This window comes from Nuphar pumila, chromosome 6 (genome assembly GCF_984573655.1).
Source record: "Nuphar pumila chromosome 6, dmNupPumi1.hap1.1, whole genome shotgun sequence".
Classification (NCBI taxonomy): domain Eukaryota; kingdom Viridiplantae; phylum Streptophyta; class Magnoliopsida; order Nymphaeales; family Nymphaeaceae; genus Nuphar; species Nuphar pumila.
Window position 1 is genome coordinate 21,656,033 of NC_143254.1, and position 72,089 is coordinate 21,728,121.

The window sequence follows — 72,089 nt, forward strand, 5'->3', positions numbered from 1 at the left end:
AATGAGAATATTACAATGCTATATAATCCAATATCCCAAATTATCCCACTTCAATAGATGACTGCCATCAAACCATCCGCCAAGGCAGCGTTTGAGAACATAGGATACCCGCTAAAATAATATTTTTATCATTTTTACATTGAAAATTTGTGGGTCTTAATAGGAATTAGGGTGGGGCCCGGGTCTGGTATAATTTTTCACAAACTATACCCGGATCCATGTATTAATCGGACCTTCGGGTTCGAAACTGGGTTTATTATTTATCACCATACCCGGACCCTATAGGGTTTGGTTCATGTCCGGGTAAAACCAGACCCGTTGACACCCCTAACCATATGTACCGCAGGCTAAGTCCAACACGAGCAGGTCTTCCTCTCAGGGGAGGTTTCTCTGTGTACTGAATATAAAATAAAGGATAATTTGTTATTATATCTCTATGAAATATTGAGATAGAAGATATGTTCATTTAAATATAAAACAATTTAATTAGCCTAAATTATTACATTAAATTTCTAAATGTTCGGATTCAGGTCAAATGTCTGTCTGAACCCGAATCTGTTTAGTCAGATTCAGTAGCCCAAATATGTCTAGACAGATTCAGTAACCCAAATCGGATCTGATTAGTAATTGGATCCAGTCTCAATGTCAAGCTTTGCATCCAAGTAAAACCAAATCTGGCCGAAATACATGCAATTGTTGGATTTTAAGCCAGTCGGATATGGATTCGGTTTTAGTTCATTTGAATTTGATACCAAATTCAGATCCGATTATCTGATTAGGCCAGACTTGCAAATGACCAGATCTGAAACAGTCCCCCCAGTCTACATCTCTCTACACACACACAAGATGATCTGTTTTGCTGCGGTCCATAACACAATATCCCGATTTATCTTACTTTTCTGGATAATTAGATCCAACCAAAATCCCCTTAAAAAACATCACACATTATGTTGTTGATTGTATCCAATATGTACCCAAAAATAAAAAAAACCTTTTGAAATTGAACGGCATCTTTTATCATCAAAGATCCAACTGCAGAGGCCAAGGTACTGTTCAGTAAATCAGGTTCTTAGATAGGGGTATTTTCGTCATGTTCTCTTGAGGTTCGAAACGAAGCGAGGGCATTTTCTTCAAAGAGAAAAAAGCTTCCCGACGACGCCTTACTCTCGGGAAAGGTTGAGGAAGAACGGGGCTAATTTGGTAACTTCATTAAACTTATTTTTTTCGCTTTTCGATAATTCATTAAAATTCCCACTTAAAAGACTCCCTCTCTCTGTGCACCTTCCCCTCTCCCTCCACTGTCGTCCGTGGCCTCGTCGGCGGAGAGAGAGAGAGAGAGAGAGAGATTCTCTAAGGTTTCGAAAAGTAGGGAGACGGAGAGAAGGGGTGAAGATCGGAGGAGTCGGCGTTGCGTTTCGGGGATCCTTTTTTTTTGTTTTGGCGTCACCTTTTCCCGGCTCGGTCTTCGCCGGATTCCGGCCGGACAGACAGGAGGTAAGAATTCCGGCGATTAAGATCCGTGAACTGAGAGGCTTGGATCCTTGAGCTCCGATCTTCGAAATGCATGTCATAATCTGCTCTCTAGGCGATTACTGCCATTTTTCCGGTGAAAAACTAGGGTTTTGTGATTAATTTGTCGGAAATCGAGCCATTTCGTCATCGAGACGCTGTTTGCGGATGTTACTGTAGATTATGGTGTCTTGATAGTGAATGTGATTGGTAAACGTGGGATTTTTTTGGTGATCCTTGATGCATTGTCGATTTTAGCGTATATGGCTTTCTGGTGTTGAAATTGGGCTGAATCGATTCGATTATTAGTTTTGATTTGTTTGAGAAAGTGATTCTGAGAGCTAGTGCTTGTATTACGGAAAAAGTTCAGATTTTGCTTTATTTATTTGGAAATTTAGGTGAATTCGAGCATATCTTTTGTTAAAGTCACGTTCTTTTCATGTGCAGCTATCAAAATGAGATGCATTTGCAGATCACTGGGAAAAATTATCGTCATTTTTTCGCACGAGAACTGTTACTTGCATGTAACTAGTCAGATTCTTTTTGATGCTTCACTGTCTACATACTATGCGTGAAACTTACCTTGAATTTTATTTCTTTAATGGTGAATACGATCTAAAAACATTTAGTTGTTATTTCCATAGATGCTTTTAGATCTTAGACGATACATTACTTTACGTTCTGTACTGAAAATCATTGGCTGGATTTTAGTTGTGCTGAACAAATGTTGCACCTTTTACATAGAAATATGGTGCTTAAACTCTGCAAGTGCTTGCATCCAGAAAGAAGTTTAGTAAACTGCTGAGTTTGATTTATATGACGTGCATCTTTTCGTTTTTCATCACCTCTTTTTGCTGTGGATTGGTATATCTTTGACATAGTTCTATGTCCACCTTACAAAATAGAGCTGGTGATTAAAACAAATGCTTTGTAAGGGATAAGGTTGAAAGGAATACAATTTGTAAGCCTTGCGCTGTCTCCCTTTGAATAGGAGTAGGATGATTGAGTTCATGAAAAATCAATACTCAGAGTGGAAGAGTCAACTAATGCATGAAGATCAACTCTCCTTGATTACGGTAGCTATTCTATAGTTGCCATTGGAATGTTGGGAGCTATGACATCATATTTAATCTTGAAATGTTCTTTTGATTCACAGGTTCTCCATTCTTAGTTCCGGTTCCACATAATATCTGCTAAAATCAGCAGAAGACATGCTGTATTTTTGTTTTTTTGTCACTCATCGTCTGTTTTTTGTTATTCTGAACTTCTGCTGGGATAAGTAATGTTTGTTCATGAAACTATGAAGAGGTCACAACCATTCGGCACATTCGTTTTTTAGCAATGGGATTATGATGTGCAGACATTTTGAGATTCATTGATGGAATAACTCTCAGAATCTGGGATCTGGTGTAATGGTTACGACCATAATATACAGCAATTCCAAAGACACTTGGGTAACTAAAATGCTGGTGCTTGATGATGTTATAATGAAAATCAGATTTTCCATCATGATATTTGAGGTCCATTCTGAAGGTAAGTGAATGATATATATAGCATTAAACCTCAAGATTTTTGGGGCATTCAATAGAAGAATTATGGATTTGGGTCATTTCTATGTGTCTGTGTTTTCTCTCTTCAACTCCATTCTGTTTCGGAGTGTTGCCACAAGGGGTCTAGAATTTAATGCATTGCTGAGGATAAGAGATACTCTGTTTTATCTATGAAATGATACCTTACTAGGACTATATTATTTAACTTTTTTTGGAATATAGTAATGTCATTGATGTTTTCATATGATATGAAACTAGAATTCCTAGTTGTTTACCACCAAATGTAAATAGCAATTACATCTTACAAGCCATGGTCACAACTCAGTATGTCATCAATATATTATTTGGCCTTTATATTATATATCAGCTATATATTGGCAATATCTCATTAATTTATGAGTTATAGATGATATCTAAAACATACATGAAATGAATAATTTTGAACAAAACAGAACATAAACATGTTCTAAAGGAGCATTTAAATTTTAAATTGTATTATGATATCAGTACTTAGTATCATGACTGTTGTGATCAATATTACTAAGATCAAGGTATTAATTTGTTATAAAGTACATACAGATTTGTACTTTCCAGATAGAATATATTTCAAGTAGCTTGCCTAATGCCCGATTCATTTAGTAGCACTTTTGGAGCTCCAATTCATAGATAAGCTGCAAGGCCTTCTCATCTGTATCATGACTGCTTTACCTCTCTTATTTCTTCAACAATAAGGGATGATTGTTCAGTTTTCACTTTGTGAACATATCAGCTTGTTTACAGTTTCTTCTCACTGAAGGAGTGTCAAGACTGCCAAGGGAAGGTAAAAATTGTTGATCCTATGTATTATCACTACCACATATTCAGGATATGCACCCAAACAGTTCAAATATCATCTATCTTTACCTTTTTCAACTTCTTTCCTTAGCTCAAAATCAGGTATTTGTTGGGTTGGCAGTATCTCAGTACAGTCCACCATCCCCTTAGTTTTGCATAATAATCATCAAAAGTTTTATTTATTTGCCTGAACTTGCTTACTCTCTCAACAAGCTCTTATTTCGTGGCTTTGTTAGTGTTTATGAATAAGATCCTCAACTTCCTCCAAGAAGACCTTCGAGAACAAAATCCCTTAACTGCTTCCAGAAGCCCTTCAAGAATACAAAGGTCCATAACCAGTCTAATGCCAGACATGGATCTGTACAAGGTCATTTTGGTGGATGTTCGTATATTGCCTGGGTACACCAGATCTTATTTATCTATTGGCAGAGTTTGACTGTTCTAGGCAACTGTTACCATCAGGCCTTATGGTAGCAATTTGGAAATTCAGGTATCACCAGCCCCAGTTACACTCCCTGAAGATGGAGTGATCTTTTGACCATTATGAGCACCATTTATGCTCAAATTTCTTGGTTAGCACCAGAAATGACCTCCAATAAATAAACATGACAATTCTAAATGCATCAACACCTGTTTGTACCAATGAACTCCTAAAACACAGTCACACACACAACACACGTAAATGGGTAAATGTTTGCTACAATCTATTGTAGGGATGTCAACGAGTCATGTAATCTGAAATCTACTGGAATTTGTATCCGATTAGTCGGATTCGGTAGCCAAATCCGGATCCAATTAGAAATTGGATTCGGGTTCAGTATTGAGTTTTTCATTGAAACCCGACCCAAATCTGACTAAAACCTGAACCCGATTAAGTGTAAAATGTAAATATTGGGTTTTAAACTAGTCAGATCCAGATTCGGTTTTAACTTTTTCCATCTGACTCCGAATCTGATTAGGTCGGATCTGATTCAGTTTTATCTTTTTCCATCCCAATCCGATCTGTTGACATCCCTAATCGTTTGTATTTACAATCGACTTAACAAAAACTGTTTTTTTTTTCTCACATTTAGTACCATAAGTGTGATCTACATGTTTTTATCATAGTCACAAGTATCACTATTGGCTATATTTCGACAAGGCTATTTCTCACGATATTATAGCTTTGGTGATAAATCTCAGAAAAATATCGAGGCTTAAAAAATTTTAAAAATATAAAAGTAACAAAAATAAGTAATAAAATATCTCGTTTAGATAATAAAATACATATATAATAAAATAAATAAGTAAAAAATATAAAATAAAGAAGAAAAACACATTTAAGATGTAGAAAATGAATGAGAACAGTAAAAATGATTGATAATATCGCGATATAATGAAATTGGTGATATTCTCAAAATATCGCGATATTTTACCTATAATATTGTTTGCTGAAAATACAATGATAATATCGTGATATTTTGAAAATATCACCGATATCTGTATCTGAGGTTTTTATTAGTGGGGGGGCTTTTGTATCACTGAAATCCGTCCTGTATACAGGTTTTTCCGGTGGTCCAAAAATTGATGGCTATGGAAGCATTGATTTTTTTTTTACTAAAAAAAACATGTTCGTGCGAAAAAACATGATCCAAGAGTTGTTTCCCACTAAATCGAGCATATTGAACACATTAGGTTAGATCGAGTCAAAATAACTTGCATTGTAAGATTCCAACTAGATTGTACCTACAATCAACTGTATTAAATATATACCACACACACACACACACACACACACACACATATATATATATCTATATATATATATATAGATATATAGTAGTACAATCCTCCTAATTGCAATCCTATGAATTCCTATATGAACTGGGATTTTCGAGGACTTTTTTTTTGGTTGTTTTCTTGAAGTCTGACCATACAAATGTGTTCTACATGCTTGATTTCATAGAGACTGACTTTTGGATTTTCTGTTTTCGACCCATGAGTAGGTTTTGAAAATCAATGGGCCAAAATTTTTGTAAACATTTAAGCCACAGAAAATCATATTTTTTCATCGAAAGAACACTATCCAAGTGTTGATTCCTATGCAGTTCACATATTTCGTAATTTGTATCCATATATAAATCCATATATCTATCTATCTATACACATGAGTCACTAGAGAATGAGAAATGAAAATATGAAAACTACCCTGTGAACTGCGATTTTCATGGATTTTTGTTCTTTTCTCTTAAATCTAATTGTACGGATGTGATCCACATGCTTGGTTTTATAAGGACTAGCTTTTGAATCATCCGATTATGATGCATAAACAATTTTTTTTAAGGCTTTAAAATCAATGGCTCATAATCTTTATAAATATTCAAGCATTCAAAAATCACATTTTTTTCATTGAAAATACAGAATTCAAGAGTTGATTCCTAGTAAATTTACCATGCCAAATACATCTACATGGTTGGATTTGCAAAAAAAGGCATTGGAAATGCCCATATTTCTAGTTCTCATATTCTAGTGACTCCTATATAATATATGTATGTATGATGATGATAAAATGCGAACCACTGTCACCGATATTTTGAAAATATTGTGATATTTTGAAAATATCGCCAGAAACAAAATATCGTGATATTTTTTGAGATTTTTTTTTTTTAAATTTTAAGTTTGCATTTCCTATCTTTTGTTTCTTTTATATTATAAAACCTTTAAAACATTTTTCTTTATATTTTTGAAAGAAAAATAATGCAAAATTTATTATTTTCTTAGCTTTTTAATCTTTTTCAATTTTTTAAACTCCCAAGATTTTTCTGAGATATTCCTGTGATTTATCAACTTTTGAAAATCTCTCCGAGAAATTACCTTTAACTATATAGGTGACTATGATGTCAACCATACCTGGGTTTTCTGACACTTTTTTAGCAAAACTGCTCTCGTAGATGTGTTCAGCACGGTTGATTTGCTAGGAATTGACACCTAGTTCACTTCTTTCTGATGATTTTTTTTTTTGAGCCTTGAATATTTATGAAAAAATTGAGCTGTTGATTTTCAAACCCTATAAAAACTAGTCACGTGATGGAATCGGATGATCTAAGAGCTGATCTCTATGAAATCATGCACATGATCACATCTATACGGTGAGAATTAAATTAAATAAAAAACCCTCAAAAACCCAGTTTGCAATAGTTGTTTCACTTTCACATATTCTCATATATGTATGTATGTATGTATGTATGTATGTATGTATACGTATGTATAAAGTAGTTATAACACTCATTATTAACAATACATAACTGACATAAAGTATTCAATGCTTATGCCAGTTTCACAACCAACTTTCTATTGTTTTACTAGGTTTTGTTGTGATCCTTTGTTTGGTTTTTTCTTCTTGCATTTCTTCAGTGACTTATTTGTTCTAGAGCCTTGGGTGAAACTTTTTAAGAATCTCTTTTGCTGATACTGACACTACTCTTGGCTTTCTTTAGGGAGGAAATGAAATCTCATACACCACTTGATTACGCAGTGTTTCAGCTATCACCAAAGAAGTCAAGGTGATTTTTTTCTATTGAACTCCTTATTGGTTTGCAGGGCATGATTGGATTTCTTATCTGACTAATTTACTTTTTCAGATGTGAGTTGTTTGTCTCTGGGGAAGGAAAAACCGAAAAACTTGCATCTGGGCTTCTGAAACCTTTTGTTACCCATTTACGGGTAGCGGAAGAGCAGGTTGCTCAGGCAGTACAGACAATAAAGCTTGAAGTCCAGAAAAATCAAGATGGTGGAACATGGTTTACCAAAGGGACATTAGAAAGGTTTGTAAAGTGTTCATTAAGTCACATGGATGTCTGTATGGGTATGTGGTACAAGGGTACACTGGTCTGACTGTGCTTTTTAGAAGGGTGTGTGCATATGTGTATGTATATGGAAGCACCTAGCACCAGCACCTAGAAGTACCAGCATTTTGAATTACCCATTTTAGATAGTCATTCAGTTTTACCAGCATCAACATGGGTGTACTGGACACTCATGTAACATAGTCATTCAGGTTTATTCTGTTGTCTCTGCAGTGTGAAATTTCCATTCACTGTTTTTGTTTGCTAGAACAAGTTATATGCTAGTAAACAAATCATTCTGACTGAATGAATTTTGCTTCATCTTATTACAATTTCACATGTTATTGCAGATTTGTTCGGTTTGTTAGCACACCTGAGGTCTTAGAGCTGGTCAATACATTTGATGCAGAGATGTCTCAGCTAGAAGCTGCTAGGAGAATCTATTCACAGGTTCTATACAATATATTCCATTTATTGCAGACCTTATCAAGTACCGTTACATCATTTTCACTGGCATTTCTTTTCCCTTATTCAGGGGGCAGGGGATCAACTCTGTGATGCAATGGGTATGTGTGGATGACCTGTCTACTTCAAACCTTTTTGGTTCGGTCTCGTTCTTTCTTTGCTATTCATATTGTATTGTCAGTTTTGATATATTATACAATGCTAGCAAAAATCTTCATGAGAAGCTGATGCATGATGGTAAACCAATTGGATTATGGTTGTTGTTCATGCCTTCATGGTACTAGCTGTGCTATCTCCTGAATAAAATACCTGATGCTCATATTCTGAAAATATGTTATACCTTTTCTATCTTTTCTTATAAGTTGGCTGTGTAGTTTAATGGTGATAAACTTTCTGCACTTGCATCTTCTGAAGACACATTTTGGTATTTTCAATCGTTATATATGGAAAAGTGCAACTGGAGTGTATTTTCAATCGTTATATATGGAAAAGTGCAACTGGAGTGTTGTGCGATCATAGAATGCCATTGCGGTTGAAGGAAAAGTTTTATAGGACGACAATTAGGCCCGCTTTACTATATGGTACGGAATGTTGGGCTGCCAAGAGACATCATATTCAAAAAATGAGTGTAGCTGAGATGCGTATGCTTAGATGGATGTGTGGAAATACAATAAAAGATAAGATTCAAAACGAGGAGATACGTAACAAGGTAGGCGTTGCATCCATTGAAAATAAGATGAGAGAGAATCGTTTACGGTGGTTTGGACATATTCGGCGAAGGCCTAATGATGCTCCAGTTAGAAGGATGGAGAAATGGGAAAATATATTAGTTAAATGATGTCGGGGTAGGCCTAAGAAGACTTGGATGGAGATGATAGGAAAGGATATGAATGCTTTGAACCTCACCGAGGGCATGGCATTGGATATAAATGATTGGAGGAGAAGGATTCATGTGGAAGACCTAGAATGATTTTCTTTTTTTGGTTCATATCGCCGACCCCAATTGTTTTGGGATGAAGGCGTAGTTGTTGTTGTTGTTGTATCTATTGTCTTTATTTCTAAAAGGTTTCCTTTTTGAATTGACGATATAAGAGCTATACCATGTTCCTTTGTTACAAGAAATTAATTTTCAGAAAAATGATGCAAAAATTATGTCAACGTGTATGTAACCATATTGACATGAGTTAAGATCTATACTATGTTTCCTCCTTGCAAGAGATGTAGATAGGATGCACTTCTTTACCTCAAAAGAAAATATTTTTGAGAAAAATGATGCAGATGTTTTTCGAATGTTGGACTTCTTTGCTCTTGAATTATTAATTATGTTTGTGCTTTTTCGTGCTTCTTTCTTGAAATATGCAACTAAGCTCTTCAGAAAGGACATTTGGAATTTCCTTTGGGATGGTCACTCTTCTTTTTCTACCTCCTTGGTTAAGTGCATTACCAAACAGAAGTTAGAGGACAGTTCAATGTACTATATTGACGAGAGATTGCTTTATATATTTTGGTATATGGCTCACGTCATTCAGAAGGGTCTCTCCTCCAGCTAGTGTTAATGCCATTTGCATTCAAGTGACAAAAAATTTCACTGCATTTTTGGGTGATCCATATTGAAGATTTTCTAAAGATCTATGACAGTCATATCTTCCTATTTTATAAAATATCTCAGGGTCTGTGGTTAACTTTTAGTTTTTCAGAGAATCAGAAGTCATAAGAAACTGTATTTTGCTTTCCATGACAGGCTTGTAAAGGATTGTGGTTGGTATTTTGTGTTTGAATTGTAACAGTCTTTAGTGCATGACACACAATGGAAGGAAACTCTGAAGGAAAGAAAAGGAAAATTTGCCTTGAGAGCTTTAATCCCAACAACATATGATGCTCGTTCATCAAAAAGATATGAACTGCAATGATGCACATACAAGTCGTAACTTTTGGGATTTGCAGTTAATATGGTGGTTTTGTCCTAAATACCTACTTTGTTGTATTTTCTTTATCCTTCACCCAGCTAGTAACATTTTGCAAATGTGCTGCTAGTGATGACACTACCAAACTACCATTGTGGTACAACTAATGTTTTAATCCTTGTTGTTGCAGATGAAAACCAAGCAGCTGCTTCCGCAGCAGCAGATACATCTAAGTAAGTTCTCTGATAATGCTTTATAATTAGCTAACTTTTTGAGTTTTACCGCACGTAACTACTGTTGTCGTTTGAAATGTTAGATATATTCTGTGACAAATCCATGCAGCAACCCTCTTTTCTCACTCATACTTTTTCAAAAAAGAAAGAATTTATAGCTTTGAGCACCATTGGAATGGCGAGCCCAAGAAGAGATCTTGCTTGGCCACTTATCTCTTTCCAATGATCAAAGCTTTTCTAGCATTAATGCGGTGCACTTGTGCAATATCCACAGGTTCTGCTTTGATAATTGAGGACTTGCATTCCAAACACAAATTGGAACCTCCCTCAACTATAAGCTAGGAATGCTGCTGGAGTTTTTGTGATGTAAGAGGGACTGGGATCTGCCATATGTTTCTATCGAACTCATAGTTGCCAGAGTGGAAATTAGAAATGGGAAATAGTATAGGAATCAGAATCAAGAAGCAGTTATTTCAAATTTTTAGATGATTCAAGAAGTGGGGAAAGTAGGAAGCAGTATGGGGAATCATTGGGGAGTGATATGTGAAATCGTGTAACACAAGACTCGGGATTCCCAGTTTTTTATAATCAGGATTCCCATGTAAGGGATTTGAGATTCACAGTCATGGATTTGGGATTCCCCATGCTATGGGATTTGGGATTCTAGAACTCTTCTGCTTCTTGCTTCATGGGAATCACGATTCTCACTTAAAATAATCAATTCTGGTAACTATGATCAAATTTCTCTTGCAAATGTTGTGATGTGCTTCATCAATACTTCAGACATCCATTCTTGGAATCACTTGTTGACCACAAGAGCCACTAACTGGTTCTTGATTACTTTCTCGAAGCCCATGGTATGGTCCTTGACCTAGGACCAGACATTGGTCAGCTCGTTATTGCTGTACAGGGCTGTTATATATTTATATTTATATATATAACATATGTATATATGTATGTATTTTTTGTTTGTTGTTCTACCTATGCAATAGGTCATCCCTCTAGGGGCATTTTTTGTCTTTTTGCTAAATGTAATAGGTCCTGCCCATTGGGGGTAGTTTTTGTATTTTACATTTTGTTTAATTTTCTTTTTATTTCTCTTTTATGGCCATTGGGACTAGCCCAACTTGTTTTGGACTAGCCCTTTAGCCTCTCTTTTGGTGTATATATATGGGATCTCTCCCATAGTGATTGTATGTTTTTTCTTAAGCATTTACCAAGTGAATAAATCATTATTTTTTATATTGAGTGTTCATGTGTCTTTGTGGAGTGTGCCCTTGAGGCCTTGGTTTTGCCCATTAGTGGCTTGTGTATTACCTTTGTGGCTTTGTGTTTGTGCTGTATGTTGTATGCTCTTATGAGCACTGTAATTGTGCTTGTATTTGGGTTTTCATTTCATGGTATCAGAGCCCTTAGAATCTAGTCCCTTGGGCTTTGTTGATTGTAGTGCTCTTGTGATTCGGGGATTGTGGTGATTGTGCTTGTTGCCATTCTTCTGCATTTCCTCTCTTCTTACTCTTACTCTTCGTCATGGCCGACGGAAACTAAAATTAAGCTCTCATTCAAACTATTTGATGTAGGCGGCTGCAATAAAAAATCACCCTAAAGGAGTGAAACTTTGGGGTTATGTGGCATGATTTTCAAGCCACAACTCAAGCTCACAAAGGAGGGAGATCGAGAAAAGGCCATTCAAGATATGAAGTAAAGATGGAGGATTGAGAAAACGAGCATGTCAAGATTTTTGCATGGTTTATGATCAATGTGGGGTTAAAGATTTGTGCCAACCTTACTAAGTTCAAGAAAGCTAATGAAGAATGGATATTCATGAAGGGCATGTACGCTAAAAGAGATCTTGTTAGATAATATTTTTTGCAAGAAAAGTAAGATCTACAAAGTATGGAGACATGATCGTGTGTTACTATTATAGTGTTTTATCCCCTCTGTAGGATGAACTTGCACTACTTGAACCTCAATAGGAAGTAGCCGCCATTGAGTTAAGGCAAAGACAAATTTAAAAAAACATTTCTTTCAATTTCTTCATGGTCTTCGCCCATAATTTGAACAAGTTCGGGCCTCTTTGCTTCATAGAATATCTCTTCCTCCCTTAAATGAAGCCCTTGCGAAAATATATCAAGAAGAGACTCATCTTTCTATGACTAGGAGGGAGATGAGGTGCACACCATATCAAGGTTGGGGAATAATATAAGAACTTACAAGCCTCCTCACTTTGGGAGAAAAAATAATAGACGGTCATGGAAAATTATGTCACTTTTGCAATGAGCCGAGACATATCAAATCCGATTATCCCAAGCACAAAAGGAAAGTGGCCTCCGTTGGAGAGAAATCAACCAAATCAAGTGATGATTCATAGAAATGAAGTGATTTAATTGGCAAAAGTTCTCCAATAATTTTTGAAGACTAACACTCTACTCCATTCCACATTAGGTGCCGCGGTCTCATCCTCTACTCTTCCCAGATCTTTGGTTCGGGAAGTTGATTGGGCATGGCCATAGGAGATCTTTACTACATGATTTTTTTGTGTTTATCCTCTAAATATTTCTTGTAATTATATTCAAAGCAAATATATTGTTACTTGGCACAAAAGAATTGGTCATTCAACTACTTCTAAATTTTATCTTTTTCTTTTTTTTTAAAACATTTTGTAATGAAAGAGAGTTTATTTGTAATGATTGCATTCATGGAAAAATGCATACTCTTTCTTTTCCAAATAGTTTCTTTATCTCTAAAGGGCCTTTTGAGTTTGGTGCACTCAGATGTGTGGGGATCCACACCTATCATGTCAAAAAGATGATATTATTGTTATGTTATCTTTATTGATGATTACACTAGATATGCAAGGATCTACTTCCTTAGGTTCAAACAAGATGTTTTCACTTATTTTAAAGAATTTCACATTTTTGTCAAAAGTCAATTTCAAGCAAATATTTTTACTCTTCTCTCGGATTCGGGTGGAGAATATATGTCAAATTAATTTCAAAATTATTTGAAACAAAACATGATTGTTCACCAAAGATCTTGTCCAAAAATACCACAACAAAATGGTCTTGCAGAAGGAAAACATAGACATAATTGCGACAACTAGAACCTTACTCATTTCTAAGGACATTCCCAAGATTTTTTGGTGTATATATGTGAAATCTCTCCCGTAGTGATTTTATGCTTTTTCTTAAGCCATTTACTAAGTGAATAAATCATTATTTTTTATATTGAGTGCTCTCTTGTGTGTCTTTGTGGAGTGTGCCCTTGAGGCCTTGTTTTGGCCCGTTAGTGGCTTGTGTTGTGTTTGTGCTCTATTTTGTATGCTCTTATGAGCATTTGACTATGCTCGAATTTTGGATTTCATTTCAATCCCAAGCCATACTTACTAGGTACTTTGGGCAGCAAATTGTGACCTATGACTTGGTGTTCCAAGCACACTGGAATGGTTTTTCAGTTTAAATGATCCTACCCATGTACCAGGGTCTTTGGCCATTGGCACCGGCAAACCTGGTGGCTATGGTTTCAACTTTTCCTAGAGTAATGGAAGGCTTACAGGTAATACTTTAATTCTCCGTTCTGATCATAGAGTCATGAACTGACCTCTAGAACCATCAATCAAAGAGAATCCAAGCTTCTCCTAGGTTAGAGGTGATGCAATTCAGGATACTGAAGAAGGTTCTTTTGAGACTATTGAAGCAATCCCCATTTGCAAGAACCTATTTAACCATGACACGGCACCCAAAGTGCCATAACCGTGTACTGGTACCTGGACACGGCATTTTCCGTATCCTATATTATATTATAATATATATTTTAGATATATAATATATATTTTTAAGTATATATTTAGCCGTGTCCCCGTGCCCACAATTTTTAGAATTGCCGTGTCGTACCCTCCCTACCCGTACCCGTACCCAGGTGACATAGGCAAGAACCAGTAAGCCAAGATCTGCTATTTACAGTACATGAAGTTTACTACTATTTAACCTGCCTCCTTATGCAAAGTCATGAAAAAATAGTGGATAATTTGCGTTTTTGTACTCTACCATATTTATGTCAAGCTAGAGAATCTGGAAAAACAATAGGGACACTCCTGGAGAAATGACCCAAGGCTTTTTGCGTAATACATTTCTCATTCAAATGGTATTTGCTTTCAAACTGGTTAAGCGTCTTATCAAACTGATTAGGGGGTTCACCTATGTACCTTGGAATATATGCATTTTGAGGATTTATGTGAGACCGTATCCTGCATCTAGGGAATATGATAGATAATAACTTGAAATTTTCTTGGTGGATAATCTAGCAGATTCAAAAAGCTCGACATCCCTCCAAAGTTGCCCTTGAAGGAGAAATCAAGGCATGTTTTGTTGTTTTAGTATTTGTTTAGAGAGGAAAACACTTGCTTTATAAAAATAAAAAGGTAGCGGGATAATGTAGCAATTTTAAACACTGGATATTTATCATTCATAGTGGTATTATCTGATTAAGGGTATGTTTGGTTGAGCCTCATGAGATTCAAAATCTCATCAAAATGAGATTACAAATCTCATTTGACCCAACAACCAAACAAAAACATTTGTTACCCAATGGAAATCAAATCATGTTTGATTCAGTTTCTCTCAACCTGGGAGATTTCGAATCTCAGGGGTTCATGTGAGTGAAATCACATCTGCTAAAGCATGTTCGTCTTTCTTCTTTTCTATTTTGTGCATGGAGGTTGTAGAGGGTTGGGGTTTTAATCCAACCAGGTAGCCAGAGCTGCCACAAAAATGTCAGAGAAGCCTGTCAGAAGCACAGTCGTTGGGAACAGGCTGCTCACTGTTGTTTTGGTGTGAACTTGGAAAGTTTGCCTACGACAGAAAACCATGGCGCTTTCAAACCTAGCATGATATCCCAAATGAACTGATTGGTTAGAAATCTGATATATTTGTCTTATATCTTTTGTGATTTGAACCCTTGGTTAAAAAACAAATCTCCATACCTTTTAATTTCATTTTTGCTCAATGCATTTGGATTAATCAGGGTTTTTGTGATTATACTTTTTCAGGAGAGAGCTTTTGAGAGCCATAGATGTTCGACTCATGGCTGTTAGGCAGGACCTCAATATGGCCTGTGCTCGAGCTACAGCAGCAGGTTTCACCCTAGACAATGTCTCGGAGCTTCTCCTCTTTGCTGAACGTTTCCGTGCCCATCGCCTGAAGTAAGAACTGTCTCCAGTTTCCTTTTCCTTGCCCTTTTTCAGTTCTATTGGTGAATGATGCAAAGAGTTGCCTGCCGAAGTCAGAGTAGGAGCTGCATCTGAACCACTGATTGCAAGGATTGTTGAATGTTGGGTGATGCAGCGATCACTGCATGAAAAATTTTCAACGAAACTTGAGTGAGTTATCCATTTTAAAGGATCACCACTGTCCGATGTGGGCTTAGTGCCACCTGATAAATAAAGTTCTGACCAATATTGCCTGACCAAAACAGTGTGATGCCTACTCTGATGATAGGTGTGACGCTCTTTTTTTGGTCCAGCATGATTGCTCTGATGACCTGCTCAAGTTTGTGCATATTTTCCTTGAAAAGGGATTTATCTCAAAAACTTTTTGACCTAGGTTTTTCTTTCCTGCAAGTCACATGTTTTGAGGACGAACATGAAAGTTGCACGGGTTTGGGTGGGGATGGCTTAACTATCAATAATTCCTACTAAGTATTAGTTAGCCTGAATTTTAAGCAGTTGGTTTTCCTTTATGTTTGGTTGGTGGCCGAGCCGACTTAGGCTTTGGAGTCGGGTCAACTTGATTGGCGTGCCTATGAGACTCTTTGAACCTCTTTTTTTCAAATTCCTATAGGTCTGATTAGGCAACTCTGAATTTTGACCTTTATGCTAGTTGACGAGTTTCATGACCTAGGATAGCAGAAAATTGAGAAGGAATGTTCCACTTTACTGAATTGCATTTAATTTCAAACATTCAGCGCAATGGGTTGCATTTAATTTTGAACGTTCTGACAAGGGACTGCTTCCTTTGTTGCTTGCCAGAAGTCCCAGAACCCTCTCTCTCTCTCTCTCTCTCTGACACACACACGCAGATGCACTTACGCACGCACCTGTAACAGAGAGAGAGTTTGCTTTCTTTTCCTCTTTTGGTCTCACAGTTTCTGACTCATCCGAGTGATGTTCTCTGTAACACCAGATGCACTCACCTGTTTTATAATTATTTCCTAAAAGCGATGCACCCTGGTCCTTTTTATGCTCAAATTTGGAAACCTTTTGTGCAACATTAGCATTCTGAAATTTTTTTATGCAATTTTCTTTTGATCAGTTTTTCAGTTGGGGGCCTTGATGGTATCTCCATAGTGTGATAATCTGGCCTCCAAACCGCTGTCTGATTCGACAGGCAAGGAACTGTTGACCATTGGATCTTCCTAAGCTTGTATTTTGGCCAAGTTCCAAGACAAGCCAAAAACCGAACCTATTCTTTCACTGTTGCGTTAGATTAAATTCAACGACCTAGCCACGCCCAAGACGGCACGAAATCTTTGGGAGGTAAACAAGGCAATGCCATTACATTTTTAGGAAGCGATACACAAGCCACAGGTCCCACCCCAAAAGCCCAGACCAAGTTGTCAACTGTATGGCAAGCATCTCATATTTTTTGAAGTATCACAAGGAAATGCGATATTGTCACATAATTAAATAGTGATTTTTTATTGTTAGCTTTGTGAAGTGTCACAGGGTACTAGTAACTAGTAAGGACCATGACCGTCCGGTGCATCCTCATGTATGGGTGGTTCATTCTAGAGGCCACCCAGAACGGTAAATGGTTATAAACTTTGTGATTTCTCCATGGGTTGTTTGTACAAAATCTCACCATCATAGATGAGCTTGGATATTGCAATTGGATTCGCAATGCGGTGGGTCAATTATACCACTTATCCACATGCGCATCATATTTCCCCCATTAAGAAATGTGCAGGTGCCCTTCAATGTTCTTAAATTCTCTGCACGTTGGAGGGTACATTTCTTGGTGGCTGGCACATGCGTGGGTAGCCTGAGCAATGTTGTTAGTGTCGGCCTGAATCGGCTATTATTTAATAAATGTTACAAATATTTAAATTATTTGTAATATTATTTTAATGCTGAAACACTTGTCACGTTTTGATTGACATGTAAAATTTTTAATTATTTTTTGGCCGATTCAGAACGATCCACTTGAGTATCAGTATGGGTGGATTCACCTGAATCGTTGGCCAAACAATACTGGGCTGATACCGGTACTGACAACATTGAGCCTGAGCAAGGGAATCGTTTCTCGTTGGGCCTCGGGGGCATAACAGTGCTTTACTTGGGCCCCACCATGAAATCGAGGGGTACACCAAACGTGTGTAGATGCCCCTGCAACGGGTCCCGCGGACGTGCTGTCCTCTTTCTTTTTTTTTTTTTTTTTGGGTTGGTTTTAGTGAACACAAAAAGGGGAAGGCCAAAAATCGTGCCTGCCTTGTCGATGCATTATTTGTAGAAAGAATGTGAGTGATGCCACCAAAGTCTAGTCTCTTCAAATTCCTGACCGTCGTTTTCCTGCCCTATATGACAGTGGCTTCTGTTATTCCATACATCGTTAGTTTTTACTAACCGACTGGATTGCCCCCTTAACGGGGATTTGAATGTGCTGGACATAATTGCCATTTTCAATGAACTCTATAATACTAATTAGCTGAGCTGCTAAACCTCTCTTCTATTAATATGAATGTGCTTAATATTTGTTTTTTCACTCTTAAACCTAATTACTGTAGTCATTTAGGGAAATACTTAAGGGTACGGCCGTAATTCTTCCTTGGCAACAATAGATTGTTGCATCAGGGGGCATAGTGGGAACGTTTTATTCACATTGCTTCTTGGGTTGTGTGTTTTCCCGTGTTTTTGTTGTTTTCTCTTTCGGTTGTCTGGGTTATGTATGTTAGGTCTCAGTTTTAGATTTTGATTTCTCTCTCTCTCTCCAGTGAGGCGTGTAAGAAATTCATTTCCCTTTGCCAAAGACGCCCTGATCTGTGCCCATGGAAGAGGGAGGACGAACGAGACGTCCGATCTTCGTGTGGGTCGGACATGTCCATCGACGACCCTGCGACAGAACCCGACCCGCAGCCGGCCCGAACCACCGGCGGCACCCAGTCCCATCACCGGGCCCCGAAACCCACGGAGGCGGTGGGCCCCGCCACAGCCGCGGCAAACGCGCCCGTCACCGTCTCCACGTCCCAACCAGCCCGGCCGGCTTCGTCTGACGCGGCGCGATCCTCGCGGCGCTACTTGAGGGAGTCGAGCAGCGAGAGAGGCGACGTTGGCGACACAGCCGTCAAGGACTCGACGGAGAGGGAGCCATCGCCGGCGCCTCCCGAGCCCAGCCAGCAGCCTGCCAGGAGGCTGAGTGTGCAGGACCGGATCAACCTCTTTGAGAGCAAGCAGAAGGAGCAAACAGGAGAGGCGGGCAGGAGCAAGGGCGGCGGAGGCGGTGTTGTCAAGTTCGAGGCACGACGGCTCTCGACAGACTCCGGTGGCATTGCGGTTCCAGCCGAGAAGTCTGTCCTTCGACGATGGAGCGGTGCCAGCGACATGAGCATCGATCCGAAGGAGGATCTGTTGTCGCCTTCATCTTTGGCCACCGCAATTAGCCACTTCGATTCTGCAGCTTCTTGGGTGCAAGCTGGTGTTTCACCAACAGGCATCGATGAATCGAGACGGAAAAAGCAGCCGAATGATTCAATTCAGCCGGGGATAGCGGTTGATGGTAATCTGTCAAGGGATGCCGGCGACTCCCGGGCTGATAGCAGGCCAAAAGTCTTGGCGATATCGCGTTCGCGGTCTGGGTCTTTGTTAGCCAGGGAAGAAGACTCTGAGCTGAAGGTTGCGCCCACAAATACTCAGCTCAAGCCTGTCTTTTCCCGCAGAGCAGAAGAGATTACAACGGATAACCGATCGAAAGAACCTGCAATTTCTCGTTATCAATCCGGCTCTTTGTTGGGAAGGGAAGAAGACGTCGAAACCAAAGCTTCACCTACGAGTACTCAGCTCAAGGCCTTCCAGGAAGACGTAGGGATGTCTAAAGCTTCTGCAATTCCTTCCCAACTTAAGGTTTTCCCTGGAAGGGTGCAACATGTAGGAACCACGGCACCAGCAGCCACGACACAGGTGAAAAGCTTTGCTGGGAAAGTGGAAGGTTTTGTGGCCAAGCTTCCTCCTGTTCAGACTCAATTTGTTGCTTCATTTGGCAAGCTGGGAGGAGGAGGAATTAATAGCCCTGTGGGTCTGACACAGCTCTCCAGTTCTCCGGCTGGCAGCGTGGCAGATGTTGGAGGAAAAACCCCTGTAGTTTTACCCCAGGATAGAGCTTCTTTGGTTAGGAAGGAAGACCGTGAAATGAAAGAAGCATCAATGTCAGTGCGGACTAATATCCAGAGTACTTCGAACAGGTGTATGGATGGCAGAACACCAGAGTTGAAGTTGCGGAGACAAGCCACTGTTCCAGAAAAAAACAAGGTTCCTTTACATAGGGAAGAAGGCTTGAATGTGCCTGCAGCAGAATCTGGTAGACGATCGGCAGAAAGTAGTGGAGGGATGGATCTATTGTGCGGGAAGGCTACTGTAAATCTGGAGACATCTGGTCTGGGCACAGCTGTGTCCGTTGAGCCAAATCAGAAGATGAGGCAGTCAAAAGGTAATCAGGAGAGGAATGATGAGCTCACGATGAAGGCGAACGAGTTAGAAGCACTTTTTGCTGCACACAAACTTAGGGTTCCTGGGGATCAGTCAGGTGGTGGACGCAGGGGCAAGCTTGTTGATGATCGACCAGCTGTTGGCAAGATATCAGCAGTGGAGGCTGGTAGTCTTCAATTGCTAGAAAATGTGGTGCAAGATCCAGTAATAGAGGCTTCTAGAAATGTGGGTTCTGGGAGGATGGACTTTGATGCAAAGCTGTTGATGAAGATGGTTGATTCTCAAGATTACAGCGAGTCCTCAAGTCGGTTGCCAAATGTTGCTGGGGCTTTGGACGATTCAAGGGGATTATTCTATGAGAGATATATGCAAAAGCGTGAAGAAAAGCTCAGGGCAGAGTCAGCAGCAAAACGGGCACAGAAGGAAGCCAAAATGAAAGCTATGCAAGAGAGCCTAGAAAAAAGCAGTGCTGAAATGAGGGCAAAGTTTGCAAGCAAAAAAGATACATTTGCTCATGCTCGTCAACGAACAGAGAAGCCTCCAACCTACAATGCTCGAGCAACCGTAAGATCCAGGGATCGGGTATGTTTTTTATTCTACTTATCCACTTGAAAATTGTGAAATTGGTTTGCTCCTTTAAGCAAAATGACAGTGCATGATTTGAGATGTATATGATTAAAATCATTGTTTGAAAACCCAATGCTTTTAGTTTGACATTCTGGCAACTCATTCCGAGCCTGAGTCTATTTGGCTGTAGCTCAGGTGATCTAGGAAAGAGTTGCTATTGGATTACACCCATTCGTTGACAATTCACAGGTGAGTTGGTAGAACTTGAGTTTGATTCTGACATAGTATGGACTATGGATCCTTCTGATGTGTGTTGAGTTGTCTTTTAGCCAGTATTAGGCTTTTGGTTTTCCACAAGTCAAAGTGTTTTTTTTTTCTTTTTGTTTTATTTCATCTGGTTCTAGGCTAATATTTTAATATTTAACACAAACAACAGATCGTGCACCATATTCAGAAGTGATCATCCTGAATTATTAAAAATTAAAATTTGGAACGATAATTAGATATCTGAAAAGTCAGCTTTTAGTTCGTGCCTCAGTAGTGATGGGGAAATTAAAAAGTTTTAGCATCTTGAGGTTGCTTTGTCAACTAAACAAACCCAGTTATTTTACAGACACGTGACTTTGTCTAAAAAGGAGATCAGTGCTGACTTCGACTTGGTTCAGACAATCTTGTTGAACAGGTTTTTTTCTGATTCTACTGTTTGCATAAATGCATCCAGAACTAGAGAAAAGGCATCTCTTTGCTCATACTTGATAATACTCTATAATATGGCATTGTGATGCATCGAGTTTTCATTGCAATTGTTTCCTTAAACTTATTTGTATTCATTTTATTAATGCTTCATCAGGGAGCTGACTCTGAAAGCGGGGAAGATTTATGGGAAAACTCCGAAAGTAGATTTTACAGACATTATACTGGTGGCTCTTGTGAAACCCAACCGGCTCATGGTGAATCAGTTTTAGATGACGTATCTTCAAAGATCAGTCAGGGCAAAATGCCTCTACATAACAGAAGTCTCTCATCATCCACACCCCGAACGACTGGATCAAGGGCTGCAGCTGTCAAACTATCAATCCCTAGTACTGGAAATGATCAGAGCCAAGCTGAAAATCTTCTTGCACAGTCAGTGCCAAGCTTCTCTGACTTTCGGAAAGAGAATTCAAGGCCATCAACACTAACAACTAGGGCTTCAGCTCGCTCTCAAGTCAGAAACTATGCCCGCAGCAAGAGCACTAATGAGGAGAAGGGCATGATGACCAGGGATGATAAACAGCGGCGCTCACAGTCTATGAGGAAAAGTTTTGTGGGTCTTGGAGAGCTGAAGGATGGTTCTTCTCTTAACGCTGATACCATCTCATTGACACCATTAAGGTTCTCCAAGGAGGAACCAGAACAAAGCTTTTATGACAGACCTGTAAAGAATGGTGATTCTAAACCTTTTCTCCGAAAGGGTAATGGCATAGGTCCTGGTGCTGGGCCTGGTATAGCTAAACTGAAGGCTTCAATGGCTGCAGAGAGTTTAAAAAATGAGGACACTGAACTAGGTGAACAATCTGGTGCAGACATTGACAAAGATGAAGAAGAGGTTGAAGGTACGCCAATTGGAAAATCTCCCAAGGACACAGAATTTCATGCTGACTCTGACAATGACAAAGCTCGGATGAGCCAGGAATCTGAAAAATCTGGAGATTTTGAGTTTGAAAATGGTGATGTTTTGAACTTAATTTCTCAGGTGAATGATTCGTCGGTGGCATTATCTTCTGTTTCTTCTCATTTTAATCCTTTGTTGAGTGCCACACGTGATTCCCAAGGAGAAGAAAGTCCTGCATCATGGAACTCGCATGTACAGCATCCATTCTCCTATGGGCTTGAGGCATATGATGTTGATGCGTCTGTGGACTCACCAACTGGAAGCTCTGCGTCATGGACCACTCATCCTTTGTCTCATCTGATGGATTCAAACGCAGCTCGGATGAGGAAAAAATGGGAAAGCACTCAGAAACCAATTTTAGAAGGAACTGTCTCACAGACTGTCTCACAGCATCCTCGCAAGGATGTAAAGAAGGGTTTTAAGCGGCTTCTTAAGTTTGGGAGGAAGAGTAGAGGATCAGAAAATCTGGTCACAGATTGGGTCTCAGCTTCTACTGCTTCTGAAGGAGATGACGACACTGAAGATGGCCATGATCTGGCAAATCGGTCATCGGAAGACCTGAGAAAATCAAGGACCGGGTTCTTGCAGTCTCAGCTTGCATATGATGGCTTTCAAGGAGAGTTTTTTCAAGAACAAGAATCAAGTAAGCTATTATGTCTATTCATTTTTTGTTTTTTGCTTATATGCAGTTTGATGAGTATATTTATCATCTTTCCAATATTGTTTACTACATTTTTCAAGTGCATAAAGATCGTTTAGGGCCCGTTTGTTTCATGCAACTTTCACGGGAAAGTGCTGAGCTGACAATCTTTTCCTTTTCCTTTCCCACCATGAATGAAACACACATCAAATTATCATGGTGGGAAAGTGCCATGCTGGCACAAGCCCCATTTTTTCCCACCACCTACCACTTTTTATGTGTAAATCCTTACATATCCCCCCACATGAAAGCTCTCATGGGAAGGCTGAGCTGGCAGGATATTTTAGAAACATGTGCCTCTTCCCATGAAAGGCATTGGCCTTTCATGGGAATGAAACAAACAGACCCTTAGTCCATCTCTGGATTTCCATGATTCATTCTGAAATTTGAATTGATACCTGTTGCATATCTCAACTTCGTGGCTCTAGATGCTGTATTCTAAAACTAGAAAACAATTGCTTCCTAGGGACTGGTTAGCCTGGATGACTATGGAATCACAGTGGATTTACTGGTGATATATGATTTAAGTCATTGTATATGGATCTATAGATGTATAGCATCAGTAAACTTTCTCATGCAGTAACCCCTTTCAATTGCCGGAGGACCACTCAGTATCTCCATTACTCCAGCTCTATGCTTGGCTGTATAATATCGAAACTGCTTGCTCTAAACTTTTTCTGTATCAAGGGGAGATTGATCTTGTAGTGGTCTAAGCTAAGTTGGATTTCGTCAATTCTCAATTTCCAGATGCTGTTAGTTCACCAAGGAACACAAATAAGTTCTGAACTTCAGTTTGTGTTATGCAGACCATGGCCTAATTAGCCTCTGCATACAGGGTTTAATATTTCAACTGTTCTAAGTGATTTTGTAACCCTTTTTACTCCTGAGCTCAAGGAAATGCACATATTCACCCTAAGAGCCTATTTGTAATGCTTTTTACTGTTAAACTCAGGGAGACATTTATTCTGAGCCTCCATCCCTCTTTCTCTCTCTGTATTTATTCCATATTTGTAGTTTTTCAAGCTTTTGTTCCATATCAGGCGATCCTCTTGTAGTTTTTATGTTTCCAATGTCTGCCTGCTCACTTTATGTTAAACTTTTGTAGTTCAATCACTGCGGAGTTCGATTCCTGCGCCTCCAGCAAACTTCAAATTGAGGGAGGACCATTTATCTGGAAGCTCTCTGAAAGGTGAACCCAATAATTTGCTTATTAACATGACATTTTGGACATCTTATTGTGTCTTCAAGTCGACTTTCAGAAGTTTACAGTAATTCAATGTGAATTATGCATGTGATAAACTTGTGTCATCTTTTTTTCCTATATTGATAATCTTTATGCTACTTGTTGAACTTTGCAGCACCTCGTTCATTTTTCTCACTGTCAACCTTTCGAAGCAAGGGAAGCGAGTCCAAGCTCAGATGACAATGGAGAATCATGGCAAGCTGGTTAGGTTACAGGACCAAAGTATATATTGTAAGATCCAATCTCGTAGCTTTGATACATGTCTTCATTTTTCTTTATGATCCACCCTCAGTAGGGGAAAAAAACAATATAGGAAGGACTGCAAGTTGTTGATTTTTTTCTTGCAGTGACTTGAAGTTTGCTGGTAATTTCCATAGATTGTATGAGTCAAACTGTGCCAATTGGTGCCGATCTATTGTACGTTCGCTGTAATTGAACAATGCAGTTTTTGCCTCTTCAGAATGTGGTGATTTGTCATATTTTAAATTATCTTAGACATGAGTTATCGATCATTTGGACACTTGATGACCTCGAACTTAGATAATCCAAAGGCACTTGGATTTTTCTTTGGGTGAGTTTCACAAAATGTGTAGATAGATGCTTGAAACTTGTTATGCTACAACCAGCTCTATCTGCTGTTGCTTCTGTTCCTCTAGCTTTGTTTTTCCGAGTGTAAAATCATTTGCTCAAATCTATGATTCAATCTAAATTATAATCGTTACATTGATTGGATTACTGGCTATATTTTTAATAGTTCCTATCTGTTTCATTACTTTCATGCAAACCTTCATGACAGGCTTTACACTGGAGTGTGTGGAATCAGAAGCCTAATGCAAACCCTCTCTTTTGCATAATAATCCGCATGGATCCTAGGGCCTTCCCAAGGTTCCAATAGCCACAATACCCTTGTAAAAACGTGTAGTGGTAGGAGTCAGGTGTAGGCTTTTGTATTACTTTATGGAGTTAACCCAATACCGTGTCACTCTGACATCCTTGGGCTCAGATCCACCAGCACATGCAATTTTTAAGCTCTCCTAAAATATTTGTTGATGTTTCCAGCTTGCAACTTGAGCAAGACATGGTTGGCGAACCCCATGATTCAAATTGAAGTCAGTCCAGATCACAAGTTATGAGCTGCAAAATTATCCTCTTTTTTACCTTGAAAATACATGGTTTTGGCTGAGCTCAAGTCAAGGATAAGTTGTGCCCGACTTGATAAAGCCTTTTTGTATGTGACGTTGGGCCGAGTTGACTTCAGCAAGTGTGCCAATCATGAAGCCCAGTAAGTTTGATTTACAGTGTCATTTGTTTTGCCTTAACATTTACTATATTAAGGATCAATGATATAATTTTTTATTGCACTGTGGGTTAGGAAGAGTAAGTGTTGACAGCCCACAAGGGCTCCTTTCATCTGGTAGGGGTGACTTGTGAATGTCACCAAGTTGATGGGACATCACAAGTTCTAAATTCATGGGTGGCATCCCTTGCTGCAAGATCGAACCTGGGTGAACTATCCAGTGGGCAGGGGGGACCTCAAGGGTTTTACCAACACTAGGCCAGCCAATGCATTGTTTGTAATTTTGCAGTGCAACCATGTGTGCGAGCTGTAGATGATGATGCACATGCTATGTCACTCTTGGTGAGATATATAGAAAGAAAGAAGAAAGATTACAAAAATCAACACTGGCAAAATGTAATGCAGAATGTTTGACAATGATGATAATTGATGAGTCTTGTTGTAGTGCATTATACAGTTATATTTAACATGACTTTTTTCATTTTTTTAGTCATTTAGTCAACTATGTAATTGTAGTGAACTTCTATATTATTGACTTTATGAGTTTATATAGTGAACTTTTGAGCATTTTGACTTTTGTAGTCATATAGCAAACTATGTTTCTATGATCTATCAAGTATTCATGTATCACTGTCGACATGTCAATAGTCTACTATGTTTATTTTTATATAATTACTTGCTTTTAATTCTTATACTCATACTTATTTATTTTTTCTTGTGTTCTATGTTTTAGATTTTTGTTTTTAAAATTTTAGATTTTTTTCTGATTTTTTATTTTTTTTGCATAATTTAAATGCTTTTTTCCCCGTATCTTACTATACAATAAAATACACCCGTATCTTACGATACCTCAGGCTCATGCGATACAGGTTTCGATAGGCTAATTACAGCATTGCAACCTATACTTCACAATTGAAATCCCCAATGAACACAGGCATTCTACAGGATAAAATCAAGAGAACTTCTCGGATTTCCTTTTAAGGATGAGAAAAAAAGTTACATTCTGACAAATCCAAGATCATTAACCGTTATCTCCAAGATGAATGCCCAACAAACATCCATTCCATCAATAGGCACTATTGCCTCTGTCAACAACCAAAGCATATCTCCTAGTCATGTTATCTTAAATCATTTTGTGACTAAGCTGTTAAGTGCATGAAGGCCCGACAACTGCCAACTACCACACATAAAAGGTAGACAGTGTTCCGGCAGAATCTCCATCTCTTTGATAGTTCTTGAAACTCCCTGTTTATGCACATTTGACAGCACAACTCTGCAAGTCTAATGTTTCGGTTTTATCCTCAGTGACCCTATCACAGTATCCTATTAATGCAACACATGCCTCAATAGCAAAACTCAAAACAACACAAAACAATAAAAAAGATTAACAGCCGTGACTATAGCTTAACAAGTCAGTCCAATAGATTGAACAACTAGATACGGATAGCACGTTCAAATCCTACAAAATCATCACATGATTAGGTATAAATGAATTTGAAAAAGACGAATAAGGTATAATCTGAAAATACATGCTGAGCAAAGGATCAGATTCAAAGCCAAATAATCCATGGCACCTAGAGAATAATTTACATACAGTAATGTAGATTTCCATGGTTTCAGTGGCAACCATAGGCCAACCTCGAGCAGAAGAAGCTTACGTTGAGGTCATTATAGAAGATTCAACTCATTTGAGTACATATTACAAGACTACAGTTCAAGATCTGAACAGCAAGATATATAAAAAATCAAACAATGCTGAAGTAGCACAACTATGCAACCATTTACTGATAACAAAATATGCGATTTTGATAAAAATCCAGATCACATAGGTCGAAACGTAACTTAAAAAAAACCAAACCATGATTTGGGAACGATGTCATAATGAGACGACATTTATCTTTCCTAATTAAAGGTTCGAGTGATCCCACTTTTGCAGAATATCAGTTGGGTTTTCGGTCGTTTCTTGGATTTCAAGGCTGAAACAGAAACCTTGATCACGAAATTAAGACAGCCCACCTGAGAGAACGTTGTCTCTAAGGTGGAGATAGACAAATTCAAGAACACCCATAATTCTAAAAGCAACGAAACTCCAAAATCAACAAAACTGAATCGAATACACACAAATCCCATCCAACGATAGGTGGTTTTGGAGAGAGAAGGGAGGGGGCCAAAAATTGAGATCCAGATTCAGATAGATAGATAGAGAGAGAGCTAATCAGAATCAGCGGCGTGCAACACTTCCCATAACGACCACAACCAAGAGAGAGAGAGAGAGAGTCGGGTTTTAGGAGATGATGGGAGCGGGTCAGGCTAAGTTGTCCCGAAACCAGATTCATAAAATATCAGGAGCAGAAGCTCTGTTGGCTCAAGCCAACCTGCGATACACGTGCAATTTAAGCTATGACTGAGAACTGCTCTGTTGGCTCAAACAGATTTATAATTGAAATACAAATTTTGTTTTAAGCTATGATCGAGAACTGCCTTAAATCTCGAGAACTTTGCCCGTTTGAGTATCTGAGAGTTGGTAAGAAAGTGAAAATTAAATTTGTATGCATTAAACAGGGATATGCATGCAAAAACATTTATGATAAATTAACTTTAAAAGTTATTCATGGATATTGCATTGATTCATGCATTCCTAAATGTTTAGCATTAATTTCATGCGTATTTAAATGTTTGATTTAGTATGAAATTGTTGAGTGCTTACTTGAACTGCTTTGATAATAAGTTAGTTCCGATGATATGTTATCTATGATTCCTCTTAAACTTGTGTTTGATTTATTTTATGCTATTTCTTTAATGTTGAAAATTTGGAGGATCTCGTATGAGAACTTTGGTTCTTACTCATTTTTTGAAAAAAATATTTTTCAGGCACCGAGGCTCCGTGATGATAGGACCGACAGGTTGGAGGAGTCGATGTTTATGGTCTGGTGGCCTGAGTTATGATATGCACAAGATTGGCTAGAGTGGATTCTTGAGTTTATGATCATTATTGACAATAATTGATTAAATAAATGAAGTTGAGTTCATGGTTTAAATTTATTCTAAGTTTGAAATGGTTGATGGGTTGTGAATATTAAATTTGTAATGTGCTCTGGTTCTTGATAGGTTTTTCGTAATTTGAAAAAAAAATTCTATATTTTTTGAAGGTTAGTTTGGGGTCGTTACTGTCAGCATGCTTCAACAACTGTGCACATGAGTGCAATATTAAGGATTATTCAGGGTTTTACAGAGATTTAATTTGGTATCTAGGTCCTATTTTGACATATCAAAGCAATTTTTCTGACAAGAAATCTGAAAAACAATAAAAAGAAGAGAAAGATCAAGAAACCGACTTTTCAAAGATACTAACATAACCTAAAAATGATGTGTGGTTAGAGAGATATAACTATCAAAACATAGACTATATAGTGACTACCGACTGTAGTTCAAAAATCTATCTTGATTTTTGGACCTAAAAATGATGACTGTAGAAGGGTTTGCATCTCTCTATCCAGAACAAAACAAATCTAGGATAGAATTTCAGCTTTCCAACAATTATAAAATCACTGATTTTTAAACAAAAAAAAGCTAACATATGGCCTAAAAAGCAAAGACTGGTAGACAAAAAATAGTAGAAAAACTGACTTTTTTTTTTATTCTCATGCATTTTAAGATGCCTCAGAGGTAGAATCCAAATTCAAACCAAAGATAACCAAAGATAACAATCACCTAGCATGTGACAAATGGGCTCACAGGCACAAATATATGAGCAGTGTTGTGAGAGGATTATGCCTCAGTACCTGAAGCGTACGCCTCATAGGCGAAGCGCAAGCTCAAGGTACTGAGGCGCTGTATGAGGCGTTTGCAAGCTTGAAGCGCACGCTTCACATGGGTGAAGCGCACACCTCGCATCGAGGCGCGCTTCGCTTCTAAGGCATGTGCTTCAAGGTCAGACCACCGCTGTGAGGTCATCCAATCAACGAAGACGTTGATGAGGCTGGCGATGTCATCCAGTCGGTGAATGGGGCGGTGGTGATCCTTCTGCAGGTGGTGGTGATGATGGTGGTGGGGCTGAGGGTCTTGAGGATGAGGTGGGTTTTGGTAGCCATTCTTTTTTATGGTTTTGGTTGGTGGTGGTGTGAGGGGTTTTGGTTCAGGGGAGTTGCATAATTGGGCAAATGGGGTGGGGCTGTTTGGATGGTGGGGATTAGGGTTTTGAGGTTTGCTTGGGGTATAGGTGGAAGGCATTTTGGAGGGCTTTTGGTGTTTGGGGTCTTGACTCTTTGAGTGGCGGTTGGAGACTTGGGAGTATCAAGTTTGCGAATCAGGTAGTGAACTCTAGACATATTGAAAGAACTCAAAGTTGGCTCAGTTGCCAAAAAAATTGCATTGTTTCAAGACTTTAAGCAATAGGATTTGAACTTGTTGGGATGTAAAATATATTTAAGATACAATCTTTATTATTCAAGTAGCATGTAAGAGCCGAATTGAGTTCAACACCTGTTGTTCGTGTTTCGGCTCACCAAACCCATTTTACTAGTTCAAACAAACTCTTTAAGAACTGAACATAAGCCCAACCACTGGCCACTAGATGTGTTAATGGAAGTAACTTCCTTCGGCTTTCATTTGGTGGCACTTGATCTTTACCACAAATTGTTGGATAAATGAGTATACGTGTGTGTGCATGTTGGAATTACACAACATTCCATTAGGTTTTGATCTCTCAACGTATTAACACATGGTGACGTGAACTAACAGCTCCTACCATACAAGCGGAGCCCTCGTTGTATTCAATATGATTTCATGATTGTAGATATAACTTGTTTTATCTTGCACTATGAGTCTAACTTAATTGTGGTTTACATGTGCATGCATATAAAAAAATGAATAATACGAGTTAATTATAGGAAAGTAGTATTTATTTTATACTGTCGTTTATTAGTAGTTTTTATTTAAATTTTTGATTATTTTATTAATATTATATATTTTATTATTTTGATCATGAAGCTTAGGCTGCAATGCCTCGAGGCTTACGCCTCACTTCATAACAGGCTCAACGCCTCGCCTCATTGCATTTAACAACCTTGTATATGAGCTTGTCAACATAGCAAGGTCAAAACAGAAAATAAAGCAAAAATGGATTTTGGATATGAGATTCAATGTCCAAAAATACTAAAGGAAATAATAAACTAACCTTACATCACTAAATCCCAGGAATTTTCTATTCCGTTGTTTAGATGAGTGGTCCCACCGTGTTCACCATTCCGTGGATGGGCAAATTTCAAAAGAGAAAATATGGTTTGATTCAAAAAAGATTTTGGATTAAAAAGTATGTGTTGGAACTAAACTTTATAAATGAAACCGGAATAAGATATGGGTCTACGAAAACAGAAATTAAAGTAACGGCCTATCAAAGTAAGTATCTATTAGGGATGTAAACAGCTCAGATTCGGGTAGGCTGTAGGCAAATACCAAATCTGATTAATCGGATATTACCTAACTGGGCTCAGATTTAGATTCCGATTTGGATGGAAAACTCTAATACCGAATGTGGAAAATTCATGTAATCAGATCCGAATCTGTCACAATCAGATATCCATTGATTCGGTCATGAAATCCTTATAGTGAGTCTGAATTCGATCACTAATCAAATTCTGTTTTCTTAACGGAATCTAACTAATCAGATCTGAATCAAGTTGGATATCGGATATATCGGGTCCATTGAGATACCTAGTATCTATGCAGCCATGAACAAAATTTAAAAAGATTTTAGACAAATTCACTATGTGAAGAAATATAAAAGCAGAAAGAAAGGTAGTGGACGCTAAAAATTAGGATCTTTAAAAGTTGTTTGTTTAAAGATTCAGTATGTGAAAAAATATAAAGCAGAAAGAAAGGTAGTTCATACAAAAAAAATTAAATCTTTAAATGTAGTTTTGGAGGGGTGGTTTGGTGCAGTGGAAGGGGCTTTGGACACCAGACGGGTGGTCAGGGTTCCATTCCCATGGGGCATCAGCGCCTTGCATTAATGAGGTCAGGGGATATGCCCTTTCATATCCAAAGTTTGGCCATTGTCGGGAATACGACCGTAAGTACAGATTTTGTTATGTACTTAAAAATATAATAATAAATTTATCTAGGCATGCTTATATATATATATTTTTTAAAAAGTGTTACTTTATGGCCCTTGTTTTATTTTTCAATAATCATGAGGGAGGGATTTTTCAAATGTAAATAAATTTCATAACTGGCCTAAGCTACCACGACCACCCTACCTTACATGGCCCACAGACAGACCCGTGCACCCACAGTGTTTAATCAATAAAAAAGGTTGAAAAGTTTAAAGTGAACATAGTTACCATTACATGAGTAACGATTTTATATTTTTAAGTTTGTAACTTCACTCTTAAGAAAGGAAGTGACAACTTGAAAGGCCTAGGGATGGCAGTGGGGCGGGGCGGGGGACAAGGTCTCCACCCCCGCCCCGCCTCAAGATTTTATCCTCCACCCCCGGCGGGGAATAGATTTCGTCCTCCATCCCCACCTTCATCCCCGTTTCATGTCCTCCATCCCCGGTTCAAACGGGGATGAGGCGGGGCAGGGATATTGCGGGGAAAAGTGGTCGGGGCGGGGAAAAGTGCACGTCCATCCCTGCCTCCACCCCTTGACGGGGATGGATTTTAACCTTCGTCCCCTCCTCCATCCCCGTTTCATACCCTTCATCCCCGGTCCAAACGGGGCGAGGCGGGGCGGGACCCCACTTTCCCCCGGTCCACTGCCATCCCTAGAAAGGCCCCCCATCCCAAATTGTTTGAGATAATAATGTAGCATTCAATCTTTATATTTTCCTGAGATGTATGGTGACTCATATTTTGATTATGTTATCCTCCTTTTCAATCATGTTTTTTTAAACAATTAGGATTTGAATTTTGCTCAATTGTTGCTCCCATATATGGTTCTATAAAATGACAAATGTTGTTGATCTTTCTCTGAGTGCAGTGCAAATTGCATGTGACTCTTTCATGATTTTCAATATCAAAGGCAGATGTTTGAAGTGAATATGTTAGCCCATAGACATTGCTCATGGTTCTAAGATCACAAGATTGAAGAATAACATAACCATGGATGAGTCTACATTTTTTTTTTCATCAATAAAACTTTTGTTTTTTTAGAGGCATTAGAAATGTTAACTTTTGAATTCCCCATAACGTAAGCTGCACGGTTCGTCTGAGCATGATCATATGCATCTACTGAGTTAGATGAATCAAAGTTTTTCTCGCATCAGCATATTCAAAATCTTCCTTTTTAATGTGAATTTTAAACACTTCTTTTTCCTCTAAAAGTGAGAGAACTAGGGGTGGGTTTTGGTATAGTTGAACCTTTTTTTTCTAGAGTCTTTGTAGGATCATCTTCTTGAGCCTTTCTTCTTCTGAAGCCATGACATGACTTTCAACTTTTGAAACCTTGACCAGACCTTCCTCATTCTCAATCGTTTTTTTCTAGGACTTGGTTATAAGAATTTTTATTTTTTTTCTTTATTATTGGGTACGAAAGCAAGTTGATTATGGTGATTCAGACAACTGTGAGTCTCCTTTTTGATAAAAAAAGTCAATGTAGACTCTGGGGATTTGACAAAATATAGGTTAATACATTCTACCCTATTGAAATGAATATAATATTCATCAATAAATGACACTTTTGAAAATGCATGGTTATGTTGAGGTAAAAAAAGTAACTTTGATATATTGAAACAAAATATTTTTTTTGAAAAGGTGTTTGACTTTTTATTTCACTCAAAGTTCAAAAGATTCATAATTCTCCAAACAATAATAATATATATCCAAAATGCCATTCATTTAAGCATATTTTAATCATTTTAATATGGTTGAATATAGCTAATGTTAAATACAACTATATATATATATATATATATATATATATATATATAAAAGTCATGACATTTTAGTGCACTATAGACAGTTCATTTTTAAAGCCCTTAAAAAACCTGCTTATTTGTCACAGTCATGCGAATGAAAACTCATTTCCCACTAAACAAACACTGTAAATCACATACATAAGATTTAATATACAAAAAAACAAAAAAGTGTGATTTTCAGCTAAACAGTTTCACATAATTTGGTACCTCCAAAGGCCTCAAATATATATACACTACTCATAAAAAAGGCAATGGAAGGCATTAAAGAGTCGAAAGTTAGTTGTATTTTAACATTTTAAAAATGACAAAGACAATATGATGGGTTGAATGCCATTTATTAAATTGTTTACATTTTTTCGTTTTCACAGGAGATACCCGTGTCAAGTAACATTTTTTCAAAATGACATGGTAAGTGGTGTAGTTTTTATGATAAATTTCTAAATTATTTTTAATTAAAGTTATTTTAGTAAAAAGAGAGAATATAGGAAAGCTATCTTATGGTGATTTTAAAGGAGAGATTAGGAAAGCTATCTAGGAATTCTATGCGTGAGAGATATTAGGAAAGTTGGTTAAATGATGATAGTACAAGAGAGAGAGAGAGAGAGAGAGAGAGAGAGAGAGAGAGAGAGAGAGAGAGAGAGAGAGAGAGACCAGTGGTGCAACAGGATCGGGTGTTATTAAGATTCAGGTTGGGTAATTTAGACCTGTTTCTTGAATAAGGTCTAATAATTAGTCCCAAAACTGGCCTAATTTTATTCAGATTTAAGTATGACTAATTTTGAAGACCCATATAGATTAATGGGTTCAGGTGAAAATCAATTTGGGTCCAAATAGTTCAGATCACAAGTAGACAACTTTTTAAATCAGATCTAGCAGTTAGACCCAGGAAACCAGACCCATTTTTATTTGGATCTATATTCAAGTTCCAGTATGGATTTTGAGTTCGGGTATGACTGAAAATTATGGACCCATATGGGTTAAGATGTATAATTAAAGAAACAAATTAGTTTCAAATGGGTTTAGTCTAAATACTTCTGAGATGCAAACTTATAAGAGTTAATAAATGGGTTTGTTTTAATACAAGTAAGTCCTACTAAGATTTTTCACTTTTTAGAGTTAGAAAAGTTGTTATTATAAAAAAAAACCTATTCGATTAATGACGATCATATTTAAATTTCTCGTGGTTGGCAGACATTAAGGATAAAAAATGGGACGTTGCAGGTTCGCTTGTCTGGTAGGAGCAGCTAGTGCACGTCATCTTGTGCTGGGACGTTGCAGGTTCAAAACCCAATGGTATAGTTGTACACCTGGTAGGGGTCTGCCTAACCCCAGACTGCCTTTCAAAAGAAAAAAAAGGCTAAAAAATGGGTTGGGTATAAACCTTTTCGGGTATAAAATCCGGGTCGGATCTGTATTTTACACACCTAGAACCAGCCTATTTTTTAAATAGCTCCAAATTATAGATCCAACCATGTTGAACCAAATCGAACGGAAACGATTAAATTTTAACCAACAAATGGCATGTGTTACAAAAATATTAAAATAATATTGAAAATATTTGTAGCTATTTTTTAAAATATTTAAAAATAAGCTGAAACAGCTTGATTTCATATCGCAATGATACCCACAACAGTGGACCCAACCCGAACACTCGTGTCTAAATATCAGGTCAATTCGTGTATACCTGACCCAGTTACACCTCTAATGGGGATATTAAATTCTATTACCTAGCCCCTCTCTTTCTTTAAAATACACTAATTATTTATAAAAGTTGTTTAAATTATTGATAACTTTTCAAATTGTTAAGTGAAAATTTAAAATTTAGTGTTATTATTTGATACTAAGGTTTACTCATCATGTTCAAACAGTCTATGGGATGTTAAGGGGAGAGAGATGGTAGCGAGTGAAAATAAAAAAAATTCAAACGTAATTGCAGGAAAATAAAAAAAAAAAGCACTTAAAAAAGTGAGTGAAAATTTCTGCTGATTGTCAAGCAACTTGTAAAAAATTTATACAAATGGCAACAACTCGTGACAAAGCTTCACTTTATGATCCAAAGCTGCTTCGGATAGAAGCGCTGCACAAAGAATGAATCTCTTCATCTCTATTCTATCGTTTTTTCATTATATAAAGATTTTCCTTACATCACAAAGGACGTTCCATCAAACACCCCAAATCTGGAGAAGTGATCCACATCCCTAGACCTGCAGATGACTGCACCAACTCGAGCTCTCTTGGATCTACTAGAAGCTCCTGAGTGAGACCCATTGAACCATTCTTCCCATGAGTCTTGACCCTCCATCATCCCCATCACCATGCTTTGTAGCTCCTCCGGGTTATAACTCTTTTTCTCATTTTCCATCAGAGGCAGCAGCTCTTGAGTAAAATCTGACAAACCATTGTCGTCGTCGTTGTCTTCTGAGAGATGGTAGAGACCAGCATCGTATGATGTCCTCTTTCGTCCATCCGACAGTACTGAGTATGCCTCTAGAACGTTCTGGAACTTTCTCTTGGCTTCCTCAGCCTGTGATGGATTACTTCTCGTCCATTTATCAGGATGCCATCTCATGGCGAGCTTTGGGTAGGCGCTCCGAATCTCATCGGCCGAAGCTCTGGGACCAACCCCTAGTTGGACGTAGTAACAATCCATTATCTTTGCACCGGAATCCGACGCACACCGTAGACTTCAAACTTTTTCCGGCCACCGACTTCTTGTCAACCGGGAAATTAACCCAAACTAGGCCGCTTCTTTTAGAGGGGAACTCCGGCCGAAACCTGAGTAGGACAATTCTAAAGGTCGAGAGGGAATGCAATGTTGGTGTTGCGCCGTTCACTGTTGTATTTAAAATCCCCGTTAGAACTCTCTCGAGCCTTCCCGATCGCGTGAAAGCCCTTCCTCTTAAACCCTTTGGCTTCCTGACTTGTGTAGAAGAGAAGAGAGAGGGGGTTGATGACAAATAATATTTGGACTATTTGAAAAAAAAACCAAGGGCTCAAAGTCATGGTTATCCGAAACTTCTGTAAACTTCCAAAGCCCCCTCTACAGGCCTGCATGTTACATAGATTATATATGGTACATGTTATATAGATTATATATGGTTACCCGGAACTTCATGGTTAATCACTCGAATTTTGTTTTTGGTAAAAATATATGGTACATGTTATATAGATTATATTTTTTGGAATACTATCTCATAAAAGCTATATGTGATTAGTACTTTTTAATTTGTCTGCACATACAAACAATAGGCTCTCATGGTGCAAGCTGTTTTTTATTCCATCAGACTCCGTAGACCGGTTCGACATAGTCGATAATTAGGTATAAATCTTTGAATCATGCTTTTAAAAATATATCTTTTTCTGTGTCTATAAGCTTTGAAGAATTTACGGTCATCAACTTTAGCATCACCCAAAAATTCACGTTCACCTGTCAATTCAAACACAAATCTATACTAAATGCACCATGTAAATCACATCTATATGTTCCAAAAATGTAAAAAGAAAACAAGAAAAAATGAAAAAGTGAGATTTCCTAAATCATTATATACAGGGAAATGTTACAATGCACAATCGTTTGTGCATCCTAATAACATGCACAACTGCTTTTGGTTTTTGGTTTTGAGACACTATATGCCTATGAAAATGGCTTACTTGTAATTTTTGTTTTTGGACTTGTCATTTGCTTAAAAATATTTTTAAAACCCAATAACAAGTTTATCCTTTTTTTGAGACGTCTTCTCTTTTACTAACCTCTCTCAAAGATCTCTGCCCTTTTCCTAACATCTCTCCCCTTCATTCAATTGCTGCTCACCCATAATTGTATACTCACCAGGAAATCGTCGGACCACTATCCGACTGATACCTTCTACAGTCGGACCTGGTTAAGCAGATCCTAACATTTCTCCCATTTTCCTTTTTTTTCATGATTTGGGTTCTTGTATTCCATGCCTTCTCTAGGTATGATGGTGGAGTGCTGATGTTTTGTGTTGAGATGCTGCTGATATAAGAAAAGAGTTGGAGTTTTAGTGGAGATTCAGAGTAGGATTAGGCATCATCTCAATTGAGATTCAGAGTAGGATTGCATGGGGCATGATGGACAGTGTCACTATTTCTCAAAGGTTCTGAGCATTTTAGAATTGTTGCTTCACTTCTGTTCTCAATGATGGTTAGTGGGTGGTAGGGAACACAATACTATTTGATGGCTCTTCTATTATAAACTTTCATATGGGAGTGTAATTTTGAGGAGTTGATTTTTTTTTCTGATTTTACCTTGTATTATAATGACCCTTATTGGTTTGTTGGGGATCTCTATAGCATTTTACTATGACTATGATTTGTTGGAGGAAACTCGTAGTTGTGAATTTTATGATGAATACTATGCTTTTTTGTGTTACATGAAAAGAATAATATATATTACTAAATTTGTAAAAAATTTAGGTGAAAACTGAAATAAAGTTTTTCCTTTAAGCAACCAAAAAAGTTTTTTCTTAAAACATTTGGCAAAAACTGAAAAGTCTTGTAGTCCTTGTAGAAGCGCAAAAAGATAGCAGCATCTAATAAGCTTTATTATTATACCCAAAGAACATTCCTTCCATCATAAAAAGAAACTATAAGGCAAATTTGGAAGATAGTATGAATTCTAATGCTTCATGTAGAAAACTAGAACATCCAAGAAGGGGAGGAAATTTTTGTGGGTTCAATAAAGTAACCGAATAATCTTTGAGGTAACCAACGAGGGCTCAACTTGTTTGGTAGCTAGAGTTGTTAGTGCATGTCACCTTGTTTTCGGATGTTGCAAATTCAAAACCCAATGGTACATCGTATAACTGGTGGGGATCTGAGCTTGCCTATATAAAAAAAAGAAACTTTAAAGTTTTGATATAAGATTAGAGTTAATAACACTATTGCAGACAATTGAATATTTTGGAAACTACAGAGGCTACAAATTTGTGGTTTGAGAAACTACTTATTCAATACTGGTTCAACTTTGCTAATCATGTGGACTTTATCATTTTTTAATGCAACTTGATTCTTCTTAAGCTTCTTCATTTTCCAAGATCAATGTGTCTTTGTCAGTGTGATCCTAAATTATGTACTTAAAGAGAATACGTTCTTCAGTATCATGACAAACATCTTGATGATATTTGTAGAACTTTGTTAGGTCTCTTCCTTTCATTTGGGGAGGATTTAACACTTTGAGCAATTCAAATTCCTTATTTTGCAGCAAAATATCCAGAGCTTAAGGTTAAGTCTACCAGATCTTGACAAACTCTTTAGCGTTAGGCTATCAATGATTTTGAGCTTGCCCCTAGTTTTACTCGAGAGACTTTGACATTTTTCTTTCTTTTCAAGGAGTAGCCACACTAACTTGTCTCTTGGGTGACTTCTTTTTCAAATTTATCTTTCTTAGAGTCAGTATTGACAAGAATCCCATCATACATATCTCTTTTAAGGCTTTATTTTATTCAAGTGTCAACATCAATCAGGTTCACAATGGTCTCACACCATTGAGTAAGCAAAAGGCCCTTAAGCGGTTTGTTAAAGTTTTTCATGATTAGGGTGATAGCATGGAACTTTGAGTTCGGGTCTTTCATGTGATGATATAGTAATCTCCAACTGTTGATGAAATCTTGGGTGTCCTCATCCTTCTTTTGCCTAAGATCATAAAGTTGATTGATCATCGATATAGCATCCACATTGAATCAGAATTGCTCAATGAACAAGTTCATAAGGGTCTAAAATTGTTTTATCTGATGAACATCTAGGGTAAGGAACCAAGACAGGGTCTCTCCTCTGAAGACTCCTTGGAAACCTTCTGATCAATGCCCGATCAATGTTTAGACAATTGAAATAGGGTGACATGAGTTTGAGGATTTCATGTTCCATTAAATTGAACAAAATTTTGGGAGGTGAGACCCAAGGGTTCATTATATTGACCCATCATAAAATTTTGGATTTCATAAGGTCTTCTTTCTCCCTTAATTTCATGGCAGGTTTCATTTCTCAACTCCTCTTCTAGGTTTCAGACTCGCTCTTCATATTCGTTGGATTGAGAGAATGTGGTTCTGACCATCAGGATCACTATTTTTGACACATAGATGAGCTGAACTTTTATGACTAGGATATTCTGACTCCTTTGCCTATGTAGCTGCTTATAATTCCTCAACTTTGCTGCATTCTCTAGGCACTTTTATCGTATGTTGTGCATCAATATTCTCAAGGCGACATTAAAATTCTCTACTTCTTCCAAAATTGATCCACCTGAAGATTCTTGGGTCACCCCTTTTCCTTTGACCAACACAACATACTGGACATCTTCTACCTTATCTTTTAGGTCTGTTCCCTCCCTTTCATGTTGGCCCAGAGAATCATCTCTAGGTGACAAAATCACTACTGCTTCTGGTTGTGAATCACTACCCAACATGGCTTAGAGCTTCCTGGTGCCTCTTTAGGTTGGCTAGGGTTCTCGAAACTCTAACCTAATTTAGTAATATGGTTCCTTGGAAGATCAATGGGATCATTTTGTAGAACCATGGTATGAGATCTATTAATAAACAAAAGTCTAAAAAAATCACACAATACACTGATCAAGCTTTTGAAAAACAAGCATCCTATATCTCCTTGAAAAATAGGCTGGAATGAGATAAGGTTTCCTCCTTACTGGACCTTTCACGATATACCCAAACTATGGTTTCTAGTACTGTGAGAGGGTTCTCGATCTTCTTGGTCCACCACTGATATACCCAAGTTGATGACTTCTAGTACCAATGAGGGATCTGTAGATTCAAAATATAGATCATGATAGAGGGTTTTGAAAATCCAAACAAGAAAAATAGAAGCTCCAGCGACGAATTTACGATGGATTACGACCGTCGCTAATCCACAAATTTCTTGTAGTGAAATTGATTATTCTTATATTTCATAATTTTCAGTAAAAGAGTTAAATTTTTGTTAAAATCTAACCATGATGGTTACCAATTTTAAAAAAATACATGGTAAGTGAAAGTGTGAGAGAAAATACATGAAAAACATGAAAAAATCGTAAGAAAATCATATAAAAAGCATATGTGTGGTAAGCATAGAAGAAGCATGGAAGAAATAAAATTCGTATGAAGTTTCTGAAGTGAGGAGTATCATGCTTCTAAAGTGAGTTTTCAGAAAGTGTGCTTCTCACCTACCTCTGGTCAAAACCTCCCCGCCTTATCAGAGTACCCAAGAACAACTATTTTTTTTTTCCAGGCAATTGAGCCCCTAATATTTCATACAATCATCTTCATGGTTGATAGCGGGAGGACGCCTTGAAAGGCCTTGTGGAACGGTGAAGCCTCTGCACCGGTGCAGATGCAACTTGCATCCCAGATGCACGAGCAACCCTTTTGATATGGCACAAATGGAGGTCATCAGGCCTTTGAGGAAAGATGGAGCAAGTAATATTATTTTGTTGAGAACATGGTTTGATGACATGAATTTCAAATGAAAACTTTTTGTTAAGTACGGTGTGCAAGGACACACCTATTTTTTGTCTTTGTTTTTCATAGAAGTATGCACATGCTTACTTTGAAAGATTGGTATATTGGGATATTGCATCATGCTTCATAATTCAAAATTCTGGCTTTTCCCACCTTGAACAAGTGGGTGCGACTGAACACCACCTTGGGCAAAGGATTACATATATTATTAGTGAATTTTCCTACAAGGAGACTAATTAATTACCCAACTTCCAAGTTGTTTGAAATAAAAAGTCCTGAAAAAAATTAACCGCCATGTGCTGCGGTCTGGCAAAATTTCCCCAAGATCTACTTTGATCTTTTTATTTTCGAAATGACTGGCAGACCCGAGGGGTTTTGGCGTAGTGGGGTGGGCCGGAGGATGTTAGATGGGCGGTCGAGGTTTGATTCCTGCAAGTCGCGGGGTGAGGAACCTAGCCTCAAAGTTTTATGCCTCTGGATTGATGACTGCAAGTATGGCAGGTAAGCTAGTTCTACATTGGGGTGGCAAAATCTGACTCGACCGGCCAACCCGCTTCTTAGCCGGGTTCGGGTTTGGCTTAAACGGGTTCGTGTCGTAAAAAAGTCGACCCACCTAACCCGTTTATTAAACGGGTCGGGTTCGTGTTAGGGGTATGCCAACCCGCCAACCCGGTTATATATATATATATTACATATATAATATTATATATAATATTATATATATAATATTATATATATAAATCCTGAAATCCAAGCGGGATGGATGCGTGTCGAGCAAGACTCACGTGCGTTATCCCAACAGAAGCGAGGAGAACCCCCGCAGCGTGCAAGAATTAGGCTGTCGGAGGGCATCATTTTCCGGCAAGGCTCAGCCCGACGGGGCTGATCCATCTCTGTGGGGCGACCGGAGACGGGGTGGGTGGGTGGGTGGGTGGGTGTCAAACAGTTCGATGCAGCCTCTTTCGAGGCGGAGCGCCTGTGCCTCGACGCCGAGGCGCGGCGGTCAATGGCGGAGGTTTCTTTCCGGGAGGTGGAGGAGGCAGCGGTGGACGACGAGGATCTAAAGGCATGGAAGTGGAAAATAAGGAAGAGGGTTTGGGACCTAATGGAGAGAGAGAATGTTGCTCGGGACCCTCGGCCTGTCCACCAACGAATCCCTAACTTTGACGGAGCGCCGATGGCGGCGAAAATGGTGAGTTATAATTTATTTCATAAATTTTGTTGCGAGTAATGATCTGGTGACAATGTGATCACCGAAAGGTCAAGTGGTTCGCATAATGCTGCCACTTAGATTTGTGAGTGGGCGTTTGCGGGGTTTTTAGTAGAAGAAATGAGATGATTTCTATATGGAAGTCAACCAGCAACCCGCAACTGAAACCCGTGTAATAGGGTCGCATCGACCCGACCCATTTATTAAACGGGTTAACCGTGTCGTGTCGGGTTACCCGTTTAATAAATGGGTCGGGTTCATGTTTGCCACATCCGACCCGTTTAATAAATGGGTTGGGTTCGTGTTGAGGTATGCTGACCCGCCAACCCGACCCGATTGCCACCCCTAGTTCTACATATGCTATTATCTATGGAAAACTCCATAAAAATAGCCATGTCTCACTTTTTCTTTATCTGCATCCCCGTAACACAGAGAAAAGTGTTGAAACAAAGTAGCACGATTATTCTATGATCAAGATGACAATAGATTTTTCCTTGCGTGCAAATAAAGCCTACAATTTGTGGAGAATAGGAGATTCTTAATCTTTTATAAGCAAAAACATGTACAAGACCATTTTTTGCTTTTCACATTACAGGCATTTGCCAAAAAATATAGACTTCCTTTCACATTATTGAGTGATGAGGGGAACAAGGTGAGGAAAGAATGGGGTGTGCCTTCTGATCTCTTTGGCACATTGCCTCGAAGGGAGACCTATGTTCTTGACAGGAATGGAGTCGTGCAGTTGTTGTATAACAATCAATTCCAGCCAGAGAAGCATGTCTAGGAGACCTTAAAGAGGAGACCTTAAAGTTACTGCAGAGCCTCTGATTATAGATCACTTAGATATTTTGTTTCATTCTTTATTGAATAAGGGTAAAGTAATATTGACATTTGTATTTTACGTTTATTTTCTAGTTTCATCATTACATTGCTAGTGCGTGTCTTAGCATGCCCCTGTTTTTTAATATTTGCTATATTTCATCTTGAAAATGGTGTTGGAACTTCTTATCTCAATTATGTAATATTGAAATGTTTAAAGGATTGAATGTTTGAAAATATATTAGAGGAGCTTGATCAGTGAAGTGGAACTCAAAAAGGTTTTTTATGATCTCCCAAATGGTTCTCCTCCAAACTAATTATCTGACTATCTACGGTTCATTTTCAACATCCACCTCTTGTTTATAACCAAAACCTGCAAGTACTTTTGATATAGAAGTCTAGCTTGATAACATTCTAGGACTTGATCATATATCAAAAAAGGAAAACTCTGCCCTGTGAAGTTCAGAGAACTGTTTTCGAACCTTTTCAATATTCAAAACGATATGCATCCGTAGCATAAATGTTGTAGCTTGGACAAAAAATGTGCCTCGTATCTTAAGTTGAAAGGCCACTTCGTGGGTGAGTTTGGCATCACAAAAACCATGATTAAGATTAATAACTATAACGACTTCACTGTTATGAGGGCCATTGTTTGGTGCAATGGTAAAGTGCTTCATGCTGTAAGCATGAAAACATATGTTTAAGCATTGAGAGCTGCCACTTCATGCAGAAGGAGACCAATGTCCTGGAGTTTGTATTGTAAATGGAGAGAGAGAGAGAGAGAGAGAGAGAGAGAGAGAGAGAGAGAGAGAGAGAGAGAGAGAGAGAGAGAGAGAGAGAGAGAGAGAGAGAGAGAGTTCTAATTCTATTTTGCTTCACTCATGTTGTTTATTTAGTTATTTTATTTTTGTCTGATTTCTGCAGTTTGCATATCTTATCTATTTCCATCCATTTGTTTTGTTTTTTTCAGTTTTGCCTACTTTTAATTATTTGGACCATTTTAGTTTGTTTAAATAGTTTTCACAAACTTTTATGCATTTTCATCTTACTGTTTCATGTTAACAAAATTTTTACCAATTTAATTCTTGTTCATTCGTATTGCCAATTTATCAGTGATAGCTAAAACCGGTTTTCATTTGTCGCTTGAAGCTTAAAACCACATTACCTATTTGGTTATTTTCCACATTTTGAACTATAATGCCCACCAGGGTTCCACACACCTGACTACGCGGGTCGATCTAAGGCTTTCGAGTTGGAGGAGGTTGACAGTTCGATACCCTGGGTGAGCATCCTTTGTCACAAGGTCAAAGCCAATGTAAAACTATCCTCGGTAAGCATTCATGAGTACTCATGGAGTTTTACATTGCAAAATCTGATATGGTAAACAACACCTCTCAGCCCATAACAGGACATCCAAACTATAGCGGTGGTTTTTCCATGTTAATTAAAAAACAAAAATCTATAATGCCAAATTCAACGTTTGGTCCATCTTCATCCCTTTTGCCTGCCCTCCCTACATATTAACTTTCCTTTCAGTGTATTCTGGTTTTTCAGTTTCTTTTTCAGGACCTTATCATCATGCAGCATGGTTATAAAGGTGATGATGCCCATGATGGTGTGGTATGGGTGTACTGGATGATGTTTTATGGTGCGTGGCAATGATGGCAACGCTAGAGGGCATATGATACTGAACAATCGACCTGGGTATGGTGGACCATGGGGTAGGACATCATGCATTGGGATGAATAATGCCCATCCAGCATAACATCATGCATGATAAGTGAATCAAATTGCGATGGCGAACACTACACAATGTAACAGTATCTCTGAACCAGCAGTTGCAGCATTGACGCATTCACAAGCCCCACGTCAAAATTGGAGTCTACTCAGATGAAAGGTCTCAAAGAGCGCGGTTCCACTCATCCCTATGTGATCCCCTGTCTATGTAAGTCGTTTTGATCAAATATGACCTTATAGATGGATTCAAAATGGTCAATTTAACAAGAATCGACCCTTTTTATTGTATTTTTTTGATGAAAAATATTATTTTTTACATTGCAAAATTTGTGTTTTGTCAGCTGTTGATTTTTTATCAATTGCCAACAAACCCTGCACAAGAGTCGGATTTCAGTGATTTAAATGTCAATCTTAACTGAATAAATGATGTAGATCACAACTATGGAGCCTGATTTGATGAAAACAACTTGCATCGATGAAATCACTAAGGGAGAACTGTCAGCTTGATTCTCGCCTATATCCATGCTAATTGAATATCGAATATTATGACAGGTTGTTTTGTAGATTGCCATTTTTTTTTGGCTCATCGACTTTGGTAACTAATTGACTCTTATTAGAATCATGACGTGTTGTGTATATGAATGGCTGCCCTCTTCCTTGAGATAATACAAGAGAATCATCACTATATTTTGTGGATGTAGGCCACATTGGCCGAACCACGTATGTTCTAGTGTTTCTAATCGAGTGCGTGCGTAGCTACTTTTTGTTCTATTTTTCTTCAATTAGTTTCAACATGGTATCAGAGCGTGTGAAGGCTTCAACCTAGTCCTCTACAACCCGCATGGTGAAGATCTATTGTTCGTTTGGTTTTGTGTGAAGGCAACCATCTCTGCAGCTGTCTGGTGCGGGGCCATGTGTCTCTCTATCAAAAACATTTCTTCTCCTCCACCTTTCCTCGCTGTTCTAGTCTGGAGTTCTTTATGGCTGACAACTCCAATAATGCTTTTGGCTCCATGGGCTCTGTACAAAATTCCACCAAGATGGTAGTTCAAGAACAAAATCCGATCTTGAAAATCACCACTACTCTGTTGAATGGATAAAACTATATGAGTTGGTCTAAGGCAGCTAATTTATTTTTGAGTGAGAAAGGAAAGTTGGGCTATACTACAGGAAAGAATAAAGCTCTTGAAACCTCAAGTGTCACCTATGATGAATGAGAGTCCATAAATCACTCGGTGATGTTGTGGCTCCTCAATTCCATGGAGCCGCATATAGCTGAGTCTTTACTGTATAAAGAGACAACCAAAGAAATTTAAAAAACTCTAAAGGAGAGATACAGTGAGCATAACAATTTGGCTAGAGTCTTTTAACTACAACAAGACATAGCGAAATACACGTGTGAAGATAAACCTATTAATCTTTATCATAGCACGTTAGTTGGCATGTGGGATGAATTAGGCCAATATTGGCCATCCACATCCAACCCTGATGTTATTAACCAGCGTGCAGAAGAAGACAAAGTCTTCAAAGCCTTGGCAGGTCTTAGCAGTGACTTTAAAGGTCTTAGAAGCCAGATCTTTATGACTACTCCGCTGCCCAACTTTAGTAATGTTTGCCAAACCATCCAACGTGAAGCTACCTATCAGAAAGTCATGAATGCAGATCTTAATCCTATTGAAGAATAGGGGGACCGAATGGCCTTTATGTCTCAAAGACAGTCCACCACAGTCAGCCATGGTTTCCACTAGCAAAGGCTCCAATGTTCAAGACAGATCCAAGAACCGAACTCGTCTTAAATGCTCCTATTGCAAAAAATTGGGCCATATGAGTGAACGTTGTTGGGACATAGTCGACAGACCACATAAGGACAAAGCGAATGTGCAAAAATCAGAAGCTGCAAACTTTGTCACCAAAGATGACCTCATCAAATTCTTTGAACAGTTTGCCAAGACAAACCTTGTCGGCAATCAGCCTATTCAGCAGCACAATGAAGGTATGAATCATGCTCTGTGATAATAATATCAAATGGATAGTGGATTCTGGGCTATGGATCACATGACAAATCAATCTAACTGTCTTGATGAGCTAACCTTGGTGAGTATAAAACTAGTTTTCACAGCAAATAACTCACCAATCTCAGTTAGAGGAGTCAGCAAGTATATTTTGTTGAATCATGAGGTGAAATCGAATGTTCTTTATGTGCCACAAATTACATCTAATTTATTGTCAGTTAGTAAGTTTACTAAAACTCATAACTGCTTGGCTATTTTCTCTCCCAAGAGCGTGATATTTCAGGACATGAAAATGAAAAAGGAGATTGGTAGATGATCGGAATGCAATGGACTGTACATCTTCAATCAAGTCGATGCAGTTGCTTTCATGACTTATAGTGATGATTCTTTTTTCCGATGGCACTCACGTCTAAGACGTGCTTTCAGTCATGTCATAAAAACCTTTTTTCCTGATTGGATTCCTACTTCTTTAGCATGTGATGCATGCGAGTTTGCTAAAACCACAAGGCTACATTTTTATGAGACTAGTAGACAATCAGATGCGTTGTTTGAACTCGTACATTCTGATGTTTGGGGATCAACCCCCATTGAATTCAACTATGGGTACAGGTATTATGTTACTTTCATAGAAGATAAATCCTGAACTACTTGGATTTTCTTTTTGAAAAATAAAAGTGAAGTGCCAAAACTCTTTGAAGAATTTTATAATATAGTACTTGTGCAATACAAAGTTAAAATAAAAAAGCTTCGATCCAACAATGGGGGTGAATATGTCAATAATGTTTTACATGATTTCATGATAAAAAAGGGAATCATGCCACAAAAATACTTGTATAAGCACTCCACAACAAAATGAAGTTGCCGAACGTAAAAATCGACACCTCCTAAACGTGGCCAAGTCACTTATGTTTCATATGAGTGTCCCCAAAGCTATTGGGTTGATGCCATATCCATGGCTTGTTACATTATAAATAGGATCCCGAGTGTGAACCTTGATAACAAAGTTTCTCTCGAAATTCTCTACCAAAGGCCAGTTTCAGTTAAACATATGAAAGGTTTTGGATGCAAGGTGTTTGTTCATATTCAAGATAAATTTTGACATAAGTTAGAAAAAAGGGCTGCTAAATGCATCTTTCTCGGGTACTCTACTACTAAAAGGGGATATAAGTATTATGATCCAATTTTCAAAAATTTTTATGTTTCCATAGATATGAATTTTTTTGAAGATGAACCATATTTTCCACATGATATACATCGTGAGGAAGAGATTATATTTAGTCAACCTAAACCTATTCTTCCCATGCTTCAGTCTGATGATATAGTCAGTTTGACTCCTCCTCAAAACATCGGCTCCCAAAATATCAATAGTGAACTTGTACCTCTAAGTGAATCAAATGTTGAGTCACTCAATTTTGACCCAAGCTCTGAGAGCCAAAACCCCTCTATCATTCCTTTTAACTCACCAAGTCCCAGTAACCCGAATATCAAAATTCTTAATCTCTGCAGATCTTTCAGGACTACACGATAATCTACCAAACTAAAAGACTTTTATACCTATCTGTCGACCCAGTCCACTGACCATCCTATAGAAAACCTCATATCTTTTTACCACCTTTTACCTTTCTATCAGTCCTACATCTTCCACACTTTCTCATCTAAGGAATCTACTACCTTTGAAGAGGCCTCAAAAGACCCTAAGTGGAGGGTTGCAATGGAGGATGAACTACATGCTCTAAAAAAGAATCAAACTTGAGAAATGGTTCAATTACCCAAAAGAAAAAAAACTATAGGGTGCAAATGGATATACAAGGTCAAGTACAATAGTGATGGTAGCGTTGAGAGGTATAAGTGCAGAATCATTGCCAAAGGGCACACTAAAAAAGAGGGGATCAACTACAATGAGACCTTCACTTTTGTTGCAAAAATGAGCTCAATTCATACATTACTATCGATTGCCGCTATTAAGAGGTGGCAAACTTTTTAATTGGATGTAAAAAATGCATTTTTACATGGAGACTTGGAAGAAGATTTTTTTGATAGATCCGCCTCCCGGTTTTGAACAGAAAAATCAAGTTTGCAAATGAAAAGAATTCCTTTATGGTTTAAAACAATCACCAAGAGCTTGGTTTTCAAAGTTGAGTATCACCCTCATCAACTTGGGTTTTCAAAGGAGCACTGCCGATTATACTATGTTCTCTTCCATCAAGTCTACAGGTACGGTGATTCTGTTGGTCTACATAGATGATATTATCATGACAGGAGATGATATATGTTTGATGAAAAATATCAAGTCTCAGTTGCTTAGACAATTTGAAATCAAAGACTTCGAAAAGTTGAGATATTTTTTAGGAATTGAAGTTGCTCATTCTGAATAAGGGATTTTTCTATGTCAACGAAAATACGTGTTAGACTTGTTGAAAGAAACTGACATGTTGGGAGCTAAGGTTGCAGATACTTCATTGGAACCGTATTGTAAACTTCAAAAAGATGGGAGTGACATCATTCAAAATGTTGAACAATTTCAAAGGCTTATGGGAAAGCTCATATATCTCATAGTGACCTAACCAGACATCACGTATGAAGCTCATATATCTCATAGTGAACTGACCAGATATCACGTATGCTGTCAACCTAGTCAGCCAATTCATGCATTGTCCTCGATCAACTCATATGGAAGATGCTCATAGAATTTTGAGATATTTGAAAGGTAGCCCTGACAAAGGCATACTTCTTAAGCGAAATTTGATATTAAATGTTGTTGGCTATACCAATGCCGACTGGGCAGGAGATCCAAATGATCGTAGGTCAACCACATGCTATTGTATTCTTGTAGGAGGAAATATTGTGTCTTGAAAGAGTAAAAAACAAACAGTCGTTGCTAGATCTAGTGCAGAAGTTGAATACAAAGCTATGGCGACAAGCACATGTGAACTTGTTTGGATTAAAGCCTTACTTAAAGATATGGGCATCAATATTATGAAGCCGATGAAATTAATGTATGAAAATATGGCAGCCATCCATATTGGAGCAAATCCAGTATTTCATGAGCAAACCAAGTGTTGGCAGACATTTTTACCAAATCTCTTTGTAAAGAGAAACATGAAGATATCACAAGCAAGTTGGGGGTAGATTGATATCTGTTCTCCAACTTGAGGGGGAGATTGTTATAGTTATCCAGCTTGATTCTCGCCTATATCCAAGCTAACTGAATATCGAATATTATGGCAGGTTGTTTTGTAGATTGTCATTTTCTTTTTTCTGGGATCATCAACTTTGGTAACTGATTGATTCTTATCAGAATCATGACGTGTTGTATATATGAATGACTGCCCACTTCCTTGAGATAATACAAGAGAACCATCACTGTTATCCTTGGATGTAGGCCACATTGGCCGAACCATGTATGTTCTAGTGTTTCTAATCGGGTGTGTGCATGGCTATTTTTTGTTCTATTCTTCTTCAATTAGTTTCAACAAGAACCGGTTTGGATCTCAGATCCTTGGTATAAAGGTGATAATGCCAGATACTTGGATTTGAGAACGGATGAGAAGATGTATGTTGCAAAACCGTAGTCCAAGGAGGGAGGATCAGGTTCAATGTGATTGCACACTTTTAGTGTGCTGCTGCACCTGATCACCCACCATCTTCTTCTGTCAGCTGTGGGACCCAACATCGTGGTGGGTTATTAGGTGCAGCAGCACACTTAAATTGTGCAATCACATTGCACCTGATCTCAATCTAATCCAAGGGATGGGTTATCTATGGCCTAAGTGGTAGGATAAGCCATACTTGATCACTGCTAATTAAGTCTATTAGAGAAAATATAAACAGTAGGGGTATCTCAAAGAATGATTTGTTCCTACAAATATTAAAAAGTCAGACCACTTGCCTCATAAGAAGGGGATCATGGTAGGGGTGGCAATCAGGTCGGGTTGGCGTGTCAGCATACCTCAACCCGAACCCGACCCGTTTATTAAACGGGTCAGCTGTGGCAAACACGAACCCGACCCGTTTAATAAACGGGTAACCCGACACGACCCGCCAACCCATTTAATAAATGGGTTGGGTCGAGTAAACGGGTTTTCAGGTTCGCGGGTCAGATTGGCGGGTCGGGTTGGCAGTTGACGGATCGGGTTGGCGGGTTGACGGGTCGACGGGTTGGCGGGTTGACCCACCCGCCTAACCCGTTTATTAAACGGGTCAGCCGGGTTGGCATACCCCCAACCCGAACCCGACCTGTTTAATAAACGGGTTACGCGGGTCGACCCGTTTATTAAACGGGTTGGCTTAAGCCCAACCCGAACCCGCCTAAGAGGCGGGTTGGCGGGTCGGGTTGGCGGATCGTGTCAGAAATTGCCACCCCTAGATCATGGGATGCCCTAATCAAGACTCAAGATAGTCCTCTCCTTAAAATAAAAAAAAAAGTTATTTACATATGGGCGTGCATTATTGGCGAATTTACATCTCTAAGCCTCTAGTTTTATGTATTTAAACAAAGCCCCTCATCTTTTCAAAAAATATCTGCTTGCGTTACTTTTATCTTTTGAAATTACTTATTTACCCTTAATTAACCATAGCTGTCTTGTTTGTGTGTAGGGCTGTCAATGGGTCGGGTTTGGTTCGGACCCCGTTGAAACCAGGCTTGAACCAGATTTTTTGGTATGGTATCGGGTTCAGACTCGTGCCTAATCAGGTCTACTATAAGAGAAACTATACCCGGACAAAACTACATGAACCAGACCCGGACCATACCTGGTAAAGTAATATTTTTTTTTATCATTTTCACATTAAAAATTTGTGGATCTCAATCATAACTCGGGTCAGGTCTGGGTATGGTATAAAATTTCACAAACTATACCTGAGTCCATGTATTAATCCAACCTTCAGGTTCGAACTCAGGTCTTAGTCGAGTCTTCTTATTTGTCAGCTGACCCTATAGGTTTTGGAACGGGTAAATCCGACCTGTTGACACCCCTATTTATATGTGTTCCACTCATCTTCAATGTCATCCTCGTCTTAAATCTTGTGATGCTAGTTATTTTGATCAAATATGACTTTATAGATGGATTCAGAATGATGTAAATCACTTTTTTGTGAAATAATAAAAATTTTTAAATCATAAAATTTTGTATTCTGTCAACCTTTGGTTTTTGAATTAGCAAAAAAAAAATGACGGTTCAAGCCCAAAAAATAAAAATTGCACAATTTTTTGAACTTCAATGCCAATATTACAACTCTAAAACAACCCAAGAGCGAAAAAGGCAATGCAGAATTCAATCAAAACCAAACGATTCCAAAAAACAGAACAAAAAATATCACAGTTCATTATGAAAATCATTGCAAAAATAGTAAAAATTATTTTTTTCCCTAGAAAGGGAAGGAAAACTTTCATTTTGCAACCTGTGTAAGTCAATAACAAATCGGGCTCCCTGCTGGCCAGTATTCCGTCAGCAACCTGGCCTGACTGATTCGATCCTTGGAACCGGATTCCTCCTTGGGAGAACATTTTTTCTCTTTTTTGTTTTAATATGAAAGGGAAAATGAGGAGGCATTCTTCCCGCTTTCCCTACACTCAACACCTTTACACGTGGCAAGGCAAGCTGGCATATGACATGGCATATACCCTCTCCCTTGAACAAGATCGAACCATAGGGAAACAGTTAATAAAGGCAAAAACGTGGCAGGCAATAAACTCCGGAGATTTTGAAATTTTTCATAAACCTTGCAGTTTTTGGTAAAATCTCGGGCATAAAAAATTAGAAAATAAAAATAAATAATATTTTACAAGAAAATATAAACAAATCACATTTAAAAAAAAAATCCCAGGAGTTTTTACGTTAAATATATTTAAAAAATATAAATATCACAATATTTGTCACGTTTTTTTAAGAATCTCTCAAGAAATTGTCATTTTAAACTTCCAGGCAATTTCTGGCTAATTTTTATAAATCTGGTGATATTTGTCACAGAGGTGTGGACACCCAAGAAATGGGTTTTTCAATGTGGCTACATCCCAATGCCTTCCACGGTTTTCATGTAGCAACTTTTCCTATAACAAACAAAACCACACCTTCTTCTACTTTTTTTTTTTTGAGTACTAAATAAAATTAAGTGAATAGAAAGTAATTCAGGTGGTCATCTGAACAATTTCTAAAAAATTAGGCATCTCTTTTAAATATTTGAATCTTGAGACGGCTAAACAAAATTTTCTACATGTTATGCACCAATGTGTAAATTATCTTAATCCAATTGATCCACGTCGTTGATTTCTTGTGCGCTCCACGTGGCATCTCCGGACACACTCAATATGACTCCTTAACGTCATGTCAGATGACAACAATAAATGCTGGAGGACGATTTCTCTGCGATCCACGTGGCGTCTCGTTCATGTCAGAAAACGACAAAAAATACAGGAGAATTTGGTTGCTTGATTTTTCTCAAAACAAAGAAAAACACACTGGAGATGCAAGGGTTGGCTATCGACTTAAGAGATAGTAAGAGTGCCACTCTTTTACAAATGACAAGCAGCCCAAGTCGGTCTGGTAAACGAACCAAGGGAGCCTAGCTTGGGCTGTTCAGGTTCGGCTCGTTAAGGGTACACCCTTGCTTGGGCTTGGCTTGTGAATGAAGGTGTATTTGTTTCATAAATCACCTTTGATCCCCTTTGGTAATTTCTTGTATGGCGTTGGAAGCCTGGATCATAGAGCAGAGATCCCTAGATCTGAGATCCGAGGATCTCTAGTCTGACTCAACATTGGGCTAGAGATTGAATAGATTTTGGGATCTTTTAGACTAAAATGAGGATCTCATATACCTGGTTTGAGAGGGGGTCAGATCAAAACATGGGCTCCATGTCTTGATCCACATTTCCTTAAATCCGAGGCATTCAAATGATCATCGAATCGCATGGATGTAGGAACCTAAGCATTTACTTGACTTGGAGACTACATATCACTACTCTTTTTGTTGAGCAATTAAGAGGGGCTTAATTGTTTGTCCTTTGAGATGAAGGGGACCAATGCTCTATCAAGAGCTTCTTGTTTATGACGAATTTCAGCCGTCCACTTTTCGGCCATTGATACCGTTCATCTAGGAAGTGAAGGACATAAAAAAATTTTGTGGGGACCTTTTTAATGAGATGGACTTTTTATCGATTTCACAAACATCCAATGTGCTCTCTCGATTTTTTCTCAAAAAAAAAAAAAAAGGTTGTGCATGGCATTGTTTCATTTCATACTGTGAGCCCTCCATTCACACATACTGCAAAAAAGGCTTGACTTTGTGATACACAATAATTCTACTTTGTGCCCCCATGCACTCTACCCTACCAAATTAGCTAAAGAAATCTTGAGAAATAATAAAAAGAGAAGGAAGAAAAACAAATAGACAAGTTCAAAAAGAAGAACAGGATTAGCAGACTAAATGCAGGCTAGGCAGAAGCAAGAGTCACAGGGCACCATAGCTCTGCACGTTCAGTGACTCAGAAACAACAGTGCAGCCATTCAATATTCCATTATTATATATCTCTTTATGAGAGTGAACATTTCTCACTATAAAAAATTGTATAAAAAGTGAGGGTGGTTGAGAACTATTGGTTACTCAGAGATAAGAATGGAGAGATTTACAGCTTGAGGGTGGGACTTGTTCAACTGGTTTCTGCTCTATGAGAGAGGAGATTGGTCCAAGCAGGTGTCTATGGGAAGGTAAGCCATCCACAGTAAAAAAGGAAAAGAAAAAAGAAAAAAGATGCAGGTTTTCTCTTTAGACAATTTCTTTCTCTTCCATTATCTTCTGCTATGGGGCAATTATTTTCTCTCCCCTTTCCATCTGCATCTTTTGGATCCATTATCCATTCATTTTCCCTCTTCCTTTGGGTAAGGGTGTTTTTATGGCAGTTTTTAAGAGATTAGCCTAACTAGTTCAAAATGTGGTTCTGCTTGTTTTATTTTCATATGTTCTTTGGTTTTGTTTGGTACGCAAGCTGGGGGATAAATTAGAACAATAGCTTTTGGTCATCTTTGCATCACTTGAGTTAGTTGTAGATATGTCACTTGGATTTACAAGAATGGTGACGCATCAGATAAGTCTGTTAACGAGTATTTAGGTTCTTTTTACCGTGGTATTTAGGATATTCTTCTAGTTAAGATACACAACAAAATTCTCAAAATTTTAGTTTCTATGCCGTGTTATCTTTATATACATGTATACATATGTAAACAACTCATAATGGAAAAGAGAGAAGTTTCATTAAAGAGCAGACTAAAACAACTACATCTGATTAAAACTTTTTGGGGGTTTTCAATTTGCAGTTTAGCCGAAAAAAGAAAGAAACGACAACAACAATAGAAACAGCAAGAAGTTGGTGAGGAAGATAATCATCATCATCATCATCATCATCAATTGTGATTATTGTTATATATCAATGCTGTTCTTATCTATATCAGAATTTTAAGGCAGTCTTGAAATATACTGATGTCGCTCAATATATATATACATACAAAAATAAAATTGTACTCCATAATGTTTAAGCTATAAAACAAATTTTCAGACAAAATGAGAAGGGTAGTTGTTCTCTCCTGTTACTTTTAAGTTGCATGCATGAAGTTAAGTACGGATTGCCTCTTCTCCTATCTTACAGTAGTATTAATTAGGAAATAAACAATGATGCCCTTAAGAGAATGACATGATCAATACTTGCACGTTTGGCTAGGGAATATCCCATTTTGCTAGGCTCGGCACACATGAATTGGACATAGCCAACTAACAATTTTAATGACTTGGCCTGCCTTTCGGTTTTTTACTAGCCTAGCCCTCATTAACGTTGACTGGGCTTGAGCAGACCTTAGTCTTGATCCAAAATGAGTCCTTAAAGTTAGATTGAGTTGCGTTAATAGTTTGAGGACATAATGTTTAGGTAACATGGACTTGGGCCATTCTCTACTCCTAAAGGAATTTTCTAGGGCTGGGCACGGGGCCGGGTGACCTGACCCATTTGGACTGGGCCTGGGACAGGTTTTTGACCCTCAGCATGGTCTACCCTTTGCAAACGGGTGGGCACCCTTGTGGCTTGTCCTGTTCAGGTCAGTTCTGAGCTAGACCTTCCAGCCCCTGCATGGACCAGACCGGCTAGCCTCACCCATCCAAGTGGATGGATGGGTTTGACAATACCACGAGCCGGCTGCCGGAAAACACCCGAAGCGCCCAGGAAAATCTGATGCTGACACCTGGCCTTTTCTCATATGATCTCGGTAGTGCAACATGGAGTGTCAACTGAGGGACATTTTAGTCTTTTTAAAATAACTGGTTTGGTCAGATCTTGGTTGCTAGCTTGAATGCCCATAATAGCTAGTTGGAAGCCAAATCCTTATCATGTGTCATTGTTCATGCGTATGGATGGCATCCAAGTTCAAGAATTTCCTAGGGTTTTGAAATTCCTACCATGCTTTTTTGGATAATCCAAGGACAACAACCCTCCCCCTTCCCCCCGCCCGCGCAAAAAAAAAAAATCACTCACCGCACATTGGCTGGCCTCCGGTTGGTCAAACCGTTAACCCCCCCCCCCTGCCCATCAGGGAGTACACCATGAACATAGCCCTGTTGGTATTTCCCTAGTATAGGTCAGCCAACAAAGACATGGAAAATTCTGATTTTTACAGCCATCCAAACACATCCCAAGGGTATAGTTACATAATACCAGGCTTGATCCAACTTGCATTTGATGTGCAGTTACTATAGGCTGTTCTATGTGACAAATTTCCCCCCTGAACCGAAAGATGGATGATGACAAGCCTACCCTCCCTACTGTTACATGTTGGGCTATGCTACAATTCTGAATCCTGGTCCTCATCGGTTTCCTGGAGCTTCCTTTTTGCTTTATTTACTGCAGTAATAAATGGAGTTTTTAAAAATGCCAGGAGCTTTATTTTCAGAGCTACTGTGGTCACTGTAACTCTGTTGGAAAGTAACAAGTCCATGCTTCTCCTAGTGAAAAACAAAAACAGGAACCCAACATAAAAGTAGAGAGAGAAAGAGGAAATCATGGAGAATCTGTCCTTTTATGTATCGTAACATCCCTCCAAAGATGATCAAGCTCTCTGTTTCTCGAATCATATTCAAATTTTAGAGAGAGAGAGAGAGAGAGAGAGAGAGAGAGAGAGAGAGAGAGAGATGACCTCACCATGAGGTGGGCCACACTATACATGCTACACTAAAATACACCATGAGTAGCTCTCAACCAAAATATGGTGGCCCAAAATAATAAAGGTGCCCTCCCTACTTGAAAATCTATCGAAGTTGACCGTTTATTTGGTTTCTTGCAGACTAGGCCTGCTTCAATGAGAAGATGAAGATGAAGAAGGCGTTTAGGGCAAACCCCGAACAGATCGCAACCTGTTTGTCTATAACATGGCCATCACTTGGAGGGAGAATTGTGGACTAATATATGGACGTGATCCCTCTGTGATGCACCAATTAAGCTGCAACTGCTATTTACGGTTGCAGTGCTATGTTTGCTTTCTTGCTGTGTTGTGGTGAGAGATTGATTTCTTTATTTTATCTGATTTTCTGTATCTGCAGCAGTCTGTGGTACCTCATGTCTGTTGGCTTGTATTTTGCTCAGTATGTCTTATTTTCATCAATGATACTTCTTTCAAAAAGAAACTTTGAGTGACAAATGAGGCTTTTTCTTTTTATATTCAGTATTGAGGCCATCTCTTATGCTTTCAGCTCTAAAGGTGTACAGATACAGAAAATGACCGCACTACCTCACAGAATATTGATATTTCCTATCGTGTCAAAAAATTATAGCTATATTCATCGGATGTCAAAAGCGCTTGATTTCCACTGATTTCGGGGTAGTATAGGCGCAGTTTATTGTTCAGATCATAATTACCAAAGTAAGAAAAGCATTGGATGGAGCGTGAAGCAAGAAATTAGCTACTTAAGAAATGCCTAGTTGCATGAAGCATGAAGTGTTTAGGAAGCTTGAAAGCGAAACAAGTGGAAATTATAATAGAGACGAATAAAAAATATGATCAAATTGCGTTCTTTACTTAAAATTAATCTTGGATCTTTTTATCAAAAAATTCATCAATTAATAGATCCTACAATAAAACATAAATTAAAAAAAAATCAGCTTCTTTTAACATGAAAAATACATTTCCAATATCAAGGAAATTCATTTTCATATCAAGAGAAGCAAGCTTTCCATATTTTGGAAGAGAATTCTGATAAAGTTTTAGAACAATGAAACAACCAATTTTTTTTCAAAAAAATAAAATAAAGCGTGCAGTACTGTTACAATTCTAAAGCGATTTTCCGTAGCTATGGTCCAAATAAAATCAGATGGAATCTCAACTTTGGTCATTTTCATAAGAGCCCAAGGATAAATTGTCTTTCAATAGCTGATATTGCACCAATGTACCTTATCTGTAGGCCCTATACCTACAATACCCTATTAAAAAACCGACATAAATTACACCTTGCCAAAAAAGGGCTGAAAATCTATGATCATCCTATGTATAACTCTTGATCTTAGACATTCTGGGAGTCTGCTGTACTTGCATCACTCAAGCCAGATTTTATCTGTACTCTCTGTTTCCTAGTGATTTCTATTCTCAGGCAAAATATATTTTTTCCTGATAATGGAGAAAAACACGAGAAGTAGAACCAAGAAGTGCACAAAGAGAACAAATGTGGGGAGATACAAGGAAGAAGAGCCACACCTTTCCGGTGCATACATCCGCAGCCTAGTTAAGCAGCTCAGTGCTTCCTCCAAACCTAAGCATGAAGATGAACCCTCCTCTGAACTTAACCCCACTGCTAATTTTAGTGGAGAATTTGGTGAAGCCCAACAGCCCCAACAGGTGAAGAAGCAAGTGAGAAGAAGGCAGCACACCAGCAAGCCTTACAAAGAAAAGCTTCTAAATATGGCAGAAGCAAGGAGGGAGATCGTGACTGCCCTAAAGTTTCATAGGGAAGCCATGAGGCAAGCCCAAATAGCAGAAGCCAATCCAAGAGAATTCCATGATAACCCTGTAGTGTGGCCTAGTCCAAATTTCAATTACCCTACTTTTGGTGTCCCTGCTTCATCTCTTTCTCCATGGGTTCCTTCCATGGAAAGTGGACTTTATATGGGCCTTCCATCAGAATCTCTGGGTCTCAATCTCAATTTTCATCATTTGGGTACCCCAGATATGGGTTCTTTTATGAACAATAGTAATACTATTGATAATAACAACCTAGTCACCTTTCCTTGTTATCCTTCTTCATCCTCATCCTCTATTTTAGGCCATAAAAATCCCATTGAAGTTGCTCCACAACCACCACCCTTACCTACTGCTCCTTGTCCTGTTGGTCCTCGTGCAATTAGTCCTACGATGAAGTCACCGGGTTCTGTCGTCAACCCATTATTGCATCCAGCGATGGACGACGAGGAGATGGCTGAGATCAGGTCACTAGGGGAGCAACATGAGATGCAATGGAATGATACCATGAATTTGGTGAATTCAGCTTGGTGGTTTAGGTTCTTGAATAGTTTGGAAGTAGATGAGGAGGGAACTGAAGGGAAGATGGATGGACTATTTGATGAATTCATGGAGATCCCATCATGGTTGAAGGATGGACTGGAGAACCAGGATGTCTCTCCAATAGCTTCTCCTTCTGATGATTATGAGGATTTTTTGCAAGATAATTCTTTTGAATGGTAAGGCAAAAGAACACCCTCTTGTTGTCACAATGTTTTTACTGCTGCACTCTCTTCTTCTCCTTTTCTTTTAATACAGTTTCAGTAAGTTATTGAAGAGACAGGTTTTGCGAAGAATATGGAGGAAGCAGGTGAAGTTGATTCTATGTGAGTTCCTGATCATTTTTTTTTTTTTGGGGGGGGGGGGGGGGGGGAGAGGTGGGAATGATAGAGCTGGGGTTAGGTTCCTGATCAACTTTTAAGAATGGTATGGAGCAGTGTTATCAAAAATGCGTCTTGAGGCGCAAAAGGCATGCCTCACCTTGAGGCGAGACCCTCTGCGCCTCAAGGCGCCAACCTGAGGCGTGAGGCACGAAGAAGAAGAAGAAGAAGAAGAAGAAGAAGAAGAAGAAGAAGAAGAAGAAGAAGAAGAAGAAGAAGAAGAAGAATAAACTAGTTTTTAATTAGTTTATTTTACTTTTTATATATTAATCTCATAGTTTTTAGTACTTATTTGAGATTTTCTATTGCTTATTGAGTGTTGTTTTATAGGACATTATATTTTTCAATTATATAATTAGTTTTCCAGTAATGTAATCAGTTTTTTAGTTACTTTTATATGTTAATCTCATATTTTTTAGTACTGATTTGAGATTTTATATTTCTTATTGGTTGTTACTTCATCAATAAAGTATTTCTTTATTTATTTGTATTTTTAGATATTTTTTATAATTTTTTTTTTAAGTTTTCAAAAAAAAATTTGAGGCTTACGCTTTTCACCTCGCCTCATTTTTTGGTGGAGCGCCTCGCTACGCCTCAATGCTTTTCACAACACTGGTATGGAGCTATAACAAATTTCACTTTCATGGCAGGATCTAGATCTAAGACCTGCGAATTCCAAATGCATACTTGAAAAAGAAAAGTCAGGATAATTTAGCTGATTCAACCAGATCCTGCTATACTTGTCTAGTTGAACATTGATTGAGTCCTGATCGAGACTTGCTGGATCTTGTCAAGCCTGGATCTTTGAACCAATATTTCATGCCGCAAATTCAATGATTTGTACCCATCACTTGCACAAATTTTGGTTATGTCCGTCTTGAATCCAAAGAGGACCTGGTTTTGGATTTTGGCATGGATTGCGTGAACCAATATGAATTATTCAAGTCCATAATATCCTGACTTGCATTTCTGGACCGAGCTTGCCTCTGGTTAAATTCCCCCTAAATTCAATTGCTTAGTCTTGTTAGTCTTTGGCTTCACTTCAGTGCCTTACTAAGCATGACTCCAATTAGCACAAGGAGATTCAGGCCTGCTGCTGTGGCTTGAAACATTGTCTAAGATAATATTTGCTCCATTTCAGAGTTTCTGGTTTGTCCAACTTTAAAATAATAGGAATTCCATAGATATTGTACAGCTTAAAAACTGGAATGGAGGCTCTAGGAAATATGATACGTACCACCAATACTAGTATGTGTGTGTGATCCCATGAATGAGGTTGAGTGAGACATAGAGCTGGATTGGTAATCCCCACAGTCTTAACCAGTAACTCTTAGTTTTGAATCCAACCAGGGCCTATTTTCCCCAGATTGGTTTCAAAAAAGAAAAAGGAGAAAATGGGTATGATCTCAAAGTATGAATAGTTGTTTATAAAGCAACAATCAAGATTTCTGGCTCTTTCATTGTCCGTCGTGAGCAAACAGCTAGCCTCATGTTTTGGATCAACTATAATTTTGTAGGGACTTTTAGAATCATTTTTGAGCATAGGGTGCAACAAAAGGTCAGTTTTCACCATTTGAAGGCTTGTCAATGCAAACATTCCAACAATAACTGGTCCATATATGTTGTCAAACTTCATTAGTCTTATACAATAGGAAAATTGGTACCATGAGGATCTTGGTGTACATCCCTATGTGACTTGAAACCTCGATGGTCCTAAGTCTTCCTCTGACTAGATGTGCTTTTGTGTATATGGACAAAGCATAGTGTCCAAATTCCATACGAGTGCACCAATGTAGCATATATCATTACTAGAAACTGTAGGCTTCTTAATTATTTGTCTTCACAAAGCCAGGACTCTAATTTGTCTTTTACAGTAGGGTCGATGTTATCAAAATCATTTTGGCAAAAATCAAGTGAATATGCCTACAATTCTCACCTACAACTGTACCAAGAAATGACAAGCTGAAAGAAATGCCAAAATATGGGCATATAATAGTATTTTGTCTTCATAAAGACCCTAGAAAATCCCCAAAAGGGAAACAGAATTCAACATCAATGTGCATCAATTTCTCATGTATACCTCCACAATTTCATAGCTTTCTGAAAACTTTTACCATAAAGAAGTATGGTGGTTATACTAGAAATGAGTGATTCTAGCTATACTTTTATAAAGAGGAGTTAAGTTTTTCCTTCAAACAACTAGCTAGAGAAATGATCTATGCGATTGGCTTTGCATTCTTCGAATATTTTATCTTCTCTTAAACAACATTTCTGCTATTGATCAGTAAATAAATCATAGAATTCTTTTACTTCTTGCAGCTTGGATTTTGGAGGTGGTGACGGGTTTTAAAAGGTGATGGGAATGTTTCAAAGAGGTATATTGACTTTTCGTATGTTTGTTTTCCTCGCCATGTAAATAATTTTTTAAAATAAGGACAAACTCTGTAATAAACATTTATTGATCAATGGAATGTTGCTTGATATAAGGGTTTAATGCGATATCGTGTAATCTCGCTATCTTAATCAAGGGGTCTTGAATTCAAATCCGCCATCTCGGTGCACACATAAATATACAAATACAAAAAACACACACCACTTCCAGCTTTATTTTGATCTGAACTTCAAGTTCTGGTTTTCATGTCCGCCTGAACAAGGATGTTGGATTTCGGGAAACAAGTCACATATAAGAAAAACCATCTCTCTCTCTCTCTCTCTCTCTCTCTCTCTCTCTCTCTCTCTCTCCCCTCTTTGTCACACGTGCGAGCGTGCACATGCACACACACACACACAAGGTACAAAACAAATTTTTTTCTTTTCACCATGTGTTCAAGAAGCTCGAGTGGAAGCAAGATGATTCTATCAAGCTGTATGGATGTATATCAATAAACTCAATGTCAACCTTCAACACGGAACACCATCTCCATTTGCTATCAGGTATATCTTTTCAAAGAAACCTGCCTAAACCCATTTTGGTGATGCAATGAAACTCTTGTTGAAGAAGTTGAGTTCTAAATATTCTTGTCAAAGATTTTTGAGAATACATATTAGAAAAATCTTATTGGTGGACTAGTTTTGCACATTTCTGTTTGTCCTCTTTTATGATCATCAGCATGATCATTAGCAGTAGTTCAATTAATTAAAGAGCATCTTAACAGGATGATGGTTTGTTTTTAACTGTAAAAATGTCACGTTTTGTACTTATAAAATACATATCTATTCTATATTACATTATTTTTGAAGGAGTACCTTTTGAAGTAATATGATAACATATACTACATATTAAGTTTGAATCCTCCTAGATCCGTCCCAAAAAAGTTTGTCACTTGTAAACAAATATTAACATCACTAGCTAGAATAATGACATGGACGACATCAAGACTAGGGAAAAAGTACAAAAAAATGTTTCACTGCTGCCAAGATGTACCCCATCGGTTTCACTGGCAAGTCCCCTTAGGTCAGAGGGGGATCAGATGAAATCACATTGCACACTTTGAGTGCGAGACCACACCTGACCGCCCTCCATCTCTGTGGTATAGCCTGTGATCAGCTGTGGAGCCCAACAGAAGATGGAGGGTGGATCAGGTGCAGCCGCATAACAAAGTATGGAATGTGATTGCACCTGATATGCCGTCCTTAAGGGATGGGTGTCGGTGGGTTACCCGGGTCCTACTTGATAGAGAGGTGGGCCCCACCAAGTGACCAGTGTGTCCCTAGGAAGGATGGTTCCTCGTCATAAAAAAAAGAGAGAAAAAGGTACAAAATGTTAATTCAATAATGTTATTTCCTTTCATTGATAACGATAACAACACAGGGACAGCCCTTCTTTTCAAATTTATTTGTACAGACACCAAAAATAAACTTTTTGAGAAAGGGCCCAACAATGGCTTCCTTCCACTATTTTTCATTTATTAATTTTTTGCAGGATTTCTTATTTGTATCACCAACTTTAACTAACATCATGCAAGAAGGAAGGATGGTCCTTCTCATCTGCCCTAGGGGATAAACGCACCATATATAACCACTTGCCATTTCTGACTACTAGTGTACCCTAACCATAGAGTTAGAAGACATAGTCCCTAGTTATCATCTTGATAGTCACGGTTGGAATAGGGAGAGAAGAACTCTTGGAACCAGATCCTTTTCCTCCATGGTGCCAATCCCATCTCCTCACACAGTTCATCACTGTGGTTTATGCTGAAGGTGGAGATGCAGTGCCTCTTGTAAAACCTTGTGGTCCTCTTGCTCACTTCCATCTCTTTGCTTATCTGAGAAACCATTTTGTCCACAGTGGGGAGCTCAAAAGCACCTTGCAGAAGCCTCGCCAGCCACTTGCACCTGAGCTCAGCAGTATGTAGATTTGATACACTTTCTATGTACCCAACAAATGCCATATGTGGAATCAAAGGATGGATGGTTCCCCTGCCATAAAAGAACAAGACTGATTAATCCTCCCACACACACACACACATCTCTCTCTCTCTCTCTCTCTCTCTCTCTCTCTATATATATATATATATATATATATATATATATATATATATATATAGAGAGAGAGAGAGAGAGAGAGAGAGAGAGAGAGAGAGAGAGAGAGAGAGAGCTATTTGTACTCCTAGAATCAACCATATTTACCTGTATAAAGGCATGATGCCTGAAGGGTCTTGAATGTAATGCCTGAAAGGCTCCGGGAAGATCCATTTGAGCTTTTTCAGCCCATCAAAGCCAGTTGCCAACATGACCAAATCTGCTTCCAATCTGCTTCCATCTTCCAACTCCACTCCCCCGTTCCAGAAGCACCACTTGGATGACCGGCGGAAGAGAATGTGGCCATCCTCCGCTGCCGGAAAGAAGTTTTCCGGCAAGATTGCCATTTGACATGATGCGTAATCCTCCTCAAATGCATGGTCAGGTACCAATCCAAATTTTCTCAGTGGCAACTTCCATATCAAATATGACTCAATGAACTTTGAGATTGCCTTTCTCTGTTCGATTAATCACCAAAAAATTGCTATTAATAAATTGCTTAACCTAGACTTATTCAGAGTGAAATTTGTTCCGAAGAATTAATCTCATCTTGAAGCTGTCAATGTCTGCAGTTTGCAACAGATATTTGTGAATACACCAACTTTTATTACCCTTAACGAATTAAAAATTCCATTTGCAAACAATTTTTTCCTTTCTTTTAAAGTCAGCATGACGTGATTTCTTTTCCTAAATATGTATATTTAACACATTTTTCTTGTGCAAGACACAATATGCTTCTCTTTTTTTATTCTTGTGCAATATGATATCACAGCAAATTAAGTAAGGTATGTCATAAAATGTTTGTAACATGATATTTTAAAGAAATTTTAGAGAAATTAATTCAAAGTTTTTTTTTTATGACTAAGGAACCCCCTCACCGAGGATCGGGTCACTTAATGGACCCGCCTTCCTGCGAGGTAAAACTCCCGGTTGAGAAATTAATTAAATGTTAAGTAAATAGAGAATATATACGTACCAAGGGATAGAGCAAAATGCAGAACAGAGTCCGAAGGAAGCTCATTGATGGCCTTTCATGGAAGAACTGTGAAGCCCTGGTGGCATAAAGAAGGAGGAAGGACATCCCCCAAACAGAGTAAGAAGGAAGCATCATCCAATGCAGCGTCCTAATCAACATGGTGCAGGGCTGCCCATCTGGTCCTGCAAATTAAAAAAACATTTCTTTTCCTTCAACAAAAATTAAAAAAAGTAAAAGCCTTTCTCTTTTGTCAAAAGGTTTCCAACAACTATACTATAGTTTTGTTTACGCAGAGTAATCCTTACCGAAGCTAGGGATGGCAGTGGACCGGGGCGGGGGACAAGGTCTCCACCCCCACTGGTCTTGATTTTAACCTTCATCCCCGCACTGGTCTTGATTTTAACCTTCATCCCCGCCTCCATCCCTGGTCCAAACGGGGCAGAGCGGGGCGAGGCGCGTTTCCCCTCTGTCAACTGCCATCACTAAGGAAGGACAGGAGATGGGGCGGGGCAGGGATTGGAGACGGGGATGAGGCAGGGTGGGGAAAAGCGTAAGTCCATCCCTTCCTCCATCCCTGCATGGGTTTTGATTTTAACCTCCATCCCCGGTTCAAACGGGGCAAGGCAGGGCGGGGCCGGTTTTTTCCCGGTCAACTGCCATCCCTAGCCGAAGCCAAGAAAACCTGGATGGGGCCCAACGAACACCTTGCTTAGGTGGCCCCACCTCTGAAAGCTTCAAACATCTATACTATATTGACTGGATTCAAACATGGGTTGGTCAATTCCAAGTGTGCGTTAGTGAAGTTGACTTCTGAAGATTCAAAGGTATAACGGTCAACGTCAAGATGTGACCCGATTGCCTTGATTGATCCAAACAATGGGCCGTAACCAGATTTGGTCAAGTGGACTACCAAAAGTATCAAACCCTAATTCTATTTTCTATTTTTTGAAAAGTTTTAACATGTGAATTAATTTTTTTCGACATATATAGAAAGCTGGGGTGAAATTATTATTATTTTTTTTACTGATGAAGAAACCCTCACCGAATACCGGGTTACTTAATGGGCCTGCCTCCCTGTGATGTAAAACTTCAGGTTGAGGATACAACCACCCAGCCTTACGTGCCCTAACTGTGACAAAGCAACGCCAGCCCCAAGGTGCTAGCAGGTTTGACACAGGACACTGCTGACCAGGTAACCACCGGAGTGGTTTTAACATGTGAATTAATGGTGTTGGATTGTGTGCATGGCTAGTTCAGAATTCCAGTAGGATCCAATTAACAAAGGCCAATATTTCAAAAGACCCGGCTTTGGGTTATTCACAAAGGAAAAAGACAAGAAAGAAAAGAAAAAAGAGACCATGATTTGATCCATAAGGTCTCGTATTTAATAATGAATCTGGATATAATCCAAATCAAGCCCGAGCAATTAACAGACCTGCTGAGAATGCTAAACTTGTTAAATATATAATTGCGCCAAGGTACATGTATAATTGTTTAATTCATTAAAAAATCGTTAGGAAAACCAGATTTAATAAAGTTTTGTGGACGGTGGTGATTTCAAAGCACAAAAGTTTTGTGTACGGAGATATCACCAAATCTGACTTCATCTATATAAACCGATAACATGGATAAGTTGGTAAATTTCAATGCATGAGAACAATGCAAGCTCCGCCAAGGTACGTATATAATTATTACTGAATATATACTCTCTCGTACGTATATAATTATTACGTATACTCTCTCTCTCTCTCTCTCGTACCTTGGTTGGCCTCTGCACATTCAGTAGCGAAGTCAATAGCAGATTTCTTGTAACCGACTACTACCACCTTCTTTCCCCTCACCAAACGCTCAGCTTCCTCCCGGTCAAGCTTGGAGTAATCAAGTGAGTGCAAGACCTTGCCCTGGAAGATCTCGGGCCCCTTCCCAGTTGGGAACTCAGGCATCTTGGGCACATCTCCATACTTCCCCACGCACACCACCAAGAACTCAAACTTGAACCACTGCAACAACACAATCAAGCCAAACCTAAGCTCAGTCAATGGCTCGAGCCTTATAAACCACAAGGCTTTTATATATATATATATATATATATATATATATATATATATATATATATATATATATATATATAAAAGCCTTGTGGTTTATAAGGCTCGAGCCATTGACTGAGCTTAGGTTTGGCTTGATTGTGTTGTTGCAGTGGTTCAAGTTTGAGTTCTTGGTGGTGTGCGTGGGGAAGTATGGAGATGTGCCCAAGATGCCTGAGTTCCCAACTGGGAAGGGGCCCGAGATCTTCCAGGGCAAGGTCTTGCACTCACTTGATTACTCCAAGCTTGACCGGGAGGAAGCTGAGCGTTTGGTGAGGGGAAAGAAGGTGGTAGTAGTCGGTTACAAGAAATCTGCTATTGACTTCGCTACTGAATGTGCAGAGGCCAACCAAGGTACGAGAGAGAGAGAGAGAGAGTATACGTAATAATTATATACGTACGAGAGAGTATATATTCAGTAATAATTATATACGTACCTTGGCGGAGCTTGCATTGTTCTCATGCATTGAAATTTACCAACTTATCCATGTTATCGGTTTATATAGATGAAGTCAGATTTGGTGATATCTCCGTACACAAAACTTTTGTGCTTTGAAATCACCACCGTCCACAAAACTTTATTAAATCTGGTTTTCCTAACGATTTTTTAATGAATTAAACAATTATACATGTACCTTGGCGCAATTATATATTTAACAAGTTTAGCATTCTCAGCAGGTCTGTTAATTGCTCGGGCTTGATTTGGATTATATCCAGATTCATTATTAAATACGAGACCTTATGGATCAAATCATGGTCTCTTTTTTCTTTTCTTTCTTGTCTTTTTCCTTTGTGAATAACCCAAAGCCGGGTCTTTTGAAATATTGGCCTTTGTTAATTGGATCCTACTGGAATTCTGAACTAGCCATGCACACAATCCAACACCATTAATTCACATGTTAAAACCACTCCGGTGGTTACCTGGTCAGCAGTGTCCTGTGTCAAACCTGCTAGCACCTTGGGGCTGGCGTTGCTTTGTCACAGTTAGGGCACGTAAGGCTGGGTGGTTGTATCCTCAACCTGAAGTTTTACATCACAGGGAGGCAGGCCCATTAAGTAACCCGGTATTCGGTGAGGGTTTCTTCATCAGTAAAAAAAATAATAATAATTTCACCCCAGCTTTCTATATATGTCGAAAAAAATTAATTCACATGTTAAAACTTTTCAAAAAATAGAAAATAGAATTAGGGTTTGATACTTTTGGTAGTCCACTTGACCAAATCTGGTTACGGCCCATTGTTTGGATCAATCAAGGCAATCGGGTCACATCTTGACGTTGACCGTTATACCTTTGAATCTTCAGAAGTCAACTTCACTAACGCACACTTGGAATTGACCAACCCATGTTTGAATCCAGTCAATATAGTATAGATGTTTGAAGCTTTCAGAGGTGGGGCCACCTAAGCAAGGTGTTCGTTGGGCCCCATCCAGGTTTTCTTGGCTTCGGCTAGGGATGGCAGTTGACCGGGAAAAAACCGGCCCCGCCCTGCCTTGCCCCGTTTGAACCGGGGATGGAGGTTAAAATCAAAACCCATGCAGGGATGGAGGAAGGGATGGACTTACGCTTTTCCCCACCCTGCCTCATCCCCGTCTCCAATCCCTGCCCCGCCCCATCTCCTGTCCTTCCTTAGTGATGGCAGTTGACAGAGGGGAAACGCGCCTCGCCCCGCTCTGCCCCGTTTGGACCAGGGATGGAGAGGGGTTCTAACGCCCACTTCCCACACCGGTTCACCGGAAAACGGCTTACCGAATTCTCCCCACATGCCATCATTGTATGTGGGCTTCCGGTCACCGAAATAGTGGATCTCGACTACCTTGTGGTTCAGCTTGACGAATTTGAGCACGTCGAAATGACGTGCATAGCTCTCTAGGTAGTCAAGGATTTCAAGGTTGGTGGGGAAGGATCCGTCGCCCTCCGGCCACGGATAGTCGGAGAATTCATAGTCATAGCGAGGGGTCTGGAGTCTTGTGGAGTGGAAGGAGCAGTGTTTCCAAACGCCACCAATGCAATCGGTGGCCTCGAAGACCCCCGGAGCGAAACGGCGGAGCTGCTTGGCAGCAGCAATACCGCTTATTCCTGCACCAATGATGCCTACTTTGGAGTTTGGAGGGGTTGCAGCTTCAGAATTGTTGTGGTTTGCCATGAGCTGAGTATTTCTAAGGAGAGAGAGAGACAGAGAAAGAGAGAGAGAGAGAGAGAGAGAGAGAGAGAGAGAGGGAGAGAGGAGCTGAGTATTTCTAAGGAGAGAGAGAGACAGAGAGAGAGAGAGAGAGAGAGAGAGAGAGAGAGAGAGAGAGAGAGAGAGAGAGAGAGAGAGAGAGAGAGTATGCAATGCAGGGAGCCAGAGAGCGAAAGATAGAGGGAGAGATGCAATACTTGGTGTGTCCTGGACACCTATTTATAGATTTTGCATGCTTGCAACCACATAGTTTAACCATAGCCAAGTAACTGATTATGTCATAACTCATGACTTAGTCCAATGGCAGACTCTTTTTTAAAAAAAATAGAACAAGGGAAATCTAAGACTAGATCTCATGTGCAGTAGGTGGGACCCCACCCCCTCCTCCAACAATTTACACCATTTTAACTGGACGTGGAAATCAACAAAAAATAAGCTAATTTTGAAGCATTTGCATGTGATTTAAGTTCTATGTAAGAATTTGAAACTTCTAATGGAAGTTTACTAAGACAATCATTATCAAAGAATAATAAATAGAACCCACTTGCTAATTTTCATCAAATTCATTTGTTTAACTTGCACCAAATCATGCTAAGCAGGGGATTAGGAAAGTTGGTCGAAACTTTCAAAGGATTATAGGAGGCAGAACATGAGGGGTGGTCAAAGGAAGAAAGTGCCATGGCTCTTTCCCAGTCATAGTAAGGAATTTGGAGGTTGGGATTGGGTCTTCTCTTAATCAGAAAAAAAAACTTTTTTTCCAGTTTTTTTAAATGAAAGCAATATAAAAAGAAATTACAGGCGACCGGAATTTCGATGAAGGGTGCCCTGATATGCACGCTACTGACATTGGCCAGCTGTTTACTTTTGATTGGTCTTTCGTTGGGATGGGACCCACTTCCCTTTGTCTTCTTCTGCTCCACGTTTCTTTTTTAACGTGTCGCATCTAACAAAACGGGCGGATGGGATGAAGAGGTGGCCCCGGTCACTGTCAACGATCGCTTCCCAGCCTTTTTACATCAAAATTGATGCATGAAAGCTTGCAGGCATGCACGAATGCAAAAACAAATACACTCGAGTATGCAGACGCAGTCAAACACACTTTGGGCCTGTTTGGGGGAGGGTGTTGTCTGCTTCCCCGAAGACAAATTAGCGTGTTTTAGTGTGCAGGGTGGAATATCTTGGGATCCACCATAATTCATATTCTCATGTTACCACGATGACTTTATAATAAAATAATATATAAAAATGTTGATATAAGTTTGACAAAAATGTCTTTTTATAGCTATTTACGAAAATACACATTCAAACTCAACAAAAGTAACTTAAAGTGCTTTTTCTTTTTTTGGTTTGAACTTTTCATCGTTATCTTCTCCTTCTTCCTTCTCCGTGAAACACTATAAAACCCTTTCTTTCTAAAAAGAAGAAATTAAGCAAGGCAAAGAATCGACGATCCGATGACGATCATCATTCTCTTCCTGCTAGCAGTGACCGAAATGATGTCCTCATCCAACGGGTAACCGACTATGGCAGCTCCTTCGCCGCCTTCGAAAGACACCTACAACAAAATCTTCCTCTATTACAACTTTCAGGTGAGCGAACTGACGCGTCTACCCCTACGTCGACAATACTTCTGATCAAGGCTACACCTTCCAGGCCACCCTGATTCTGCTCAACACGAGAGTTCACACCCTCAAATCCTGGAGGGCATTCGTCAGGTTCTGGCACCGCAAGGTCCTCATCTCGACCTCTGATGCTGTGCTCTCCAACAAGACCCACCTCCTCGCCAACGTCAGGAATGACACGTTCCTCTCCAGCTTCCCCGTCACAGACCTCAAGAATGCCATCGGGACGGCTGATGACTGCAACCTGATCACGACAAAGATCGTACTTAAGAGGGTAGAGTTCGGCATCACGATTTATGATTTACACACAGTAGCGATTTACGAAAATCACGTAGCAAAAAAAAAATGGCAAATCGCTAGCGATTTACAAAAATTGCGTAGCGAAAAACAACAACAACAACAAATCGCTACGCGATTTTCGTAAATCGCTATATCGAGTAGCGATTTACGAAAATCACATAGCAAAAAAAATGGCAAATCGCTAAATCAAGTAGCGATTTACGAAAATCGCGTAGCAAAAAAAAAAACAACCGCAAATCGCTATGCGATGTTCATAAATTGCTAAATCACATTGCAAAAAAATGGCAAATCGCAACATGATTTTCGTAAATCGTGTAGCAAAAAAAAAATTTGTCCTTTTCAAGAATCGTCATTTCATGACACCAATAGCGGGAAAAAGTGTTATGAAAACCGCAAGCAAAAAACAACTGAAGGAAACAATAAATAAGAACAATCAAACAAAACACAACGACACACAAATTTATGTGGAAAAACCTCCCCTCAAATCCGGAAGGGAGTAAAAAACCATGGCCACCCAGAGGAAAAACTTTATTGCTCTTTTTCGACAGTTACAAGAGGAAAAAAAAGAATTTATACAAGGATCCCTCATATTCGAGAGTCATGCCGGGAGGAGCCTTCAAACCCCCCTCCTGTAAGGGCAAAAACTCTGAATCAGGCTCCACAACTCATCAAGTTGAACTATGCTACAATCAGTGTGCAGGTCAGATGGTGCTTGATAGAGCAGTGTAGGATCGTCTGTTGGATGTCCATAGAGGCAGAAAGAGAAGGGAGAGAGAGAGAGAAGGTTGATGTTCATGGCCTTCTTCAGAGGAGAATCCTTTCTCGGATAAATCTGCAGTGCAGGGACTCTGTCTTAAATA

The 72,089-nt window shown here is 38.8% G+C and overlaps 4 protein-coding genes across 5 annotated transcripts; 2 read left to right on the forward strand and 2 right to left on the reverse strand.

Moving 5' to 3' along the window:
* The first annotated feature begins 1,359 nt into the window (after window positions 1-1,359).
* LOC149834282 (uncharacterized) lies at window positions 1,360-25,264 on the forward strand. 2 transcript variants are annotated; one of them, XM_090011311.1, is made up of 11 exons: window positions 1,360-1,494; window positions 7,370-7,435; window positions 7,514-7,696; window positions 8,068-8,167; window positions 8,253-8,283; window positions 10,277-10,319; window positions 15,367-15,519; window positions 18,306-20,595; window positions 21,431-22,877; window positions 24,040-24,123; window positions 24,293-24,639. In XM_090011311.1, the coding sequence occupies exons 2-11, from the start codon at window positions 7,377-7,379 to the stop codon at window positions 24,355-24,357; spliced, it is 4,455 nt and encodes a 1,484-aa protein (XP_089867437.1). In that variant the 5' UTR covers window positions 1,360-1,494; window positions 7,370-7,376; the 3' UTR covers window positions 24,358-24,639. The 2 variants fall into 2 exon arrangements, 1 of the variants encoding a protein (XP_089867437.1); XR_016432757.1 differs by lacking the exons at window positions 1,360-1,494; window positions 7,370-7,435; window positions 7,514-7,696; ... (2 more) ...; window positions 10,277-10,319; window positions 15,367-15,519 and adding an exon at window positions 25,237-25,264 and having other exon boundaries at window positions 17,733-20,595; window positions 24,293-24,408.
* A 10,268-nt stretch (window positions 25,265-35,532) lies between these two features.
* LOC149834283 (uncharacterized) lies at window positions 35,533-36,042 on the reverse strand. Its single transcript, XM_090009332.1, has one exon. The coding sequence runs from the start codon at window positions 36,040-36,042 to the stop codon at window positions 35,533-35,535; it is 510 nt and encodes a 169-aa protein (XP_089865458.1).
* Window positions 36,043-58,281: 22,239 nt separating this feature from the next.
* On the forward strand, window positions 58,282-59,346 carry LOC149834284 (uncharacterized). The gene has a single exon (XM_090009333.1). The coding sequence runs from the start codon at window positions 58,282-58,284 to the stop codon at window positions 59,344-59,346; it is 1,065 nt and encodes a 354-aa protein (XP_089865459.1).
* Window positions 59,347-63,619: 4,273 nt separating this feature from the next.
* On the reverse strand, window positions 63,620-69,271 carry LOC149834285 (putative flavin-containing monooxygenase 1). Its single transcript, XM_090009334.1, has 5 exons — window positions 68,837-69,271; window positions 66,800-67,070; window positions 65,041-65,222; window positions 64,173-64,522; window positions 63,620-63,962 (listed from the first exon to the last, which is right to left on the reverse strand). Exons 1-5 carry the CDS (start codon window positions 69,269-69,271, stop codon window positions 63,620-63,622), a joined length of 1,581 nt encoding a protein of 526 aa, XP_089865460.1.
* Between the last annotated feature and the right edge of the window lie 2,818 nt (window positions 69,272-72,089).

Bases quoted from the DNA above. Each gene is read 5' to 3' on its own strand.
- LOC149834283 (XM_090009332.1), bottom strand. From the start codon at position 36,042: ATGGATTGTTACTACGTCCAACTAGGGGTTGGTCCCAGAGCTTCGGCC.
- LOC149834282 (XM_090011311.1), top strand. From the start codon at position 7,377: ATGAAATCTCATACACCACTTGATTACGCAGTGTTTCAGCTATCACCA. The intron at 10,320-15,366 runs GTAAGTTCTCTG...ATACTTTTTCAG, and splicing joins GCAGCAGCAGATACATCTAA to GAGAGAGCTTTTGAGAGCCA. The intron at 24,124-24,292 runs GTGAACCCAATA...TGAACTTTGCAG, and splicing joins ATCTGGAAGCTCTCTGAAAG to CACCTCGTTCATTTTTCTCA.
- LOC149834285 (XM_090009334.1), bottom strand. From the start codon at position 69,271: ATGGCAAACCACAACAATTCTGAAGCTGCAACCCCTCCAAACTCCAAA. The intron at 67,071-68,836 runs GTTAGAACCCCT...CCATTGACTGAG, and splicing joins AACCGGTGTGGGAAGTGGGC to CTTAGGTTTGGCTTGATTGT. The intron at 64,523-65,040 runs GTACGTATATAT...TTAATCGAACAG, and splicing joins GCATTTTGCTCTATCCCTTG to AGAAAGGCAATCTCAAAGTT.
- LOC149834284 (XM_090009333.1), top strand. From the start codon at position 58,282: ATGGAGAAAAACACGAGAAGTAGAACCAAGAAGTGCACAAAGAGAACA.